Source organism: Helobdella robusta, assembly GCF_000326865.2.
Source record: "Helobdella robusta unplaced genomic scaffold HELROscaffold_5, whole genome shotgun sequence".
Taxonomy (NCBI): Eukaryota; Metazoa; Annelida; class Clitellata; order Rhynchobdellida; family Glossiphoniidae; genus Helobdella; species Helobdella robusta.
This window is the reverse complement of record NW_008705254.1, coordinates 6,302,827-6,374,719: the sequence shown is the minus strand read 5'-3', so window position 1 is coordinate 6,374,719 and position 71,893 is coordinate 6,302,827. Positions and strand designations below refer to the sequence as shown.

General features: G+C 35.5%; 17 protein-coding genes across 17 annotated transcripts; 12 read left to right on the top strand and 5 right to left on the bottom strand.

Moving 5' to 3' along the window:
- Positions 1-1,217: 1,217 nt before the first annotated feature.
- Positions 1,218-1,466, top strand: HELRODRAFT_137091 (hypothetical protein; the record flags this gene model as incomplete). The annotated part of the gene is made up of 1 exon (XM_009027571.1): positions 1,218-1,466. A coding segment is annotated over one exon (249 nt), but the record flags the coding sequence as incomplete, so codon positions are not given.
- A 1,961-nt stretch (positions 1,467-3,427) lies between these two features.
- HELRODRAFT_163794 (hypothetical protein) lies at positions 3,428-5,590 on the top strand (the record flags this gene model as incomplete). Its single annotated transcript, XM_009027570.1, has 3 exons — positions 3,428-3,506; positions 4,129-4,203; positions 4,947-5,590. The coding sequence occupies 3 exons, from the start codon at positions 3,428-3,430 to the stop codon at positions 5,588-5,590; spliced, it is 798 nt and encodes a 265-aa protein (XP_009025818.1).
- Positions 5,591-6,748: 1,158 nt separating this feature from the next.
- HELRODRAFT_163793 (hypothetical protein) lies at positions 6,749-8,714 on the bottom strand (the record flags this gene model as incomplete). The annotated part of the gene is made up of 4 exons (XM_009027569.1): positions 6,749-6,945; positions 7,266-7,467; positions 8,001-8,068; positions 8,687-8,714. 4 exons carry the CDS (start codon positions 8,712-8,714, stop codon positions 6,749-6,751), a joined length of 495 nt encoding a protein of 164 aa, XP_009025817.1.
- Positions 8,715-9,521: 807 nt separating this feature from the next.
- On the top strand, positions 9,522-10,093 carry HELRODRAFT_138327 (hypothetical protein; the record flags this gene model as incomplete). The annotated part of the gene is made up of 2 exons (XM_009027568.1): positions 9,522-9,638; positions 9,950-10,093. Coding segments are annotated over 2 exons (261 nt in total), but the record flags the coding sequence as incomplete, so codon positions are not given.
- A 5,516-nt stretch (positions 10,094-15,609) lies between these two features.
- On the top strand, positions 15,610-19,218 carry HELRODRAFT_189336 (hypothetical protein; the record flags this gene model as incomplete). Its single annotated transcript, XM_009027567.1, has 7 exons — positions 15,610-16,235; positions 16,411-16,638; positions 16,981-17,137; positions 17,456-17,521; positions 17,821-17,912; positions 18,241-18,413; positions 18,612-19,218. 7 exons carry the CDS (start codon positions 15,610-15,612, stop codon positions 18,740-18,742), a joined length of 1,473 nt encoding a protein of 490 aa, XP_009025815.1. The 3' UTR covers positions 18,743-19,218.
- Positions 19,219-20,567: 1,349 nt separating this feature from the next.
- Positions 20,568-24,448, top strand: HELRODRAFT_107643 (hypothetical protein; the record flags this gene model as incomplete). The annotated part of the gene is made up of 5 exons (XM_009027566.1): positions 20,568-21,174; positions 21,599-21,718; positions 21,882-22,023; positions 22,766-22,844; positions 24,304-24,448. Exons 1-5 carry the CDS (start codon positions 21,091-21,093, stop codon positions 24,446-24,448), a joined length of 570 nt encoding a protein of 189 aa, XP_009025814.1. The 5' UTR covers positions 20,568-21,090.
- Positions 24,449-30,243: 5,795 nt separating this feature from the next.
- On the bottom strand, positions 30,244-32,375 carry HELRODRAFT_163789 (hypothetical protein; the record flags this gene model as incomplete). The annotated part of the gene is made up of 2 exons (XM_009027565.1): positions 30,244-30,666; positions 31,794-32,375. The coding sequence occupies 2 exons, from the start codon at positions 32,373-32,375 to the stop codon at positions 30,244-30,246; spliced, it is 1,005 nt and encodes a 334-aa protein (XP_009025813.1).
- A 5,836-nt stretch (positions 32,376-38,211) lies between these two features.
- Positions 38,212-38,683, top strand: HELRODRAFT_147427 (hypothetical protein; the record flags this gene model as incomplete). Its single annotated transcript, XM_009027564.1, has 2 exons — positions 38,212-38,299; positions 38,574-38,683. Coding segments are annotated over 2 exons (198 nt in total), but the record flags the coding sequence as incomplete, so codon positions are not given.
- A 3,885-nt stretch (positions 38,684-42,568) lies between these two features.
- HELRODRAFT_138774 (hypothetical protein) lies at positions 42,569-42,724 on the top strand (the record flags this gene model as incomplete). The annotated part of the gene is made up of 1 exon (XM_009027563.1): positions 42,569-42,724. A coding segment is annotated over one exon (156 nt), but the record flags the coding sequence as incomplete, so codon positions are not given.
- Positions 42,725-42,727: 3 nt separating this feature from the next.
- HELRODRAFT_68139 (hypothetical protein) lies at positions 42,728-42,928 on the top strand (the record flags this gene model as incomplete). Its single annotated transcript, XM_009026943.1, has 1 exon — positions 42,728-42,928. A coding segment is annotated over one exon (201 nt), but the record flags the coding sequence as incomplete, so codon positions are not given.
- A 267-nt stretch (positions 42,929-43,195) lies between these two features.
- On the top strand, positions 43,196-43,351 carry HELRODRAFT_153641 (hypothetical protein; the record flags this gene model as incomplete). The annotated part of the gene is made up of 1 exon (XM_009027562.1): positions 43,196-43,351. A coding segment is annotated over one exon (156 nt), but the record flags the coding sequence as incomplete, so codon positions are not given.
- Positions 43,352-43,411: 60 nt separating this feature from the next.
- Positions 43,412-43,570, top strand: HELRODRAFT_138322 (hypothetical protein; the record flags this gene model as incomplete). The annotated part of the gene is made up of 1 exon (XM_009027561.1): positions 43,412-43,570. A coding segment is annotated over one exon (159 nt), but the record flags the coding sequence as incomplete, so codon positions are not given.
- A 1,380-nt stretch (positions 43,571-44,950) lies between these two features.
- HELRODRAFT_189333 (hypothetical protein) lies at positions 44,951-56,135 on the bottom strand (the record flags this gene model as incomplete). Its single annotated transcript, XM_009027560.1, has 19 exons — positions 44,951-45,810; positions 46,905-47,064; positions 47,185-47,277; positions 47,620-47,690; positions 47,809-47,969; positions 48,183-48,295; positions 48,434-48,560; positions 49,037-49,087; positions 51,786-51,975; positions 52,365-52,506; positions 52,755-52,899; positions 53,263-53,343; positions 53,595-53,696; positions 54,085-54,151; positions 54,338-54,410; positions 54,630-54,721; positions 55,149-55,345; positions 55,588-55,687; positions 56,003-56,135. The coding sequence occupies 19 exons, from the start codon at positions 56,133-56,135 to the stop codon at positions 45,449-45,451; spliced, it is 2,460 nt and encodes an 819-aa protein (XP_009025808.1). The 3' UTR covers positions 44,951-45,448.
- A 1,576-nt stretch (positions 56,136-57,711) lies between these two features.
- Positions 57,712-61,127, top strand: HELRODRAFT_163785 (hypothetical protein; the record flags this gene model as incomplete). Its single annotated transcript, XM_009027559.1, has 3 exons — positions 57,712-58,558; positions 60,875-60,948; positions 61,110-61,127. 3 exons carry the CDS (start codon positions 57,712-57,714, stop codon positions 61,125-61,127), a joined length of 939 nt encoding a protein of 312 aa, XP_009025807.1.
- Positions 61,128-61,384: 257 nt separating this feature from the next.
- Positions 61,385-62,581, bottom strand: HELRODRAFT_163784 (hypothetical protein; the record flags this gene model as incomplete). Its single annotated transcript, XM_009027558.1, has 3 exons — positions 61,385-61,464; positions 61,829-61,931; positions 62,102-62,581. The coding sequence occupies 3 exons, from the start codon at positions 62,579-62,581 to the stop codon at positions 61,385-61,387; spliced, it is 663 nt and encodes a 220-aa protein (XP_009025806.1).
- A 1,571-nt stretch (positions 62,582-64,152) lies between these two features.
- Positions 64,153-66,233, top strand: HELRODRAFT_68359 (hypothetical protein; the record flags this gene model as incomplete). The annotated part of the gene is made up of 6 exons (XM_009026971.1): positions 64,153-64,298; positions 65,404-65,495; positions 65,693-65,737; positions 65,834-65,908; positions 66,014-66,084; positions 66,177-66,233. 6 exons carry the CDS (start codon positions 64,153-64,155, stop codon positions 66,231-66,233), a joined length of 486 nt encoding a protein of 161 aa, XP_009025219.1.
- A 257-nt stretch (positions 66,234-66,490) lies between these two features.
- Positions 66,491-71,047, bottom strand: HELRODRAFT_163782 (hypothetical protein; the record flags this gene model as incomplete). Its single annotated transcript, XM_009027557.1, has 7 exons — positions 66,491-66,603; positions 67,241-67,409; positions 68,202-68,315; positions 69,171-69,253; positions 69,400-69,534; positions 69,933-70,062; positions 71,039-71,047. 7 exons carry the CDS (start codon positions 71,045-71,047, stop codon positions 66,491-66,493), a joined length of 753 nt encoding a protein of 250 aa, XP_009025805.1.
- Between the last annotated feature and the right edge of the window lie 846 nt (positions 71,048-71,893).

The following is a 71,893-nucleotide window of genomic DNA, read 5'->3' as shown; positions in this document are numbered from 1 at the left end:
AATCATTTTCTAACGTATTTAAATTATTTACGAGAAAATATAAAAGTTCATTAACAGCGTAAGAACTTGCCGCCATATAGATAGCTTTAGATTCAATTATTGAATGAATAATTTAAAGCTGTTACGGTCACGTTACTACTGTATCCTGACTCAATGCACACACGTGCATCACGGCATATTGTTATTATTATTTTTATTTTTATAGCAAAGACAACAATGGAGTCAATTCTCTACCTTCAGTTATTAATTAAACAAAATTAAATCTGTTTTTCCAATTCATATTAGAAATTAATTTTATTAATTTATGATGAAAAGAACAAATAAAAATATTTTATTTAAAATCAATTGAATCATGTCATTAAAAATTAAGTTAATTTTTGTCTCTACACTACATAATAACGCAAACAAAGAACTGACTTAACAGGAATCACATTGCATCTAAGTATAATTAACATCCAAAGTGAAAATTGTGATGCAAACTGATAGTTGGCATTCAAAGTTATAATTGGCATGCAAAATAAAAGTTGAGACAAAAGGATTAGTTTATTAATTAACATTAAAAGTCTAAATAAAAAGGAAGAATTTAATGGGCGTGTATGTTCTTTGTTAGACGAGGGGTATCGAGAACCTAAATAAGTGAATACAATTTTTCTTACCTTCATAACACCTTCAATTGCTTCAAGAACCTACGCCAACATTCACAACAATCTGCTGTTGATTATTTCAGCTCTTATAAAAAGCTCTTATATTTACGTTGCGAAATAAGATTTATAACAAGTTTTATTTTATTTAGTAAAAATCTTTTCAACACTCACTTCGTTTTCTACTGCTGGTAACATGTAGGTCTAACAATGTCAACTAACATTGAAGTCAAGAGCAATAAGTTTAACAGTCAATCGACTTTAAGTTCATTCGGTGATGTGCAATTGCAACGAACAAAACTCAATGATCTCATGCACTTTTTAGAACATGAAATTAGAGACAAAAAAGTTGAAAAACTCAATGATGAAAATAGAGAAGATAAAGAATTAGAAGAAATGAAAAAATGGATGCTAGAAACGAAAGAGGAAACAGAGCAAAAGCAAAAAATTAAAAATGAAGAAAACAAACCATTGAACGCTGTGACGTGTAGTCTGGTTACAACAACTGCAACGTCAACCGCAGTCATCGCTGCTTCAACAAAAGTGTCTGCGCCAAAAGTTGAAGTCATCGCTTCAACTACAGCCGACAAGTCGACAATCGAGACAAAGTCGATCTGGGTTGGAAACGTCGACTACGGTGCCAGCGTTTATGAATTGGAAGATCATTATAGAAGTTGCGGGGTCATCGTCAGAGCCACAATTCTGCACGATAAGTACAGCGGTAAACCGAAGGGATTCGCTTACGTTGAGTTTGTGAACGCTGGCTCCGTGGAGCTCGCGCTGACACTCAACGATACAATCCTGCATGGGAGAGAGATTAAAATAAATGCGAAGAGTCAACATACACGGACTGACGACGACAAACGGGAGATGCAAAGGAGTAGAAGAGGAGGACTTGCAGCAGGGAGAGGAAGAAGTCGATATGCACAGCCCAAGCAGCGGGATTTGCAACCCATGCACAACAACAATATCCAGCATGCAGGGGTGTGGGTCGTGGAAGACCATGGAAGACATCTCGTCACACCTCTTAATAAGGAAATGTGGTCTTGGAGTTATTGACACCACCCACACTGTGTAAATAATGAACCCTGTCTGTGAATTACATGACTTTCTTTTCTTCATTCTCAACAGCAACCAATGATGGGCACTAAATTTTTTATGTTAAACTTTAACATATTTTAAATTAATTATTTGATTAATTAAATTAACTAATTAATTAACTAATTAAAAAAAGTTGCCTAAGTTGAACTTTTTCTAACATTTTTTTAACTTCATTTTTCAAATGATTGGTTTTAATTCAAAGTGTTCTAAATAAAATCTTGAAAAATGTGTATAATAAGAAACAAGCAGAAAGTTATTAAATTATAATTTTATAAAAGTTATAAAAATTAGAAAAAAATATCTATAGGATTGTCTATTGTCAGTTGAGACCGAAGAAAAATCATCATATGAATTGTTGCATCTGCCATCCTGCATCTGTGAGCAGTCAATACTTGTACTGCCGCACTAAAAAACCTTTCAACAGCTGCAGAACTTGGTAAATAATTTTACTAAAACTTTTTAGTTAGTAACTAAAAAAAGTAGTTAAACTGCTGTTTTAACTAAACTTTTTTTGTTAAGTTAAACTTTGCATTTAACTAAAAAAATAGTTTAACTAAAACTTAATAACTTTTTAATTAAATTTGTAACTTTTTAGTTAAATTTTGCCCACCACTGACAGCAACATTACTTTGATATTTTTCAACATGTGTTGAGCTTTTCATAAATTATTAGGTTCAAAGCAACATTTTTTAATTTTTTAAAATTCACTTCACATCGTATTAATGCGGAATTAAAATTGTAATCGATTTGAGGCTTACTACAAAAGTCTACAAATGCAAGTATGCAAAGGTGCCTAGGGTTAACGACGTCCTTAAAACGGCCCTGGTTGTAGTCGAAGTAGTATCGTTAAAATTCGAATTAATATGGCTTTTTGATTATTATGTTATTAATTAATGTATTAATTTAAATATGATAATTTAATTTGATCAGTTGGAATCATTATAAAAGTTTAAACTCGTTTGCTTTGCAGTACAAATATATTTATGTTCATATAAATAATGTGAATGAATGAATTATTATTATTATTCAGATTTTAATTATTAGACTAAAAACTGATTTAAATATGTTTTCCCAACTCACATTGCTAATTTCATCAAAAAATCCAAAAAGTTAAATATTAAATCACTTTTTTCACATTTTTTAGTAACTCATTCGTTGAATGGCTGTGTACTGTCAACCAGCGCTTTGGGTGGGGCAACGATCAAATAAAACAGAAACAGTTATCTAAAATAACATGAAAAAATGTAAAAATAAATTCCAATTCAGGAAAAGAACGGCAACAAAATAATATCTATAAAAATTTTCGTTTTAGGATCATGTTAGATAAATTATGCATTAGGCATTTTTATTGTTTGAAAACTGCGTGTATAGTATTTATCAACATTGAGTGTTTGTTTTTTACATTTTAATGTTCCAAATTTGTCAAGACATTTCAGTGTTGGGAAGAGCTTACAAGGTGAAAGTTGTTTCTTCTACTCGTCCCTGACATCTACTTCTTAGATTGTTATACAGCGAACTATCGAAAGTTGTTATTCAATTAGTCTGTCAAAGAAGCAATTCGTGAATCAAGTGAAAAGCCTACTTCAGAATTGTAGCATCATCGCGGCTGGACTTGAAAAAATAGCGAAAGATCTGTCGACATGGAAGAGGATTTGTAAAGCTGGTTTCACAAATTTTATGTTGGAATGGACAAATGCTTCTCACAGGCGTCGTGCAGCATCATCAACAGAATTGAAACCAACTGGTCATCGATGCCCCATTATGGTAAAGTATGCAATGCACCTCAGATTTTAAATTAAGAAGTCATCTACGACCTCATAGAAGGCCGAATGTCACGTAAGAGCGACGCCACGTCCTCGCCGCTTCGGTGTACAAAAACAACCGCAGCATATATTAACGCATGTGTGTATGTTTAATAGGTTATGCTGGTTTTATTTGTATTAAGTTTTATATCTTTTAGTTGACATGTGCTGTACAAATTTAAATTTTTTCTTGACACTAGTTACCCTACGTACGTATAGTTTGGTTGCCTCGCATTTTTAATATTTTGGTTATTTTATAAAACCAATCTGCTACCTTATTTTTTATATGTATATGCACAATTGTACTGTACATGTTTATTTATCTGCAGTTTATATAAGTATGTATGTATTTTGTGTGTGTGTGCGTGTGCGCGCGCACGTGTGTGTTTGTGCTGATGGCTTATTTCTAACTTTCCAACAACAAAATTTTTCTATTTTTGTTTTCCTTAGTTTGTTCATTTGTTTGTTCGTTTGAAGTTGAACCAAAACAAAACAAACTCGATCAAACTCCAAAAAATCATGTGAAATTCATCTCAAATGATACTTTCCCTCTTTAAAAACTGTCCACAACCGACTACCAATAGGAAGAGTTCGTTCGGATGAAACCACGCCCACCTTCCACAGGGCGGAGCTTCCAACATGTGGTGTGATGCACTCATGTTTGCACTTTTTCAGGTCTTTTAAAATTACTTTAATAAAATGTGAGATATAAAATATGGAAATTTTTTCAACTAAATAAATTTTTGGAATTGAATCGAATAAAATACATTAATGTAACGATATAGCCTACGGTACAGCAAGCATGTAGGTAGGTAGATAGGTCTCATTCTTACTTTCACATGTGCTTTTTTTCAACTTTTAGTTCAAATGTAAATTTGTTTAAAATACATAAATAAACAAACAAATAAATCAATAAATGAATTAACTAAAGTGCGTATGTGTGTGTGAATGTATGTGTGTGTGTGTGTAAAATGAAAGATGCAAATGTGTTTATGCATATACTATACATGTACATAAACATAACCTGTATATATATATATATATATATATATATATATATATATATATATATATATATATATTATATACAATTTAATTTTGTTTATAAATATAAGAACTGCGTGCGAGCGTTTCAATGTTAATAAAAGTTATTGAAAAAGTTGTTTTCTATAATAAGCCGAGTTGAATAACGAAAGTATATTTAAATTTTATTGCTACAACTTTCGAATCAAACTTTAAATAATCATCGCAAGAGCCAAAATATTTCAATCGAGGAAAATAATAAAATAATATTGGTGGTCGGTAATTGTAAAATTAATTCTTCGTTACATATCGTCTGCGCTGCAAAGTGGGAACATCCATCCACTCTGATAACTATTGAGGTACAATAAAATTCATCTAGCATTTCGTCTGGCAGACCTGATGTGGACTCCAAACCTTTTGTCCTTGCCCAACAAACCAACTTTTGCTATTTCAATTTTACTCTTCATCCTCTCTACCAACCCCATCAACAACGCAAATCCTGTGGTGAGAGTTGTTGTTGGTGGTGGTGGTTATGCTAGCAAGCAGGTTGGTTCATTCCAACTTAGAAATAATCTCCACCCGCCAGATGTAACTGATGCGTTTGAAATGAACATAAACATTGTTGGGCATGAAGATGCCGATGATATTGAACAACCACAACATCAACAAAGACAACAACCACAACAGCAACAAGGACGACAACCACAACAGCAACAAAGACAACCACAACAACAAATCACCCAACATATTATCAACAGCAACATACTTAACGATCAAAGTTACGATAATAAAATTAGCAATGACGACAAAAACACAGACACTTTTAGGATGGGCAACAACATGAACGAGGATGTCAACATGGAAAAAACAGAATTACAAAAAGTGAACTTAAGATCTAAAAGATCCATCCATTCCGTTCAAGTGGTCCACGAACTGAACAGACAGGCGGATTGCATTAAGAAAGGCTTTTCAAAGTGTCCGAGTAACAAGAAAATGAAAAACCAGCGAGAAGTATTAGCATGACGTCATCAAGTATCTTAAAATATCCAGAAGTATCTTAACGATATTCTAAACATCTATCCTCACCACCATCTTCGTTACTCATTTCACCATTATTAACAATAACTGTGAAACGTCAACGCCACTTCATTACAAGAAATCAAACCACCATCATCACAACTTGAATTATAATCATTCATAATCATGGGTTTTGTAAAAATACATTTTCGACTATTTTCTACTTAATTAATTAAATTGTTCAATTAATTTTGTAAAATTTTTGAAATTCAAAATGCTGTAAATATTTTTGTTTTCAAAAAATCCGTGCCGTAAATTAATCGAACCAAATCAGAAGCTACCTATCTTTTAAAATGTGACATCGCTATTTTAATTTAATATAGTTCTTTTTCATCATTTTGCCGAAATTAATTCGATATTTATTCATCAATATCAGATTGCAATCAATATTATAGCCTAACATGCAGACGTGCTTTGGTTCAAGACACTTTTTGTCAGTAAGAAAGACAAAATATTTTCACGTCCCAAGTATTTTAAATCGAATAAATTATAGAAAAATATTGTGCTAAATTCATGGATATATATATATGTATATATATATATATATATATATATATATATATATCCGGGAATAAAACTTTAAAGATTGAAAACGCGCCTAGTCCTATGAACAACGCAAAACTGTTCAAACCTTGTGATGAGAGTTGTCATAAATTTATGGTTAAAAAAGAATTGGTTGTTGTTTTGGATGATGTAAGTTTTTAGGAGCAAAAATCTTTCACCTATGGCGGATTCCAACTTAATTAGCGCCGTTGTCTACTTTGCCAACATGCATCGGTTCTAGGTGAAAAGGTCGCCAGCAAAAGACCGCCGGACGTTAAGTCGCCAAGCATTAAGACCGCCTGACATTAAGATCAGCTGACAATAAAGTCATTATAAGGTAGAAAAGTTAAAAATGTCGCCATTACTCTAAGGATTAAAATTCTACGCACATACTGAGCTTTTTAATTTTTAAGATTATCATGTTGACAATAAAAATAAGTGATCGCAGTCTGTACAACATTTACATGAATATTTTTACACGAACACACGAGGGGTTCCATAATTTCTAAACATTTAAATTCAAACTACGTTCAATACCACGTAAATAATCGATATTATTAATCATGGTATAGTTGCCAACAGCTGCCGCGATTCTGGCCGAAAGATCTTTATAGATTTTATTGCTGGCGGGCGTTTGTCGACCTTGAATGAGGTGTTCGATAGCTTACTGAGCAGAAGTTCAGTTCTCAAGTTATCAATTAATCTCCATATGTGCCAACCCTCCACTGCGTTGTCCGTGCCGGGTAGATTCCCAGCAACTGCATCGAAGAAATTTGTAATACTCTAAACTGTAATGCGTGGATTGACTTTTCAGAGTCAGTAATAAAGTTGAAGGTCAGTAGTAAAATGCGACGATATTTTATGGGTCGATTATTATTATTATATTATCGATATAATATATATTATATATATGATATATTATATATATGATATATTATCGATTATTATGTATGCGGTCTCATTGCTTTGAGACCTTTGTGTTATGCGATCTTATTGTTCGGCGACCTTACGCTGACGGTCTTGTGTCAGGCGGTCTTTTCACCGACACACATGCATCGAACCTAAATATTAATTGAACCTAAACGCCCCGGTTTACGATCGTCTTCTTCTTCTCGCTTTTTCTTAACTCGTGTTAAACACTCTTTTGCCAAATCTGCTTTTGCTTTTTCTGGTCCTTTTCTCTGGAACTCTCTACCTACTTCTCTAACTATTTCTCCATCACTTGCGAAGTTCAGAGCGGATCTCAAGACCCATCTGTTTTCAAAATTCATTGAGGAGCGCTGTTGAACATCGCGGAAATAGCGCTTTATAAGCTAATTGATTGATTGATTGATTGATTGATCGACGTGTCCGAAAGTGTGTTTGAATGCTTCGTAAAACGTCGACCGAAATTATTAAAAAAACAATTCAAATATACGTCTCAGGCTTGTATCTCGTTGGATAACCTTCATGTAGCTATAAATTTAAATCTCGAACTGTAATAAGACACTTCACTTTATCACTTTATTGTCCCCCGTTGTGAACGTTACGAGTGTTAAAAGTCAGTAAAAGTCGTTTTTTTAACGAAAATAGTTGTGTTTTTGAATGAAAAATTGAAGGAAAATTGACATTTTAAATCGATGTTAAGTAAGATGTTAAGTAAAATTTTATTTACATAACCGTAAAAGTTGGATACTCTCATCAAAAACCCTGATGAAAATTAAAGTATTTTTCAAAAAATTTTAAAAATCCTCCCTCCAGTAATTTATGTTTGGTAGAAATTATCCTCCCCCCGGTCGTAAACAAATTTTTGTTTGGAAATTTATAAATTCACCTCTCCCTTGTCGTCAAACAGTTTGTTGAAAATCTCTGCCACCCCATCAAAGTTGTCCAGATCCGCCACTGTACAGTATACACAAATGTTTGTGAACGTTCAGTGGACGTATGTAATTACTAAAGTTCAATTGCCACTACAGATGGAATTAAATAGAACAAAAAAAGTATAGAACAAAACTATATTTTTTTATATGTTGCTTCTGATTAACCTTTTTTTTATTTTTCTTTTGATATTATTGCAGTATTCACCCAGCAATTTTTAATGCTATTGAACTCATTTTACCATGATTACCATGGTCAATTGTTATTATTATTAATCATTAATTTTATTAATGTCATTGCTATTGAACTCATACTACCATGGTCAATTATTAATTTCTTAGTTCCGAGGGTGCCTCAGTCGCTTTCATTGGCGCTTCATAAATGATATTTATTATTATTATTATTAAAAGGATCGAGAAAGATTCGATTGAAAACGTATTTCATTAACTAAATTGGCACATCACTGAAATTTTAAATAACTTAGTTTCTATGACAACAGGGCACTTGCTTCACTCTTTTCACCAGAACGTTGAAAGGGGTTCGTTTATAATCTATAATAAATAAATAATTAGTCTAATAATACTTTTTGAACCGTTAAATTAAGCCATCAAACCTTTCTCTGGCTACTTCTCCATCACTTACGAAGTTCAGAGTGGATCTCAAGACCCATCTGTTTGCTAAAAAAAACTCATTGAGGAGCACTGTTGTTTTCGCGCAAACTGCGTTTTATGAACTAATTGATTAATTGATTGATTAAATCTGTTATCAAGCAAAAAATACCTACAAAAATACAATTTTTTTAAAAATTTACCTTAATTAAAAAAAAATTTGTTCTCAGATTTTATTTTAATAATAAATAATAAAATTTTTAATTTAATAGTCCAACGAAAGTTAAAAAAATAAAAATGTGAATAAATAAAAAATATTCTATATACAATAAATGCAATAAATTAGTTGAATTGAAACAAGTATGTTTCCATCATCATCTTCATCATTAAAAAGTGGGCACAGAAGCAATTGGACACCTACTGCCAACAAACATCAAAATGAAAACGTTAGTTAAATCACAAACATAATGTTTTCAATTAAAATTTATTAACAACAAACTAATATTATTATTGTTGATTTTTTTAATTTTTATTATTTTGTTTTTTTTTAATAATTAGTTTGAAATATATATTTAACATTTTTTAAAATATCCATTTCTCAGTATTATCAAGAAAGAATTGGTTTGATTTTGAACTGGGTAAGTAAGTTGTATTTGATGTACTTGTATTGTAATTGTATTTGTATACATCAAAGATGTATTTGATAATAAAAGTATTGAAAATAAAACTAAATTTTTTTTGCTCAGTTCGATATGTGGAGTCACAATCAGAAATGCAAATTTTTTGAAACTTTCATAAAAAAGTGCAGCAAGAAACAAATCGAACACATTCAAAGCGTGCTCACCGATAGAATTCCGATAGAACGAATTGACTTTGTGACCATCTTTCCTAGATATCTTTCATTGTATATTTTTTCATTTCTTGACCCAAAATCACTTTGTAGATGTTCTCAGGTTTCTTGGAACTGGAAAACTTTATCTGAAAATGTAAGCTTGATTTTTTTAATTTTCTATTGTAATATAAGGTTTTTGCTTCCTTCAAATTGAAATATTTAAGATGAGAAAGTGAATAATTCTTATAATGTATTGTGTGAAAGATTTTGTGAATTTAGCTTTATTTTTACTTCTTGGATGAACTATGAATGTTTGGTCATTCAACTTTCTCTCTCCTACACTCAGATCATAGATAAACAGAGATAATCATATTGTTATTATTATTATTACCATCATAATTTCTTCATTAATAATATAATTATTATAATCTAGAGTACTGAAAAAAATGTTTGCCACTTAATCAGGAAAGAATCTGGCAAATGAAGTGCCTGCAACACGCCTGGTACCTGCCGACTCTCAACACCCCACAACAACAACAGAGCCACACACTGAGCACCACATGTGCACACAAACTTCATTACATCGCATGTGCTAGAACTCTAGATTTCAACATCAGCATGCAAATCGAACACACAAGCCAGGGGTCTAAAGTTGGGCATGATATGTTCATGTTATTTTTAACACTACTGCTACTACTGCTACTACTACTACTACTGCTACCACTACTTCTGTTCTTACTACTCTTACTACTACCACTACAACTACTACTATTACTACTACTACTACTACTACTACTACAACAACAACTACTACTACTACTACTACTACAATAACAACTACTACTACTACTGCTACTACTACTACAACTGTTACTACTACTACTGCTACTACTACTGCTACTGTTACTAAATAATAATAATAATAATAATTTGACAATTTAATAATGATTTTATAATTGTGTCCGTTATCAGCTATTAATTAATATTTATTGTTGTGATTATAAATAAATAAATAAATAAAACCTTGTGATTTATTTTCGACGTTGTGAATGGATGAAAAAGCTGCAAGAGAGTAGGAGGTTGGAGGAGATGGAAGAGATGCACTCGCAGGAGAAGCGAAAGTTATGGCAAGCCGTCAACAAACACGTCCGAGGTTGTTTGTTGCTCATTTGCTTATTTCATTTGCCGGACTGACAAGTGAATTAATGATAATAAATGGACAATAACATTTGTGTGTTGTTGTTATTGTTGAAATTTGTAATTTTGTTATGAATTTGTATAATTTTCTATAATTGTGTAATTAACTGTTGCTACTACAGAAAGAATGATATCGGCCAGGAAGCCCTGGACCCCATCCAACACACATCCGACTGACCTCCAGAAACAAAAACAACAACTCAGTAACGACAACAGAGACAACAAAAAGAGATGGCTAAGCCTGATTGCCAGTGTTAACTTCGATGGAAAAAATAAAACATCAGGTGTAGTATTGAATGGACGAATGGATAAGTGAGTGAGTGAATGAATAAGTGAATGAGTGGATGAATGAATGAACAAACGGACGGACGGACGGACGAACAAACGAACGAACGAACGAACGAACGAATGAATGAATGAATGAATGAATGAATGAATGAATGAATGAATGAATGAATGAAATAGCAAATGATTATTTTATCATCAATCTCAACGATTGATTGTCTGATCGACTGAATAAATAATTGTATTTATTCATTCAATAATAAATAGATTGATGGATTTTATTGGGGATACTCTGTTGATTCCTTGGTTGATTGACCGACTGACTCACCGACCAACTGACTGACTGACCAACTGACCAACCGACCAAGTAACTGTCTGATTGATTCCAGGTAAAGAGAAAATGAACTGGTTGAGTGTTATTCATGAGCTGACTAACGACAAAGTGAGAAGAATAAATTATTCATGATGATAATGACAATAATGATAAGGGCAGTAATAATATTCATAACAAAAAAAAACAATAATAATACAAATTTCATTAGCGTGAGTGATAACGATGACGATGATGATTAATTTTCATTATACATTCGATCGTGTCCCTGTGATAACGATAGACGGGATGGCCAAACTTGATTCCCAACTCATTCCAGGACATTTCTTCCAACAGCAAATCATCCGCAACAAACACTAAACCAGCAGCCACATTAAACGAATGTTTGAAGGTTGAAAACCCGAAGGAGCGGCGCATCACTGAATTGAAAAGTTTCCAAAATGAACATCCCATGTTTTGGCATGCGTCTAACGTCATTCAGAGGTTGTTCTTCATTTCGCTACTTATTTCCAATCTTATTATTTTGGTTTTTATTTTTTATTGTTTTTACTGTTTATGACGGAGTTTTTTACGTGGATGTTCTTGATAGTGGTATTCTTGTTGCTGCAACTGTTGCGAATGAAATTGATGTTGCAGTTCGAGTTTATGATTCAAACACTTTTTCAGTTCGTCGTTGCCGGTAGACCTGTTCAGCAGCTGCTGCAATGACAATTTCAGTAACGTTTACAACAGTGACAACTTTTTCCTCAATAACATCAACTACAACAACATCAGCAATTGTTATCACATCAACACAAACATCAACAAACACACGTCAACACCACCAATAGCTAATCTTACACCAACCAAAATTCTCTTCATATCTTCTAAAGTACCAGCTAAAGAGGTTGCTGATAATGATGACGGTGATGGTTAGGATGATGGTATTGATAATTGTGACGATGATGATGGTGACGACGACGACGATGATGATAACAATAACACTGATGATTAGAAGTAAACTGATAACGATGATGGTAGTGATAACAACTATAATGAATTTTTAATTGCGCGATAATCATACCAAGATTATTATCATCATCATAACCACCATCATCATCATCATCACCACCAACCATGTTCACGGAACAGATGTTGATTGGTTGCCTAAAGGAGGATGTGATGGTGTTGATGTATGATTACCATTCCACAACAGTGAAGTCCTTGATGTACCACATGAATGAACTGCTGGTGGGTAGGCGTGCATCTAATCTCAGGTGTGTCTATGTCTGTCTGTCTGTCTGTCTGTGTGTTTGTCTGTCTGTCTGTCTATCTGTGTGTGTGTGTGTGTTTGAAGGAATCAAATTTACACTCCTCAAGTTTGAGCATGCCAGCTCAATTAATGCTATTGGTACTATTATTAATATTTTTATATCATTATCATCACTGTAAATATACACCACTGATATGATGATGATGATGACGACGACGACGATGATGATGATGATAATGATGATGATGATGATGATCAACCTTTAAAACGTGACGTGAACGAAGACACGTAGGCTTCTTCACGCACGACTCACTTCCCTGGGAAGTTCCCCTGTTGAGCAATGTTCGCCTGAACAACGTGAACAAGTGCATGAACGTGACGAACAAACAGAAGAACATTAACAATATAATCGTGGAGACTGAAGATGCAATTGATGAACGGGATGAGGAAGATGGTGACGACGACGACGACGATGACGATGCATTGAAATTATTTCATTTCATTGCCGACCAAGCTGGACAGGATGGAAGGAATGGTTACATCACTTTTTTTGCACCTCTCGCCTCAAATGGTTTTTATTCATTTATTTTTTAACATATTCATTTATCTGTCAATCAATCAATCAATCAATCAATCAATCAATCAATCAATCAATCAATCAATCAATCAATCAATCAATCAATCAATCAATCAATCAATCCAATCAATCAACCCATTTATCCATCCATCCAGCCAGCCATCCATTCATCCAACCAACCAACCAATCAATCAATTGTATATATTTCCCTCCCAATCTATCTAACTGATTTACAAATTTATTGACATCGTCCATAAGATAGTGGAAGAAAGTTGATGCACAAGCTACACATGAAGTGTCGTGCTGACGTCCAAGCCTGCTCCAATGTTGTTCGTCCATATCACATCTGTACGTACGTATGTGTGTGTGTGTGTGTGTTCATATTAGTATGTGTGTATGTATTCTTGACACTCCCCCTAGTTTGCAGAAGGCGGACAGAGCAATATCACAGTTGTCATCTGGAAAATCGCCCGGTTTGGCTGGTTTGACATGTCAACGATTTATATATCTTTTGGAAGGTCAATGTGGATTTAGAGCCGGATGCAGCACACTGCAGGACAACTGCAAGGAAAATGTCGTAAGCAGCAACGGGGACTTTACTTGGTTCTTGTTGACCTGACCATGTGATGGCGGACGACTCGCGTCTTAATTCTGTTGATAGATTTTGTTACCTAGGCTCCAACAGAGCTACTATCGATGACAATGTCACAGCAAAGCTTGCAAAAGCAGGTGCTGCTTTCGGTATGTTGACCGGACATCTTGGAATGGGTAAGAAGTTACCCTGGCCACCAAAATTGCGATATACAAAGCAGTTGTGGTAACTTCACTGCTTTATGACTGTGAAACCAGGACGTTCTACCGTCGCCACATTTGTAGGCTCGACGACCAGTTTCATATGAGGTGCCTGCGTATGATTGTTAGTATCAGGTGGGAAGACAAAGCTCCAAACACAGTGGTTCTGGCAAAGTGCAGTATAATGGGTGTGGAATCGCTTTTGCTTCAAACTCAGTTTTACTGGATAGGGCACGTTATACGTATTCCAGATCTACGAATTTTCAAGTAGGTCTTTTTTGGTCAGCTGGCGTCGGGAAATAGACTGGAACGTGGCCCTGTACGCAGATACAAAGACAGCTTGAAAGAAAATATGAAAAAATGTGGTCTAGACTCCAAGGCTCTTTGTGTTGATGCTCTGCGACGCTCGGAATGGAGAAGGTCTACCCAGTCGGCAGTTTCCGCTTTTGAACTGGCACGTACAGCTGCCTTCGCTGAAAAAATGATTTGACAAAAACGGACGGCCCAAAGCGGCGATAGTACAGGTGCACGGAAATGTTTGTCTTTTTGCTCATTCTAGGACTCACCGCTGACACAATTTGTCGATTCGACGATATACTCTATATGTGTGTGTGTGTGTGTGCATGTATGTATGTGCGTACAGTACATACTTACATACATGCGTACGTACATACGTGTTTATATATATAAACTTGGTATAGTTGTATTTAATTATTTTAGAAACCATTCATTTTGCCAATCCTGCTATGGCATGGTTTATATTTAAAAATTTACGCTATATACATGAATTTGAATGAATGATTGATTAATTGATTGATTAATTAATTGATTGATTGGTAAATAGATGGACGGACGGACGAATGGGTGGATGGAGAGACATACAGACAGATAGATTGAAAGACAGACAGACAGACCAATTGATAGATAGATTGCTTGATTTGTGTTCCTATATGCATATATACGTTTTTATTTGACTATCCAACCAAAACGTTTTTGCAGTTAGTAATATGTGGTACACTGCATCATCTTCATCGTCATCATCTTCGTCATCACCGTCATCACAATTTTTCTACGAAGACAAGTATGAGCGCTGGTTAAAGTTGCATGAATTTGTTGACGAAGTTTGTTGCCATGTTTCTCAACATTTGAAGGAGAACTTCTTCAACAAACATTCTATTGACGTTAAATTTTATGCCAACATTGTTGGTTGGTTAGGTGGTTGATCGAATGAAAGATTGAATGAATTAATAAATGAATGAATGAAAGAAAGAACGAATGAATGAGTGAATGAATGAATGATGATTGATTAATTGGTCGATCGTTAGGTTGATTGATTGGCTGTTTGGCAGGTTCGAAAGCTGTCAAAATTTGTTGTTAATTTGACCTTCAGATAATCAGCTAATTTAAATTTAGTTTCATTCATAATTTTTGCAGCAAAGATCACCAATAAAACGCTGACGACAGACTGCCACATCATCAACAAACTCATCGAGATAATAACGACCAAGTGTCCTTACAACAAACATCACATAATTTCAACCATCAATAGAACGCCAACGAAAGATGGTGATGGTGATGATGGTGACGATAACGTTTTTTATAGTGATGATGATGCTGATGATAATGATGACGGTGCTAATGATGATGATGATGGTGGTGATGATGATAATCTCGAGAATAACTCTAGCGGCATGTATAATAATTATGCCAATAAAAATACTATCAAAGTGAACAACGACAATGATAATAATATTAATGGTGATGATGATGATGACGACAACGACGATGATTTGGAATGTTATATGAGATCTTTGGGTCGCTTCCTCGTCAGCTACAGAGACGTGAGTGGTGGAGTGAGGAAAAGAATAAAGGATGGCGAACGAAGAAATGATGATGATGATGATATTTACGGTGATTATGATGATGATGATGATGGTGGTGGTGGTAAAAGAAAAAATTCAGTTGGCAAGAAAAACAGTACTAAGAAAGTTGAAAAACCTCCAGCTAAATTGTTCCCGCCTACAACACGATCGACAACTTCAACGTTAAAAAAGTCACAGAAGCCACCACACCTACCACTATCACCACCAACAACAACCCCACCGTTGATGTTTCCAACATGGACGTGCTTCAGGACGAGGGACATCTTCCGAGAGTTTCTGAAAACGGAGCAGCACTACAACCGATCTTTGAAATGTGTCGTCAGCAACTTCCGGCAACCTGTCTTGTTGTCGCTGGAGAGCAACAGGGCATTCACCAGTTGGCAGAATGCCAAGTTGTTGTTTGATGACGTCAACAACATCTACCACATCAGTTGGTCTGCACATCTTCCGCACTCAACCACTCATCTCTTTACAATCATTTCTTAATCACATAATCATTACTCTTGTTATTGCTGTTTCTGATTTAATTATTTCCATTCAATAATTTTGTTTGTAATTTATTTTGAAATAAATTGAATTTAAGGTAATTAATTGAATGTTAATTGATAGTTGCTTTCTGAAAGAATTGGAAGCACAAAACAGCCACACGCAATCAACAAATTATTTGTTGGGCGAGTGTTTCACAAGAGTTAGCAACGACATTCAACAAGTTTACTCCAGTTATTTGCTGTCGTATCCGTCCATATTGAATGTTTACGATAAGGTTGTCAGGCAGTCCGTGCTATTCAGGTTGTTTCTCCGCAAAGTTGAGTTCACTGCATCGTCCATGATGAGCAGGTGCTGTTGTTGCTGTTTTATTTATTGTTGTTGATGTTGTAATTGTGATGTTGTTGACGTAGTTGTTGACTTTAATGTTGTTGATGTGATGTTGTTGACGTGATGTTGTTGGTGTGATGTTGTTGGTGTGATGTTGTCGATGTGATGCTGTTGACGTGATGTTGTTGATGTGATGTTGTTGACGTGATGTTGTTGACGTAGTTGTTGACTTGATGTTGTTGACGTAGTTGTTGACGTGATGTTGTTGATGTAGTTGTTGATGTGTGATGTTGTTGATGTAGTTGTTGATATTAATGTTGTGTGTACGTTGTCTAACCTGTCGAACATCTTTCCATGGAGCAGCCTACCAGACCTGTACATGAAACCGTGGAAACGAGTGCACGAGTACATCAATCTATTAACGGCCTACAGGAATTTGTTGTCTGCTGATCACGTGGACGCACGCAATGTTTTGATTGGTTTAAAGTTTATGAAAGCTTTGAAAAAGTCTATAATGGAAGTTAGTTAGTTCCTCGACGAGTTACTAGTGTTACTATGCAAATTTTATGACTCCATTTGATAAATCTAACATTAACGCACGTCACAATAATAAAATGATAGATTCATTCGAACATTTAAATTATTTTCAGACAACATGAATTTATGAGATAACGGTTCTTAAGAATCAATCATTTTGTTTATAATATTGTAACATTCAGTTAATACATTGAAGCGATTACCACCATAAATTTAAACGTTCACCCAACGACATTTACACACGTTTGTGATTGATTACACGTTGAAATGTTCAAATACGGGATGACCTCCGACCGAACAGACCCAGAAGAGATTGGAGAGTGATGGAAAGATGGATGCCCTGCAAGACACCATAGTACAATCACCTGTACGTTTCTTCAACACCATCTACACTCATTTTTTTAATTTTCTTATCTCCTTCTTATCAATTTCTGAAGTATATGAACTATTTCATGTATCTCAATCTATTTTGTGACAAAAATTTTCTAACAGAAACTATAAGAAAATCTAAACAACACAGCCCATGTTTGAAATAATTGATTGCTATCATGTGAATGCACTGACATTTCTGCTTCATATTTTATTATTTCATATTTTCATTTTTTACTTTTTTATATTTGAAATAATATTTTGAACGTTTTGAACGTTTTTTTGACACGAAACAAGTTGTTGAAGGAGCCAGGGAGAAGATACGTGGCCGAACTGCATTGCATTTGCTACTTGGTGGTTGACACAAACTCCTGCGTGCCTGAATTCAAGTAGGTTGCTTGAGAACATTTCAATAGTGATTCAAAACACTAAACAATATTATTCTTTCACAAAAAGACGTTTCATTATTTTATAGCGGTCCAAAGTTAGGTTTGAGAATATGTTATTTGTTCTTGTGGGTAGGATACTTCAAGTTTGTGGAAAATAGATTAAGTTTAAAGTTCATTTTTGAAAAAAATGCCGCAAATGACATTAAAATGATGATGACGTGACTGGCTTTATTCCACCTACGTATTTAGTTTATAGCTGTTATTTGCCAGTTATAATGTATAATATGTTTTGTGATGACGATGGAAATAAATAACACGACGATTGAAGGGTCCCAATGGCGAAGGACGACCTCTCCTTCTTCCTCTTCAACGACTGCATGGTGTGCTGCCAACGTGTGGCGACGCACGTGCCATTCAAGTCGAACATAACCAACAAGTACATCTTCGTGCAAACGTGCTCCCTCCAGTACCTGAGGGTCTCCAATTTAATGGACACCGCGTGTACGGCTCAATATTTTTTATTTTCATTCTCACTCCACATAAATTATCATATATTAGTTTTATTTTACTATACTTCTTACAGTTTCATTTTAAATCATTCATTAAATCCAATTTAACCAATAGTCTAATGGTAATCATTCAAGATTTAAAATTTAATAAAACAACTTCGAAATTCTCGTTGTTACCCACATGAATTAGATATGAGGAATGCTTTTAAGATGTGGACTCCGAAGAACCAGTGGTTGTGTTCGGTGGACGACAACCTGACGAAGCATCAGTGGGTATCAACTCTCGAACGCACTGTCAAAAAGATCTTGAAGAAGCATTGATATATATATTTCATATAATAAACTTCTTCAATGGTTGCTCATCGACGCTCTTACTACAAAGAATTAATTGACAAATAAAAGGCATTGTTCACCGTAACCAGTGGTGGCTCTAGGGGGGGTCCGGGGAAAACCTTGGTTATGAGTAGTGTTTTGTTTTTATTAAGTCAGTGAAACTCTGTTTTTAGACACAGAAAAACACCGTTTTTAAGTATAAAATCGACGAAACAAGTAAAAGGTCTCTAGTAATTTTGTCCACACTAGCGAACACTTGATGTTAATTTTTTGGCCCACGTCAAATTTAAAAATTTCAACATTTTTAAAGTCTTTGTCCCCCGCCAACGATATCTAGATCCGCCACTGCACTGACCGTATTTAACATTTATTTTTTAAAATTTGTAAATGTGTACTTTTCTCAACTGGTCTGCTGTTGATAAATTATTTATGCATTTATGTAATCAATAAATTGTGAAGAGTAAGGAGGTTACAACTGTTGTAAAAATATATTTGATTCACTTCACATTGGTCGGAATTTATATATATATATTTTAGTTGTTTAATACGGGGGATGGAATGATTTGAACGCGTTATTAATTTATTCATTAAAATTTTGCCTCCTTCCTTAAAATCTACCGCCGAGGCACGTTTCCCTGCCACAGTTCAAAGCCTGTGTAAGTACATTCAGTTATTAGAGAAAAAATTGCTGACGAAATAAAAAAGAGATCAAATTTATATTTTCATATTTGAACTATGGCATGTGTTATTAACGCCCACATACTAGAGCCCTGCGCGGTTGGAATTTTTACAAACCGCAACATTTGAAACCGCAACCGCAGCACCGAAAATCGCAACCGCACAAAACCGCACCACAAGATTTGAAAAACAACATTAATGCTTTTATTGACATTATAAATCACAACTGTCTACATCCAAATCACTGTTACTCTTAATAAATAACATTTTGGCTTCACATTTGTTACAACAGATAAATGATGTAGCAACGTTTTTAAAATAAATTCTGCTAAAATTTTTCCAAATTTCACTTTTAGAATTTTCTTGCGCTTTTAAAGAAACGTTTTTGCTTTTTAATCAAAAATTCTTTATCAATTACATCTACCTGTGGATCAACCTCAACATTTTTTACCTCGGACATTTTTTATAAAATAATCGATAATTAACCATGCCGTAAATAAAGTAACTACTTCTTTCAAAGTAAACAGGAAAAAGAAAATGGTTGCTTCAACGGCTTCCAACGATATTAAGATTTTTCAAAGACACTTATATAAAAATTATTACAATGATAATGCAATTTTTAAAATGTTATGAACGAACAAAAATATTTAACAAAATTTTTGCGATCACCGCGGTTTTGATAAAAAAAACCGCGCCGCGGAAAAACCGCACATTTCAAAACCGCAACCGCGTAAAACCGCATGATTTAAGCAACGCAACCGCAAAAAACCGCGGTTGCGGTGCGGTTTTTGCTGTTTAAACCGCGACAACCGCAAACCTCGCAGAGCTCTACCACATACCCCTATGCTGTATATATGTGGAAATTTACCACGGTAACTAATGAGCATATACACGACAATTCATCATAGAGTTAGGTGTCAGGCGTCACAAACGTCGTTGATGTAGCCTAGCAGAAATTCATTTCTTCCTTGACATCTCTTATTTCTTCAATACGAAATTAATCAGACTTCATCAGCTGTTGTTGCGTCAGCAGCCTCTGTGAAGAAGCTTGTAAATATTTATCTAAATTTTATTTTATCTTTGTTTTGTGATCGAGTTCTGTTTTAAAAAAAATTAATATAAACAACTTTATCTGTTGCCAACGTGAAATGATGTAATGAAACAAAATTGTCAAAAAATGTCACAAAAATCGAAAACAAAAATAAAATATTTAATCAACTTTGACCGAATGAGTGGCGTTCTTGTTGTTGCTAAACTAAACAATCCAAAACCTATTTCATTTTTTATAAAAATAATAATAAATTAAAAACCAAATAAATTTTATTTGATTTTTAATTTATCATTATAATTTATATTTTTATAATTGCATAAATAATTTATAATTATAATAGAATAACAATAACAATACTTCAATTCAAATTAAGATTACATTTGAGATTGTTAGCTAGATTAGATTAGAGTAGCATTAGATTAGTAGACAATTATTTCTTGCAAGAAGATAACCTCTGGCCAAATAAAAAAATTGTGGTACGAGATTCAGTAGTAACAACAACAAATAACTGAATAACATTATTTGAAAAACAGAAACACAAATTGTGTAATCCTAATTAATACTAATGTTGTAACATTAAAGATTTAACATTATTAAAGCGGCCATCATGTACGAGTGTGTAGAATGTGGCTACAAAACTGACTGTCTTTTCAGAAAGTTATCCACAGAGGTCATCAAGCTCTCTCATTGTGTATGTATGTTATGCATACACATCCTACAGTGCACAGCGTAGTAGTGTATGCTGTTTAGTACTTTACGTGGAGTTGACATTTATTTCAATATGAATTGTAATTGAATTGATTTTACTGATGCTATGGTATAATAATAATAATATTCTCATTATTATTAGACAATATTATTATTGTTGTTGTGGTGTAATAATAAAGATGATAAAAATAGCATAAATAAATAATAATAATGCAACAAAGAAAAATGAGTGAATTTAATAAAATGAATTTGGTAGGCAATTCTAATAAAAAATGAACTAGTATTCAGTAATTTCTAAAAATTCCTACCACACTTAATAATGAATGAATGAGTGAATGAATGGATGAATGAATGGTTAATCGTTGTTTTGAAATTACGTCAATTTGAATTCGTCCAATGTTTTGAAGGAGAATTGCAAACAGCCGGTAGACAAGTACATTGAGTACGACAACATACTGACAGGCATTGATGCAACACTGCACAAGACACAGGCCTACAGACATCTTATACATAACTCGAACATAAAGGTTCTCTTCTTTTTTTTTTTGTTGAATTTAATGTTTCAAATTTGAAATGAATCTTTTGTGAAGAAAATTCAAAAAATAATTGAAGCAGTTCAATACCATGTTCTCACATCTTGACTGGACAACTGAAATTTTTCAAGCATTTTTTATTGAATTTTTTTATTAGTCAACGATGAAGTTATGGTTAGTGTACCTACTCTGTGACGTGTACGTGGCATGGCAGAGTTTGAAGAAAATGTCTTGTGATGATGCGGATGAACCTTACTCTGAAGGGGTGTTCAGCATGCTCTTTCTCCTTGCTGTAGTTGGTTAGGAGTTTATTGTATATAATCTATAAAAGTCTTGCATTGGAAATCATTTTCATTATTTATTTGACATTGTTCTGGCACTATGGTCATGAAGTTTTGTTCAAAAGTCAGATGACAGTTCTAGCAGGAAATTTAAGAAAGTTTAAAGAAACCAAAATGTACTTGCAATTGTTCAAGAAAATTTGTAACATGATAGATATTCTGGAATGAACATAGTTATGAAATTAATGGAAATAGAAATTTAATGTTTGTTTTTATGGATGTGTTAGATGTTAAGACGGTAGTTTGGTCATTTTAAAAAGTAAGAAAGAGGAGATGTGGTTAAATTTGAGGATAGAAGAACTAGGAGTAGATTTACTCTGATCTGGTTAATGGAGTTGGAAATGATTGGAGCCAGCAGAAGTTTAGACCTTGATTGGCTGGCTGGTTAGTTGGTTGTTTGGCTGGTTGGTTGGATGGAAAGAATTTTAGAAACAAACTGACAGGGAAGAAAAAATAGCAGATCTGTTTCCACGTGGGGATTGTTTGGTTATGACACTTCAAGTGTTTTAGACTGGCTGATAGTTTATCTATGCTTGAGATGATGACGGTCTTTGTGCTGTTTGGTAATACGTTTTTTGTTTGTTTGATTTAAGTGAAGAAATAAGTTTTGTAATTTTTAATTGTTAATTTAGTATTTGTTCCGTTAATAAATTCATTATTATTTATTTTTAAATATTCTGATTGAAATTTTTCCTATAAGATTGGCTCTGGTATGTGGTTGTGTTGTTTCTGCTCATTACTTTGTTCACTGATGTCAGTACAAAAGATCATTATCTGAGGTATGGTTCATCCGTTCCCAGATTACTTATCATATTTTTGGATTAGTAGATTCGACCGAATAAAAAATAAGCAATTACATTTTCATTAATGTTTTTGAAAAGTGGTGTAATTGAGACAGAGCTAATTAATGAAAAATAATTAGCTCTGTAACAATTACACCACTTGTTCAATAGATTGTTGTTCAATTGGCTAATGAACCAACTAACCAATCATCAAACCAAATTATTAGCCAATCAACCAACTAAACAATTAACCGACTAATTAGCCAAACAACCAACCAATTAACTAAACAACCAACTAATTAGTTAACCAACTAACCAACCAACTAACCGGCCAACCAATCAATCAACCATATAAACAATAAACTAATCAGCTATCCAACCAGCCTATTTATTAACCAACTAACCTGTTAACCAATTAAGCAACCAATTAATTAGCCAACCAACTAAGAATATAACCATATATCATATAAGAAAATAAGAATATAACCAAGATATCGAAATTCGTGGTATCCGGATCCGAATCTAAGTGATGGATTTGGATGGATCCGGATCCGAGGTGCATGCGTGGTATTTTGGTTCTCACATTCCTGCAACGATTTATGGTTAGCATTGCAGCTGTAACGACTATTTTTGTATTGTAAATTGGAAAAAAAAAACAAAAAATATGCAAAACTAGAAAGAGACACAATAATTCCTATTACGTAATTTGAGCCTAACAAAAATGTTGAACACAATTGACGAGGTACATCATCATCGCCCATTCCAAACAAACTTTCGAAACATTCAGCTATGGATATCTAGACAATGTATATCAAGATTTCCATAGATTCAACTCACGCCGTTGTATCACAATAAAAAAATAGTGATTTGTGATTCGGCTATAACTGATAAACTAATCAATCAATTAACTAACCAACCGGCCAATTAGCCGACCAACCAATCATCCAACCAATTAACTAACCAATTAGCCAACCAACCAATTAACTAACTAACCGACCAATCAGCTGTAACGACTATTTTTGTATTGTAAATTGGAAAAAACAAAAAAATTTACAAAACTAGAAAGGGACGCGTGGATCATAGATTTCACAATATTTCTTATTACGTAGTTTGAGCCTAACAAAAATGTTGAACACAATTGACGAGGTACATCATCGCCCATTCCAAACAAATTTTCGAAACATTCATCTATGGATATCTAGACAATGTATATCAAGATTTCCATAGGTTCAACTCACGCCGTTGTATCACGTAATAAAGAGATAGTGATGTGTGATTCGGCTATAACTGATAAACTAATCAATCAATTAACTAACCAGCCGGCCAATTAGCCGACCAACCAATCATCCAACCAATTAACTAACCAATTAACCAACCAACTAATTAACTAACTAACTGACCAATCAGCCAACAAATCATACAATCAACCAACCACCAGAGCACTGTCCGTTCAGAGGACCTTAGTTTTGAGCAGTTTCGGCAAGTTGCTCTCGCTACCTGCCCTCATCTGGACGACCATGCACGAGAACATCTACTTCATCCTCATTCAAATCTTCATTTTGACATCAAACATTACTGCTCTGAAAGGTCCTCCGTTTTAGTAATTTCATTTTATTTTATTAAGATTTTAATTGGTTATTTTATAATTGTTCTTTCGTTACCTAATTAGCATTTTACCGAAGTTTGTTTCAACTCTCGCTGTTTTTTTAATTTTTTAAATGAGCTCGGATAAACTTGTGGAACAGATAAGATTAGTAGGCCGTGCAGAGATAATTAATTTTTTTATTTATCTCAATGTTAAATATCTTAATGTTGCTTTCTTACAATTATTTTTAACGTGAACAGCAAAAGGTAAATAGATAAAGATATTTTTTATGTCAAACAATAATTTTTTTTTCATTTTACTCAGGAATAATATTATTTTATTGGAGTTTATTGTTTATTATTTTAAAATTTAATATTATGTTCTGTAAATTATTTCAGCAAGTCACGTGACGGCCAAAGACTCAAATTTTTTAATTCCATTATTTGTTGTCATTGGTACTACCAGTCAATATTATTTAAACGATCGACTGATCCAATACTTCTGCTTATATAATAAATAAAATTCACTTGAAAAACAGAAAATAAATGTTACACAATTTATTGGTCTCTTTATTCCGTTGTTAAATCCTCTGTTATTTATTTGTTAACTAAAAAGTTAAAGGAAATGATTTGAAATGAAAGTAACAAATATCAATTATCAATTTTTACAATGTTGGAAGTAAAATAATAATAATAATGGAAAATTTTTTTTCCACTCGTCAAAATAAGAAATCAAACGATAAAAATCTTTTATCGTTTGATTTCTGATATCGTTTGATGAAATCTTGCTTCATCTAATAAAATGAATTATGATGAAATATATTTAAAATGTACAGTAAATAAATAAATAATAATTATTATTAATATTATAACAATTATTATTATTATATTACCTCTAAATACAAAAACAATAGGCAAAATACGATGACAGGATAGGCCCCCTTCGAACCGAGAGTGGTGTCGTAGCTGATGACCAACAAAAAATGGCAGATATACTTAACTCTTGTATTAGTTTTGTATTTACAAGAGAGATTTTTACATTTTTGCCAAAACCAATTAATAACTATTGGAAATGAAATAATTGTGACAATTACGAAACATCAGATAAACGAACTGCAAAGACCAAAAGAAGATAAGAACCCCGGAAGCGCCGGCCTCAATCCAGTATTTCTGAAAAATATGAGAGAGGGCATTGCGGAAGCACTGTTAACACTTTTCAATTAATCGTTGGCAACGGGTGAAATATTATCAGATTGGGAAGATGCAATCATAGTGCCACTCTTTAAGTGTGGAGATAGTTGCTATTTGTAATATACATTAATGATATTGATCTTGGAATAAAGTCCAAAATTTCAAAATTGGCAGATGACACTAAGTTATGTGCTGTTGTAGACAACGATGAAGATATTGAAATTCTAGCATGGGATATGCAAAAAATATGCAAATGGGCTGAGGATTGGCAGTCATACATGGGAGCGAACAACAAGGAAAATGTATTTAAACATGGAAACACGCCACTAAAAAATTTAGAAGAGGGATAGGATCCACCAGTAATAATTTATCGAAATGGTAAGGTAAAGCGGCAATGCATCGAGACAGTTAAAAGTGCAAACAGAATTCTGGCTATGATGAAAAAATAATAAAAAGCAGAGATAATGATCGTCATATTAAACTTGTATAAAGCATTGGTGCGACCTAAGTTGGAGTACTGTGTTTAGCTTTGGAATCCAGATTTACTAAAGGAGAGTCATATGCTTGAGAATATTCAAAGAAGGGTAACGAGAATAATCATGGTATGCCATATGAAGACTGATTAAAAGTTTGTGGTTTGACAGCATCAGAAAAAAGAAGAACAAGAGATTTGATTCAGGCATACAAAATCATCACTTTGAAAGAGAATTTGGAATCAGTGAAATTTTTTGAGTTTAGGATGATATATATATATATATATATATTTATATATTTATATATTTATTTATATTTAAATATTTTTTTCATGATGTTAATGGTGATGATATTGACGAACTTAATAATTCTATGATGCTGGTATTAATTTTGCTGAAATGAGGCTGGTGATGAAAATATGAATAAAAATGGCGGTTTGAACGATGATGAAGAGAAAAAGAATGGTATTATGAAGATGCTGACCTTGATACCATGATGTTGACGAAGATGAAAAGGAACATTTTGATGGAATGAATGATGGTGTTGATGGTCGTTGGTCTGTTGATTGGAATATGTTTTGATGGTAATGACGATGTGTGCAGAAACACTGATGATGGTAAAACGTATATCACGTGATTATGACTTGACGATAAAATACAAATACAACAGTAATCATCTTATTGATGATGATAACAATGATGATGGTGATGTTGTTGATGATGATAACAGAACTTGTCTCACACGTTCTTTCCAACTGGAACAACAGCAGCTGATAAGGCTCAACAGAGTCTGCTGTTTATTATAAATCTAACTTGCATCCTTCGCATATACATTACAAACACATGGTAAACATATATGGTACTTGTCATGTAAATATATATATATATATATACATTTATCTGTATGCGTCTTTTATGATTCATACAATATACGTATTCAACCACTTGTGCATTTTAAACATTATAATTTAATGAATAAACATTATCTAATAAATATTCATCATGCGTGAATGTTGATGACAAAAATGAAATATTCCAATTCGAAATAAACTATCACACGCAAAGTCATCTCATCCACCCGACGCATACGTTACAAATGTTGTATTCAGTACAGGCATGTATGTGTACAAAAAAATGTGCATACATATTAGATTCTCTACATGTTGATTGTTAAATCGCAACACACGTTAGAGATAGTACATACACATTACTAAAGGGTACTCGCATCCTTATACGTATCATATTATATATTATCATATTCTGTAGAAAGAGCCCGCGTCGATGAACCCAACACATTTTCTTTTCTGTTGTTGCACGTACGCACACACGTCTGCGTTTGTATTTTGGCTTAGTTTTTATACATGTATAGTAAGATGAAGGATATTTGTGGCAACTACATGAAAAGTTAAATGCGAATAACATGTGCGTGTTTTGTGTGTGTGTGTGTGTGTATGTTGCATGTGTTTGATGATGATGATGGTGTAAGTGAATAGGTACATATTATATTTAAAATACTGCTTAGTTAATGACATGGCGGTGATGAAGAAAAGATGACGGGGACAAATATGACGACGATGATGAAAAGATGATAATGAAAGATGAGGAAGAAGAAGATGAAATGATGATAGCAATAGAAAAGACTCGTTTAAACTCGCATCGCATTCCCCGTATTCAAGTACAAAGTTCATCTGCTCCACATTATGATCGTTTCAATTCTTATAATTGTTGGTCTTTGTTTGATGTTGCACATGCATTGTTCTTTGTTGTTGTTGTTGCTGTTCAGCTGTTTGTTGTTCAGCTGTTTGTTTTAGTTTAGTTTTAGTTTAGTTTTTGTTCAAGTGTTGTTTTTGTTCTCTTATTGTTTAACTGTTTTCAGTTGTTTTTTAAGATGATGGAGTTGTTTTTTAATGGATGGCCACATAAAAGTTCTATGATCCGCCAGTCAACAACCTTTGAAGTGGTGCAGTGGGGTCAGCTACCTGCAATCCATTTAAATAGATTTTATTAACTGCGTGCTATTAAATAAGCGCCGCTTGAATGTGTGAATGTCATTCGACATTCGACAACATATATCAAACCAAAAAATAAGAGTACCGATCGCCAACCGCTTCGACGTCTGATATATCGGTTCTTTATTGGCCAGTTTATCGGTTATTTCTGTAAACACACACACACACACACACACAACACACACACAACACACACACACACAAATATAAATATATACATTATATAACATAACAATGTGTTTATGGCATATACGATAAATAAAAATATGTAGCTTCCATTTATACATCCTCGCATATATAATATGTTTGTTTACATATGTGTTTATTTTTAAAACAAATCTATACAAGTGTGGATTTAATTAAATATGGAACTGTACAGAGTAATGATATATAGCTCATCTAAGTTTAATGTTTATGTATTTTTTATTTATATTGATATACATATGTGTATATCCGTTTATATCATATATGTATGCAGTATGCATATATGTAGAAGATTTCATCCATGCATGTATGTGCGTCTGCGTATATATGTGTATGCATGTATGTATGTATGCATGTATGTATATATATTTTTTTTATTCCAAAAACTTTATTGACAGGAGATCTATAAGAAAATAACTTGTGCAGACCACCTTAACTAGAGTGTGATTTAATAACTAATATGCAAATGAAATCAAAATTACAAACAAAAGCTGTAAACAAAAACAAATAAAAAATCATCAAAATCAACCACACCGCAGATGTCCAGAGCAAACATTTTCCCAAATCAACAGAGAAATACAAACAAGTTATAACAAAATATTATATATATAAAAAAAGAAAACATACAAAAAAACACTACTATGAACTTTCAAAAATTGATCTCCTAGCTATCTTTTTAAAAGAGGTGATGGATGAAAACTTTAGATTATGAAATCCAAGTTCATTCCACATTTTAAGACCTTTCATAAACCAGGATTTATTATTTAATCCAGAATTACTTTTATGTATTTTCAACTGTCTTTTCATTAATGTAATTTTATCAAATACGAAAAAAGTTTTATAACTATCTAATCTATATACTGGATCCTATAAATAAAAATTAAAGTTACAAATTTATTGATCTGTTCAATGTTGAAAAAACCATGTTCCCTAAAAATAAAATCGGTATGGTCATAAAACTTAAGTGAGAAACAAATTCTTAGTAAACGTTTCTGTGCAATCTGCAATTTATTATTTAAATATTTACAGGAGCAACCCCAGAACAGATTTCCATAGATGAGGTATGGATAAAAAAATAATAAAGTGTTATCATTGACTTATGTTCAAGTTTGTCCCGAGATCTATGTAACACATTAATCACTCTGTGCAAATTACTAAGCACCATATTAATATGTTCACTCCATTTCAAATCACCTTGAATAATGACACCAAGGAATCTTATCAACGATACTCTGGGAAGTGCAAGTTCATCAAGATATATTTTTAGGTTGTTAAAGATTACATCATTTGTTTTAATCTTGGGCCCAAAAAAAATATAAAAGGACTTTTTAACATTCAGTGTTAATCTATTAGATTTGAACCAATTCAAATTTTTTTGTAGTTCATTGTTCATATTTGAATAAAGTTCAATCGGATTATTTCTAGACAAAAATAAGTTAGTGTCATCTGCATATAATATGGTATGGCAGATATTCGACACCAAAAAACTATCGTTGAAATATATTATAAATAAATGTGGTCCCAGAATGGAGCCTTGAGGAACACCAGTCTGGACAACACCAGGAAGAGAATCAACATTGTCTATAGAAGTAAACTGCATTCTAGCCTCAAGATGGGCAACGAACCAATCAAAAACGGGGCCCCGAATATTATAGGTCTGCAATAGTAATGGATGGTCAATGACATCGAATGCCTTTTTTAGGTCTATAAAAATACTTAAACTGATATTTTTGAGTTCAAAATTGTTGAGAAGCGAAGTATGTATCTATGTATGTATGCATGTATGTATGTATATATGTATGTATGTATGTATGTATGTATGTTTGTATGTATGTTCGTATGTATGTATGCATGTATGTATGTTAAAACCAAATCATTGACGAATGACACCAAAAGCCAAGCGTCTGACTAAATTTGATTTTATTTGCTATAACCTCACTCAACCCCGTCGGCATTCAACTCCACATTTTCCAACACACAGACGCGCAAAAACCGCTGCAGAATGCACGAGATATTATTCATAGCGAAAAAATATTCCTTACTATCGCCTGACCTAATAGTAATATGTTTACAAATCCGATTGAAAAACCCGGAGGTGTTACGGTCCATGGGGCCGAGGACCTCGATACAAATCGGTAAAAACTCCATCGAGGGGAGAGCTCCGTCGTACTTCTTGATCTTCTCGTCAGATGCCCTGGTTGCAGCCAAACCGCTTTCTTTGCTAGTAAGCTGCACGTAGCGCTCAGCAAAGGTGCCCGGAACGGTAACGTCCCACGCCAAGCATTTGCCGGCTCTCCAAGGAATCAAGGTACACCCGTCAGGGCGCTTACCGTCGTGCACCGCAATGCCCGACGGTTCCTTTAAAACCGGAATTGAGGCCTTGGAGAAAAGCCGGCACACAAAATCGTTTATGGCTGAATGTCGCTGCTGGCGACCTCCGCCCAAACGACAAACAAGACCATGATGGCCGAGTTCATCCGCCTCCGCGCCGCACCTGCATGTGTATCGACTCTGAGCGGCCAACCCCAGCCGGAAACCAATGGCCGTCCTGACCGTTTCGTCATCCAATCTGGTACCCACCGACGTATTGGGCAAAGATCTCAGCCATCCACAACCCGCCTTGCTGGATACTGCCAGCAAGCGAGCTGAGGTCGCCGAGTCAGGGCTTGAGGAAAGCAACTCTTTGAATGTGCGTTTATATGCTTCCTTCAAAATGTTGCCCTGGGAAAGGTTTGTTGGTTGGAATGGAATCGGTGGAGTACAATGTAGGCTACTAAATTGCCGAAGAAGGGCAAACTGTAGGTTAAGCGTGGCAGATGCAGAAGATTTATAAACAATTGGTGCAAGCTGAACCACGCTTAGTAATCCCAGTCCCCCAAATCGTACCAGCAGCTGAGCCTGAGACCAACCCTTGTCGGTAATATCGACGTTACAAATGGCTGAGAGGGCCACCCGCAGAGCACCCTCAAATTCGCCCAAAATGGCCGCATTAACAGAGTTGAATGTGCGCAAAAAATACAGCAATTTCGGCAAACTGAGGGCGCCGCGGATGATTGTCAGCGCGTCGTGGACCGAGAGAAGAGAGACACGTTCGAGGGCAAACCTTAGCTCAAAAAGTTTTTTATTAAAAAACCTGTCCTGATGATCGCCGGCCATCATTGGAGTGCCTAAAAAATTTAATGATGAACGGGGCACTGTGGGGACATTAGCCAGCACGTGTGGCATTTGAAACGTGTCATTTACGAGAAGTTCACACTTGTTTGTGTTTAATTCGAGACCAATGATGGAAGTGCCGACCCTCAGCGACAGGAAGTCGTCCGCTAAAATGTTACCCTTTGCGGCCAAGCTGACATCGTCCAGTGGGTGAAGGGTTAGAGCAAAAAGCATCGGTCCCAAAGGGTCGCCTTGCTGTACGCCCTCGCACGATTCAACCACCGCCGAGAGACTGCCCTGTTCAATCCGAGTAGTTACTGCACTAATCCAACTGTTTGGATTGTGCTTACGCGGTTTGGTGTTGTGGACAGTGTTGAAGCTTGCCACAATAATCTCGACCTCGGTCGAACTGAATTCGGCCAACCGTTTAATAACGTAATTGGCTTGAATAGTCCTGCGACCGCCCCTGGTGGGCTTGAACAAAACAAATGCGAAAAAATATTGGAGCCTGCACCAATGGGCCGCGTCGCAGGATCATCGCAAACGGCCGTCAATAAAGCCGACAATGCTTTAGATACCTTGTCTCTGCACGGTTTGGGAAAGTGATCATACAGATGGGCAGTTCTCAAAACGACCGTCAGCCTGTCAAAAACATGAAAAAAATCTACTTGGGAGGGACTCTCCGAGACCGACGCCGAAGAACCGCGTGTAGCAACATGAGGGTTGATGACAGGTGCGGCGGTAAGAGGCGGTCGCGCGGAAGCAGATGAACCAGCCGGAGGCTGGTCGGCTGCCTTGAACGAACCAGGGCATTCCTGGCCCTTTACTTTGCCTCCATGTCGATATAGTTTACCGTCCGGTTTTATTTTATAATGATTTAAACAAACCGTGCATTGATATAGGACCGGTGCCATTACGTCAACGAAATAAAATCAAAAGCGAGTAGATAAAACCGTGTGAACAGTGATAAAATAAATAAAATTGTGTTGAAAATAAAAAAAAGATTAATTTAAATAAATTTAAAAATTAAAAGAAAAACTAGGAATGAAACAGAGAAAACAAAAATAAATATTAATGAGCATTGTACGATGCAGCTGGGTAAAAGCCCACAGCTGTTGTTAAAAGTATGGTAAAGCTAAAATATAAAATTTGAGACCACAAAAGTTAAAAAACCAACCGAACGGCGGGACATTAATCCGAAAAAGGGCAAAAAAAGCGACAACCTATAAAAACCACACCAGAAAAACCGAAATTATTGCAACAAAAACCTTAAAAACCAGAAATATTACTAAAAATTAGCGATGTTTGTATGTATGTGTGTATGTATGTATGTATGTATGTATGTATGTATGTATGTATGTATGTACGTATGTATGTACATGCATGCACGTATGTATGTATGCATATATGTACGTACTGCTTGTATGAAAATCTAGAGGCATCATACGTAGGAGTCCTGAGGAACTAGTGTATGAAATATTATTATTGTTCTATTGAAACGTTATGACTTCAATGTTGTTGATGAAAATGTTCGAGCACCATTTCTAACTTTTTTTTTATTATTTTATCAATAAATAAATTGAACAAAATATCAAATAATACGAATAAATAAATAAATTGAAACTGTCGGTTTGGGCATTTACTAAGAAAATACAAGTCTTTTTAAATAACATTTGTCAACTGTTTTTGAATAACCTTTCAACACTTTCAAAAATGGCATCAACATCATCTTCATCTTCAAACATTTCACTCATCTCATTAATCACCATCTTTACCCTCATCATCATCACCATTGCGTCATCACCATGTGGCGCTTCCAGCTGGTGCTCCAGGATTCCTAAAAATGCCAAACTGCCGCTGAAATCTGGTGACAACGGGTTCCGGGTTTCGTTGGAAAGTTTAACGGACGACCTGTACGATCCTGGACAGGTGTACACAGGTGTGTCCTTCCTCTTCATTTCACCCCTTCAATTACAATACTCCCTTCCTTATTTGGATTTATTATATTTTTAATATTTTATATCCTGTATTATATTTTTTTGTTGGATGCAGTGTAAAACTATTTAGTCAAACAAAGCATTTGCAATAAATGAAAAATTATTTTTTCGGTTTTTAATATTCTACTAGCAGTGGCGGATCTGGGGGTGCATGCCCGTTGTGAGCAATTTTTTACTAGAAGTCTGTAAAACTCATTACTGAAAAATTTTCAAAAATTCACTCCTTCCGTCAACATTTGAAAAATTTTAAAAATTCAGGCCTCCCGCCTACTTGAAATGTATTCCAACCCATCTGACGCAATTTACCTTGCAGTCAATTGTCTGCATCATCAAGGTCTCCTTCCACACCTAGAAATTTATTACAATTTTTTGAGGCATCCAAATTTCTTCTAAACAAAAATGTTTAAATTTTTATATCAGGAGTTGCAACATATCTCGCCAGCATCGTTCGTTTCTTGAACGAATTCTGTCATATTCATTCACTATCGAACAGAAGTTCATTATAACAGTTTTTCATGTTTTAAGAAAAATATATGTTAACGAAGCATATTAATGCAATGCAACGAGCCCAGGACATAACGATGCGAACTTGTTGTGAACTTGTTGGAAGGTTGATTTACTTTGCTAGAAAGGTGAGATGTTCTTTGTGCAACAGCACATCCGCAAACACAAAGGAGGATATCACCACAACGACACAACAGATTACAAGTGCAACACAAAATTTTATATATTTATTTAATTATTAAAAATGAAAAAAAAATCTTAATGATTGTTGAAATAAATACACTGAGCGTGATTTAGGATTGATTATTACAAACACAGTAATGTTCCCCCATCATCATGTATGTATATAACATAAAATAACACAACTGAATGTGTACTAGAACAGAACAGAACATTGAAACGTCTGAACTAGTGAAAATGTGATATTATAAATACTCACCATTGTAACTTTAACAAAACATCTCTCTCTCTCTCTCTCACGCACACACACAGAAAAAGAGAGAGAGAGAGAGAGGAGAGAGAGAGAAACAAACAAACAAATAATAACCCCACGCACCAGATAAATGACCCGACCTTAGAAACGTGAGTACTTCATGCCAGAGGCCACGAAACATCTGCACTGCACGCGTTACATGAACCGACCTATATTTATTGCTTCAACCTTCTTAAAACGCTTGAACTTTCTTCTGTTCGTTTATGATTAATTGCACGAGGCAATTTAGTATTGATTAGTAATAGATAAGAAATATTGAGTTAAGAATATCTTACATACGAATGAACGATATTGCTGCCAGAGAGAGCTGTGGATTATCATCATCATCATCATCATCATAATCATCATCAAATAAATATTTTACTCTTTTGTTAATCTGCTTACTGTTGTTTGTCCTGTTGTATTATGAACATGTGGGTGACATACATCACGTAGGTATTGTCTTAATTTAAACTATACAAACTTCTCATCTATAAACAAATAAAGACACTGTTAGTTAATAACCAGAAGGGCTTATTATAAGAAGATTATGTATAAGTGATTCAAATACGAGTATAAATACACATTTAACCTTGCGCGTAAAGCACAAAACAAACACACACGCACAAATACACACATTCACACACACACACACAAACCACAGACACACACGCATTTACACACACACAGACACAAATATATATTTATATTGGGTTGAGACCATCTGATATGCATTTGTTTAAAAATATTACAGCATTGCATGCGTTGTTCAATTTGCAATTGAAATTTTCAATTTATCGTACGACAAACTTCAGTTCATTATCAACTGATGACTGACGAACGAATTTCTGTTGATAATGAACTAAAATTCGTGTTGGAAAATTTGAAAAACTCAATAGCAAAAGCATGCAATGCTGTGATATTTTTAAACAACTGCACACACACACATATATATATATGTATATATATGTATATATATATATATATTAAAACACTTAAACATTAAACTAATATTGTTTTTCCATAGTTATTTGAGAAAATATTTGAACTCTGCAAGAACCACATCACCTGACAGCTGCTCCATCAACTGCTTGCACATCTCATAATATAAATGATCATTAATTACGGACTTGTAGTTGTAACTTTACAAAATGACACGCAGTTACGATAAGTGGATCGTTTCCGAAGCAGCACTTCCGAACCTTCATGCTCTCGTCCGTCACGAAGGATGCCGTTGACGAATCAAACGCTATCGGAACATTCCAAGTCAGTTTTTTTATTATTTATTACAAACATCGTACGCGCAACATGCAGTGGCAGACGCCTATATGTGTACAATGCACTTGTACAGTTGTACGTATATGGAAGCCAACGCAACACATGCTGGCTGATCAGCACTGAATCCTTCGGTTGTTACAAGTATCGCGAGTTATTTTGTGACAAATTTGTTTGTGATAAGGAGGTTGCTTTGAAAAAGTTACTGCAGTAAATATCTTCATTCGGAACAAATTTTTGTTAAGAAAACAGATCATCTTCAACTAAATTAGAGGATCTGAAAATATTTTGATCATCAAAATGCATGAAAACTTTGAGTCTTACGAGGACTTTCATTTGCTGTTCATTTGTTTTTTTTTAGTCATGAAATTAATAAGGATAAATAATAAGCAATTTTTCTGCTCAGTAAAACTATTATTTTGTGTCAAAATAATTGTTTTTGAACTTCCTTTGTTAGGAATTCACAAATCTCAGAGTCATTATTAGAATTAAATATAAGGTTCCTTAAATTTATCATGGTTCCATAAATTTATCATGAACAGCACACCTTTTCAGTCTCCTAACTAATCTTACTACATGACAATCTGGGACAACAGTCCTTCCTCTCATCTGCAAGTTCTTGAAAAAACACAAAATAATATATCAGAATTCTGCTGGGATTAAAATATTCGATAGTACATTTTTTCATACAAATTTGGCTATAAAAATGACCGTGGAATGCATTGTGACTTTTGGAACCTGCTGCAAACAAAAGATGATATTTTTTTCATACGGTTCCGGATGAAGATGATGATGTTGCGATCGTGAAGATGACGACGTTGTGGCAAAATAGCCCAGACAGTAGAAGCGCCATGACTCATCTTTTTGTAATTGTTCGCTGACCTGGTTCAAACGCGGTCTGTTCGAAACTGAAAGATTATCATTCGTTTTTTGCGCGTGATGCTGCGATCGCGCCTTCATCAGACGAACATCGTTTGGTTCAGACGATGCTGCAGTCCTTGTGGTGCATAAGTTCAATTATTTCTGAGCATGGAACGATTTGTAAGCTTTTATAAAAACTGTTTATTAAAAATAATCAAAAAAATAATAATATAATATAATAATAAAAATCAAATAAAAATTAAAAACTCACCTCACAGAAATACTTTATTATTATCTCTACTGCTATTATTATTATTGTTTTGTCATCATCATTGACATCATCATTATAAGAATCATCATTGACATCATCAGTGACATGTTATCCATCATCATCATTAAAATGATAGTTATTATTCCATTGGTTCCTTCACTTATGGGCTCTACTTAGATCATTGACGTCATCGTGATCAACTTTTTCATTTTTTTATTGCTTAAGAGTATCATTGCACCACAGGCCAAATCACCCCTGCCTGTAACTTTACAACTTCTCGCACCCCATCTATCTGGTAAATTTTTTGACGCTCAACTTTCAACGTTTTTATTGTGCCAATCTTTGCAGCCATCACCATCTTCATCGTAATCATCACCAACACCGTCACCAACACCATCACCAACGTCATCGACGAAATCATCATCATCAGAATCTGGACCCGAGAGCAACCCACACCTCGCCAGCCTGTCCACACATAATGACCAGCCTGAACGACCAGCTAAAGCCGAAAGTTCAACTTCTGTGGACAGCTCCTCCCACCAACACTGGATGTCTCGAATTGAGGTAGGTCGAGGTCAGATGAGTCGGGGTCAGGTAGGTCAAAGTGGTAGAGTAAGTCAAGTGGATCATGGTAAGTTGGGTCGAGGTCAAGCAGATTAAGGTCAGATTGGTGGAGGTCAGGAGTGTCGAGTTCAGTAGAGTTTGTCGAGTGTAGTGAGCGCGTGTTAATGCATGTACAATGTGAAGGTATTTAAAAACATTGTGGGAACAAATGCAAGAAGAAACAATAGCAAACAGCTGAACTCATACACCATAATGTAGCGCGTCGCACATACACCCTCTCACGCACGCACACACACACAGACACCTACAATCACACACACGCACACACGTGCATCAGGGCATCAGTTATGGACAGCACTGGATATGTATACAAAGACAAAGGAGCCCTCAAAAAAGTTCTCTGCGAAAGAAAAGGTGTGTGTATTTTTTAAAATTCTCTCTTTTTCTAAGGCACTCTGTCAAACGCAGCGCCGCACATGTTATTCTAACAATATCTATGTAGATACTCATGCGCAATATATTTTAAACGATTCCTGCTAATTAAAGTTATTCTTGTTGAAATATTTCATGGTTTTATTTGAATCTGGGCGATTCGGAAACAATTTTTAGTTTATTTTGCACATATTCTGAATGAAACATGTTCAAATACAAAAGTCCAAAATAAATAAATCTTTTCGAACAAATAGAAATAACATTACAAACTGATCAAATGAAATAATATCTTGGTAGCATCCAGCCCTCTGAATATGATGATGAACGACGAAGCAGCAACATCTGGGGTCACAGAGCAGCAAGCCACAGCTACTGAATGCTGTGCCTGTGGGTCAGCGAAGTACGAGATGACCTTCGAAGCAGTTTGGTCCAGGAAGACTCACCCGAAAGATTTCCCAATTGGTTTGTGCGGTTCAATTGTTTCAGTTGAGAGTGTTGTTTTCACATTTCAAATTTCTAAATTATTGGACCGATATCTTAACCAATAATGGAGCAATAAATAAAAGTACACCGTCGCCTGTCCAGACAACCGATCAATCGATTTCATGTTCATATTTTATCAATCAATCAATCAATCAATCAATCAATCAATCAATCAATCAATCAATCAATCAATCAATCAATCAACCAATCAATCAATCAACCAATCAATCAACCAACCAATCAATAACTGTAGCTGATGCCTTGACACATTGGTCAAACATCGTCGGAGCATCCCATACCAGAAACTTTTCCATCTGGAGATATGGAGAGGTGGCAAGCATGGGGGTCAAGGAGATTTGTGAAACAGCTAGTCCCAGGACTGTGGAGGAAGAAATTAGAAGGAAGGTCGGTGTGTATATGTTTGCATGTGTGTGTGCGTGTTTATGTGCGCGTGTGCGTGTTTGTGTGTGCGCGTGTTTGATTACCTATATGTGTTTCCGTACTCTTTTTGTTTTATGTGTAAAAAATTTTGTCAAAATAGAATTAAAACAACGAGACACACTTTTGAAAATAAATGCTCATCATAATAACCTATTCATTTTGAAATGTCTTCAATGATAACCATACAGAATAAATATATTATAACAATTAATAAGCAGATCAATGCAAAGCAACATCAAAATTTGTCATATCATCATCTTACTAAAATAGCAATTAGATTGATGCCACATTGGTGGCACCGTTTGTTTCCATCGCTTGTTTCCATCTTTCCCCACCACAGAGCCGCGAAATACGAACGATAATAAAAACGAAGGGCATCTGGTTCACATTGGAGAAGACCATCCTGGCCAACAGATCTGCCAGGTTCACCGTGGACAAGAGGCGCCACCTCGTTTCCATGATCACCATGCTGGGGCCGAGCCCGGACTGGTGCGTCGGTCAGTCAGTTTTTCTTCTAGAGGAAGATTAAAATGGGGAAAAAACTTGAACCTAACTTGTTTGCTTAATTTTACTTCCAGTCGTTTGAAGCAAATAATAAAAATTACCGAATATTAATTACAGGATATTAAATTATGAATATCAATTACAAAATAATAATTAAGGCTTGTCTGCAAACGATCTCTGCCTGGCGAACTGTACGTGGTCAAATGGCTTCACTGTAGACTTGTTTCCATGGGACGCTGGGACTGATGATGGCATTTCTTACATGGTCGGTTAACGTTTCGTTCAGCTAAAAGAGAAACAATGCGAGTGTGCTAACGAGTTTTTTATGCTATAGTTTGTTTTATTATAGGACGTTAGCCAAGATTTATGTATTTTTGAGTAATATACGAGATTATAATTTTTTAAATACACTGTTTGATAGGCAACTGATTTAAATAAAATATCATAAATATTCAAAAGTCTGCCAACAAGGCCTCGAGACCCCAACAGCCAATCAGAAACATCACAAACATGTGGCCCGCTGATGAGCAATCTCCCTTCTACAGCATGCAACCAATGAAGGCGCTTGCCAAGTGACTTCCACATTTCAATTTATCAAATTTAATCCATAAATTTTTAAAATCATGTTCAGATAGAATGATGAAAAATTAATAAATTATCACATCCAACTTTACACTAACTATGTCGAAATATTTATATTGGAAATGATGATGTATGAGACAAATTATAGAGTATTTTTTATTATTGAAATTTTGCTCTAACTTTCTCTTTCTTTCTTTCTCTCAACTTTTTTGCCTCCCTTTTCCATTTTCCACAATCAGCACAGTACACACATTGACGCAGGTTGCACATTAAAAAACTGAGACTGGGGAGTCCACTTCAAGATGAAGACAAAGGTGAAGGTCAGACGTGCGACGAGGTCGAGGACACCAGCGAGGTGGATTTCTTCGGGGAGGGAGAGTCCAACGCCCTGGATGCTGAAAAGAAGATGATGATTGCCTTTGATGGTTCGTGTTATTACCTATTGATTGTGATTCTTGCAAATGTCTGCGTTTTCTTGTGCTCTGCTGGCAGGAAACCCAGAAAATATTTAAGGTGACCAGAAGAGCAGGGTTCAGTTGTAAATGTTAAGCAAGCGTTACAGTTATTTTATTAGTCGCTATAACTATTTTGTTGACTTTGTAACATTCATAATGATTGTTAAAAAGTCAACAAGACAATTCTCTAAATTAAATTGGGGCTGGAAACAAACTTTTACATGCTTCCACAAAGTATTTAAAGTTAAACAAAAAAAATGTAATATGACTAATTAAGCAAATGAATGAAACGAAAGGTAAATGTGAGATGACACCGTGGGACGATTGGTCGGAGTGTTCTGTGACGTGCGGTGTTGGCACTCGAGTGAGGAGGCGATCGTACGTGCATCCAGCCGGGGACCAAGGTTTGTGTGGGCTGGCCACTACGGACAGGGAGAACTGCTTAGGTTTGCAATCTGAATTCTTCCATATGAAAACATCTAAACAATTTTCTTTTAATTCAGTTTTGGTTTACTAAATTTGCTCCCACGGGAAAGAAATAGGTGAAAACAGTTTAAAATAGCTTCTTTTCAACCAATAAGGTGTTGAAAACGAATGCGATCCACCACCTCCTATTGGACCGTGCTCAACAACGGGGTGGTCCCTCTGGTCTCCCTGCAGTGTTTCTTGCGGGCAGGGAACAAGGGAACGCAGACGGTACTATTTGAACGAGGAGGATGTTCATTCTTGTAACCACCTGAACGAGCAGACTGAAGCGTGCAACGGCACTCTCATGGACTGCACAGCTTCGAAGAAGTCACACGGTCAGAAACTTCCTCCCTTCTTTTCTACTTTCACATGACAACCATTAAAAATGTCTTTAAATATTAATCCTTTATCGTCGGTTACGGTTATAAATAATAATACGTTAAATAAAATAAATAATAAATAAATAATATAAACAATAATACGTTTATAGGTTAAAAAATACGTCAGTTATAACAATTATTTACTGCATTTTATCATGCAAGCAACATCAATAACAATAACAACATCAATTTTATATAAATACAAACATGTCAATGTTAACGAATACCATCCTCCAGTCATCTGCTCGCTGCCGAGCAGCACCGGTCCGTGCAGAGGCAGTTTCCAGAGGTGGTACTACGATGCAGTTAGGAGGAAGTGCATGCCGTTCATTTATGGAGGCTGCAGGTGTGTTTCTGAACCTCATTATGGGATGGCTGGTGAATCTCATTGTCGAAATAATTTTTTACATTGTATTAACTAGTTAGCAACCCATATAAAAGTAATCTCCGTAACTGAAAACATTTAGAAGATGTAAAAATATAAGCCTATAAATTATGAATGTTCATCACAAAAATATGTAATGTTTGAATTTAAAATGTTCTGAATATAATTTAAGAAACAAAAAAATATGGTTGAATCTAAAATATCAAAAATATAATAAAAAATATAAGATGAGCAGAGCATTTTGAAGTGTAGGAATGCTTTCAAGTCACATTAAAATTAATTTTCTAACCGTGTGAAAACTTTTTCAAAAACATTCGAGCAGCATAAAATGTTGAATATTTTCTGTTATTAACTGAAAATATTTGATGAAAATGTTGTAGATGATTGTTGAAATGAGTTGCGAAATATTACACTTTGCAAATTAAATTATTTGCGCAGAGGCAACGCAAACAGGTTCGAAACTCTCGACGAATGCCAGATTTCTTGCGCCGATGATGATAGAGACAAATCTGATGATAAAGGTTTGTTGGCTTCCTGTTTACAAATTAATTTCTTATTAATTCCTTAATTTATTTTTACTCAATTTTTTTCGGCGGCATGATGGCTGAATGGTTAAAAGCACCTAGTCCTATTTTACAGTGACCGGGTTCGATTGAACATAAGAAGGTAATCCGCCCCGCCCATCACTTACTTCATGTGTGATGCGTCGTTTAGTCCTATTTTACAGTGACCGGGTTCGATTGAACATAAGAAGGTAATCCGCCCCGCCCATCACTTACTTCATGTGTGATGCGTCGTTTAGCACGTGATCATACATACGCTGTTAGTGTCTTTGATACCTTTAATTTTAAAAAAGCGAAATAAACTTCTAAGCTTTCTTATTACGCTGAAACTTATGGGAAAACAAAATGTAAGCAAGACGACACCCATTTAGCAAAATGTGCGAATGTCCAGATATTAAATGTGTTTTATTTAAAAATGTAAAGTTTATAAAAATGAAATATTAAATCTGATGTAACCAATCGCTTCAGAGTTCTGCTTCCTTCCAAGCGCAAGAGGTGAATGCGGGAAAAACGACGAGAAATGGTATTTTGACACGCAGATGAAAAAATGCCTGCCTTTCCTGTATGGAGGTTGTGGTGGTAACAAAAACAGATTTGAAACGATGGACGACTGCAGCAGAGCTTGCAACATGTTTTCCAGTGGTCATGGCACTGCTGGTGCTGCTAGTGTAACAACGTGTAACTTACCCTCCGAGGTTGGTCCGTGCAGAGACATTCAAGAAAGGTGGTACTTTGATACGCAGATGCAAAAATGTCTGCCTTTTCAATATGGAGGTTGTGAAGGAAACGCAAACAATTTTGCAACCATGGATGAATGTTCTTCAAGTTGCGGTGGAAATCATGGAGGTGTACTTATTTCCGGTTCCACGAAATTGACCTCGACTCAGTGCAACCTCCCTGCTGAGGTTGGACCATGCAGGGGTGTCAACGAAAGATGGTACTTCGATACACAAATGCAAAAATGCCTTCCTTTCCAGTACGGAGGTTGTGAAGGTAATGTCAACAATTTCGCCACAATGGATGAATGTTCGGCCAGTTGTGGTAGTGGACATGGAAATCCAATCGTAGCCAGCGGTTCAGCCAGTGACCCAGTGAGATGTAGCCTTCCCGCCGAAACTGGTCCTTGTAGAAATGTTGAAGAAAAATGGTATTTTGATGTTCAGATGCAGAAGTGTTTGCCTTTTCAGTACGGAGGATGTGATGGAAACGCCAACAACTTTCTCACAATGGACGAATGTTCAGCAGCCTGCGGAGGTGGTCACGGTGGTGTGGGCGGTGTACAACAATCCATCATCACTCCCAATCGCTTCAAGGAGTTCTGTATCATTCCGAGGGACCGTGGACCGTGCAAGGGCTTCATTGAACGATGGTACTTCGACGTGCAGATGCTGAAATGTTTGCCATTCACATACGGTGGATGTGCTGGAAACGCCAACAACTTCGAATCCAATGAAGAATGTATAGAAGTGTGTCATGAAAGTCACGTAGAGCCAAGGTTGAGGGAGCACTTGAATCAGGTCAACCGGGACAGCAATGGCAGCAACAACCAACTCACAAGAAATGATCTTACTACAACGCAAAACATTAGCAGCCCCAGCCAACAATATAATCTGCAACAACGAACACACCAACAACAACAAACACGTCACCAACGAACGCAACAAAACGAAGAACATAGGGATTGTGTAATGAGCAAATGGTCGGGATGGAGTGCTTGTTCGGCCACTTGTGGTACCAGCTACAAGATGCAGGTCAGAGAAATTTCTGTCCATCCATCGGGGAACGGAATAAAATGTTCAAACTTTCTGCAGAAGAAACAGAAATGTAAAATGCCGACCTGCGATAATGGTTAGTTTAAATTTTTATTTTCTAAAAAAGAGTTATTTACATCCCTCAGTATGTTAAAAAACATTTTCAAGTGCACAAAAAGTTCAACTCTTAACCTACTTTACAATTGTTATAAAATAAAATGCAAACAATATACCGTCTTAATTATTGATGAAAATTATACAAACAGAGTGCATCTACGAGGAGTGGTCTGCTTGGAGCAGCTGCATAAAAACTTGTGGCAGTGGCAGCTACCGCCAAAGAATTCAGAAGAGCAAGAATAAAGAAATAAAGTACGCTAACAGTATGAAGAACATGAACGATATGTACGAGAGTAGAAATAACGACATGCACAAGAAGGAAAATAACAACATGTACAACAACATGCACAACAACAACATGCACAACAACAACATGCACAACAAGATGTATCCCATGCAAGACAACTACATCGCAGGCAGACGTCGCAGTGTTCGTCAGGCATCTCGCAACAACTGGAACCCAGACACTAACAAATACGCTGCCTCTGAAAGCAGGAACAGCCAAAACTATCAACACAACGGAAATAATAATAACCAGTATCGGCAGCAATTGCAACAACCACATTACAATCATCAACAGCGACCACAACAGTCACTTCAATATCAACAACGACCACAACAACGTCAGCCACAATATCGTCAACAACCATCTCATAATCACCAACAAAATCCCCAACAAGCAAACAGGCATCATCATCAACAGCGCCAACAACCAAAAGAGTATCATACAAATCATAACTCCATGTACTCCCCTAACAACCACATGAATCACCCCCACAACCACATGAATCACCACAACCATAAATATGATAACAAAGCATCAGTCAAATGTTTTGACCGCGTGCAACGAGCACTATGTAGCATGCCAACATGTAACAGAAGGGTCTAAAATCTCCTCATCATATTGTCATCATCATTATAAGCATTTTAATCATCACGACTATCATCGTCACCATCATTATCTACATCAAAAATAAAACAAATGATGATTGATTTATTTATTATTGCAAAGATACTTGTGTTCTGCTACCCATGTTAAACACTGTACTCTTCGATTTGAAACATTCAAAAGAATCATACTCGTAAGCACACACACACGTAAATACACACACACGTAAACACACACACATACATACACACGCACGTAAACACACACACACACCACACATACTTGCACACATACATACCACAAGCACAAACGGACTAGCCGTACGTTTATATCGATTGAATGGCAAAGTCAGTTTTAAAAATGTTGTTCAGCACAAAAAAACGTTGCCAACGATTGCTGAGGAATCAAAAAATTTCATTAAATACTTTAAAAATACATAGTAATTAAAAATACTTAGAATTAAATGACAACTATGGCCAGGGCAGTTAGATTTTTCATGTTTATTACAAGATGTTTACGTAGTGTATGTTTGTGTGTGCGCGCGTGTACGTGATTGTATGCGCGTGTTTGGTTATACAAATGAATAGGAGCAACTATCGCTTAAAAAAGGAAGAGGTCTTGAGTTTCTTGTTAAGAGTCGAGTTGGGAGGGTATGAAGAGTTTGATGTCCAGTCTGGGAGGGTACGTTTGTTGTTGGGTCGAGATGTAGTCGAACCGTCTGAACGTGCAGCGTCGTTGTTTTGATTGTCTTGCTGCTTGTGAGTAACTGATGCTGTGAATGTTGTCGGGGCTGGTGCTGAAATCGTCGTCGAAGTGTTCTGCGCTGATTGCTCAACTTCATTTTTGACGACAGTTGATGTTGAAAATTTCCTCTGCAACAACGCCAGGACAACTTTAATTTGATCAAACGAATGATCGGGCAGTTGTTCTTTGATGGGTCCCAGTCTTGTTATGTCTGCCCAATTTTAAATCAATTTGGGAAATCAAAAAATTATTCAGACTTGTTAACAAATTATGACAAAAGTTACCAGCCATGAAAATGTAAACATTTTAAGCATTCAGTCTTAACGCGAAGGTATGTGTGTGTGTGTGTCGGAGTTCAATACGATATTTTCCAACTTCGACTCCTTCCCTGAAAATTTGCAGACTCCAATTCCGGGCTAAAACTTCGACTCCCAGAAAAAATTTTCAACATTTGCTTTATTTTACCTAAATACTAAATGAAGGATACTTTAAAAACACTCAAAACTAGTCAATGTAACTGCTTTTCTTGGTAAAATTAATTTATATTTGTTTTAAAACATACCTAAAGATAATTATGCGATTTTATTCCCATTATTAACATCTATTTTCAGTAATAATAGAACAAATTAAAAATAAGTTAAATTATTTTTTTTTTATTGAACTTAGAGTAGTGAAATAATTTTTAAATCTGATCGATCAAAATAACATTTACTCTGTTTAGAATAACGATCTGGAATTAAAAAAAGTGGAATGCGTTCCAAGAGGAGTAACTGTGCAGTTGAACAGTCACACCCACGTTTTAATAATAGTAATAATAACAATAATAAGAATAATAATGATAATAATAATAACAACAATAGCAATAATAATAATAATGTTAAAAATCAACAGTTAGGGAATAAACAGACGCCGGAAATAGTGGAAAGCGAGTAAATAACAAAAAAGACTGCGTATTGCTTCGCTACACACACGTACATCTCTTAAAAGAAACGATTGTAAAAAAAAATTTAGGATACAAGATGAAAAAAATTTCAAATTTTTATTGATTCAAATTATTAAATAGAATGGATGAAAAAATATCCGACTCCAGCCTCTCAAAAAATATCGACTTCTTCTCCGGAAAGAATCTCATTTCCGGTTGTCGCGACAGTCCCCAATGAGCTGGATCTTGTTTTTACCAGGTCAGACAACAAACTTATGACTGCTGCTTGCATAATTCAGCTAACAAAGATCAACTATGCTTCGGTTTATACAGAAGCCATTTATGAAAATAAAATGCGCGCACATCATCACGCAATAAACAACCTGAGTTGATTGGCGGATTCCTGATGACGTCATGAATTAACTCCTCGTCACTGGCACTCACTCCCAATCTCCTTGCGTTGACTGGCAAACCGAAAGTGATGCAAGTGCACAGGTGTGTGACGATGGTTGATGGTTTGAGGTTTCTGATGTTTGATGTTTCCACCTGTTGATGGTAATGATGACGATGTTGCTGTCGTTGCTGATGATGTTGTTGTTACTGTTGAAGCAACATCAACTGATTATGAAGCAAAGTTTATAACGATCCCAAAAACAATCTACAAACAAGAGATTTGTTATCCATTTGGAACATCTTGTACGTTGTTTGGATGGTTTCTGAGAGGTTGACGTATGCCTCCTTTTCCTCTGCTGTCAACTAAATGTGAGTGCGTGCAATCATTTCAATCAAGTAGTCTAACATGCAGTGCCGGATCATTCAAGTTTCATTTAAGTTCCTTAAACATTTAATTGTCTTACGATTTTTAGTGAAGACCAATTATTATGGATGAAAGAGTTGTTTTCGTGAAAGAGAAACTCAACACTTTTGAACAAAAAACTGCTCCATCCATCATTCAAAAATTCAAATGTAAGTTTTACATTTTACAACAAAAAGAATGAAAAAACAATAACAAAAGCAGCAACAACAGCAGAGATCACTGTTCACAATAATGGCTTTGCAAGACAATTAAGGCAACTTGTAAGAACCGCCTCTACTCACTTTGCATGCATCATCAGCTGCATCCTTCTCGCCATCAGCGCAGTAAACAATTCCCGATCTGTTGCTTGAACCTGGCGTGAACAACGAACATGGAGAAGGCAAATAAATTTAATCAAGTTGGTACGATTTAAAACAATAGCAACTGTTAACACTTGCACTCCTACCATTGCTGCTGTCATCATTACTTACTCGTCACACGCAGATCGTCATCCTCGCTGTTGTTTAAATTGGTCGACCAATCATGTTGCAGACAGAAGTCCTTGACACAATTAATAAACAGGTCACCAAATTTGTTGGCCTTCTCTTGAGCCACGTCATCAATTTTGCTCAACGTATCTATGTTGATTGGTCTGTTGGTGGTTGTGGTGGTGTGGAAGTAGTGGTGCTGGTGAGGAAGTTTCATTAACGGTCACGAGGCCTTTAATGTAAACTAAGCCACAAAAATAACTTCTCACAAACAGATAAACAACAACAACGACAACGACAACAACGACGACAACAACATCGACAACGATAACAACAACCTCAAAGACATCAATGTCAACAAAATTTAAAAAGCCAACCTGAATTTAACAATATCTTGAAGTATCTTGTTACTGAAAATGTTGAAACTATAAAGGCCTGTATCGTTGCTGATGTTGTTTCTGATTTTCAGCAGCTGACCGTACAAGTCTAACTGCAATTGAATTATTTTCTAATTCATGTCAATAAAATTATTTTTGAAATGAGTAACAATAATTTGACAAGACAAAATGAGGAAATTATTTCGATCAACTATAAAAAAAAGTAAGAAAAAATAAAATAACCTAATAACCTTCAATTTTTCTTCTCTTGGGTCAACTTTTGAAACGACCTCACCAGAAGTTACCAAGTTATTTTCAACCTGTGACGAACTGGACAACCAACCATCTTTCACTTCTGATGACAAGAGAATGGTTGGTCTGTGGATGTTAGCATTTAATCAATATTTAATCAGTATTACGCTAATTAAGCATTCAATTACAATTAATATATAATTAGTATTATTTAAATAGCATTTAACTAGTTTCATAAAAGTGCTTAATTAATTAGTAATAAAATTATACTGAATAAGTATTTAACATTAAGTAGTGTCCCATTGAAAGGCAGCGAACAAACGACAACTGGCTCGGTTTCCATAATAAAATATGCATCACTTATGATCAAACAGCATAAAAGCAACTGATTTGAATGCTAGTATTTAATTTGGCACCCACTCTATAGACAAAATGAAAAAAACTATTTCAACCGCACGGTTAACTGATAATATTAAATAACTAATAGCATAATGGTTAACAAATAATAAACGAATGAATGATTAAATGAACGAACGAACGAAGGTGGACGACTGGAAGTATAGAATAACACGAAGCAATAAAACACAAATGGATGTAGTTACTTGTTGCTCGAGAAAGCTGTGGCAGATGACGTCTTCGAAGTCTCCACCTTCCTACATAAATATGATTGATTAAAATAGTGTATTAATATAAATCAAATTAATATAAGAAAAAAATATACATATATTTTTTCAAAATTTTATTTTTATAGATTTCGAAGTTAAAAGGTTAAAGTTCAATCTCTCTTGTGCACTTGCTGCAGAGGTTTTAACGGCAAACACAATCAATCAATCAATCAATCAATCAATCAATCAATCAATCAATCAATCAATCAATCAATCAATCAATCAATCAATCATCGTTTAGCGTCCAGAAACCCAGTTTCCCGGGGTAGGACGAGGCAAACACACACAGTGTATATGAATAGGCGTGAAAACCAGGCATCACACATGTTGCATATGATAGGCAGGGATGTCTTTGTATTCGAACCCAGTCATTGCAACAGCAGGACCAGGCGCCTTTAACCATTATGCCATCACGCCGCCCAAGTTAGCATGCATAACCTCACAAACCATCCACATTCCTCTGAATATCCTTTCACAAATTTTTCTAGGAATGGTGTCCCAACAAAAAGGTTTGTATTAATGAATTGTTGTATTTTTAAAGAAACAATTTAAATAAAGTTATCAATGAAAGTTTCATCGATAATGCCAGTAAATTAGATATCAATGACGATTATTCAACAGAGTTGTTAAAAATGATATTGAAACGTTAAAAGTTGAAAAAAACTTGTTCAAGTGATTTGTCTTGGAAAAACAAGCTAATTGAATGTTTAACTATTTAAAAATATTTAAATAATGCGTTTTTGGAGAAGTTTCCTCTGTACGTTTGTTGCTGTTTATCTAAAACGCCAAATGTAGAAAACCAGAGAGACTACGATAGCTTTTGAGTTTCGGACGGACAGACCATCGCGTAATAACAGCGGGAGGCACGGCATTTCTAGCAACTGAGCTAACCCTTCGACCAAAACAGAAGTAATTATAGCTTAATAAAAAGGGTTCGTTAAAAATATCAAAACTGTACAACAAAAAATACATGTTATTATTCAGTGTCTGAATAAATAATGAACGAGTCAGCACAATGAACAGCTCTAGATTGCATGAAAAAAGATGTCACTGAGAAATTAAAATTAAACGGAATACACTTTTTTTATACTTCAACATTTTGAAAAGATAAAAGATGGAAAATTCAATGAAAAAAATGGCCAGACAACCTCCTTTCACATTTGCGTCAAAAAAGCGACCAAAAACAGGTTAGAAATCCAGCACCAGGGTTAGGCTCCATTCCAGCGACTAGCAAAAGTGTACGAAGCAGCAGCAAAGCTGGCATACGAAGCTCCGCAAGCAAAAGACAGTGCGAGCAAAGAGGGTTGTTAAAATCCATTTGCATTGATAACCATGGAAAAAGAATACTATAGAGTAGCAGAGGACGGCAGCGGAGATAGTGAGCGAAGTCATAAATGTAATTTATGTTATAGTTACTTGGAATAGTTTAATGTTTCTTATTACTGTTGGTATTCAAATAAACGTTCAAACAAGTTTGAGGCAGTTGTGTTTATCTATCGGAAATCTTGAACCTACGGAATAACGAACACTTGACAATCGTTGGAAGCTACAACACTGGTGTTGGAAATATGGAGATCTTGGAAGTTATGACATTGATGTTGGTAGTAACGAGCGTTCAAGGGTTACAACAATATTTTGTTTCTGTTTGTGTTATTGGATGCATTGGGTGCATAAGAGATGTAGTGGTGTGACGGGGGCACGGAAAAAGGTGGAAGGCAAGTTCAAATGTAAGAAATGTGTTCATGGTGTGATTAATAGGACGGACGTAAGGACAGGGTTGAGTGGTGGTATTGAAAGAGTGGAAAGCTTTGTTTACTTAGGGGATAGATAAGCTGAATGCGGATGGAGGATGTTTGAGCGCAGTTACGGCTAGAGTTCGTGTGGGATGGATGAAATTTAGGGAACTGGGTGGGGTATTGTGTGGAAAGAAATGGTCAGTGAAGATGAAAGGGAGGGTATATAAAGCATGTGTGAGAGCAGCGATGGTATATGGTGGTGAAACCTGGGTGTTGAGGAGAGAAGAGGAAAGTGTACTGCAGAGGGCTGAAAGAGCTATGGTGAGGATGATGTGTGGTGTGTGGAGTTAAAGTGAAGGATAGGAGGAGTAGATGTCAATGATGGGACTGAATGAGGACATTGTGACATTGATAAGGAGATCGAGATTGCGGTGGTATGGACATGTGTTGAGAAGGGATGAAAGGGTCGGGATTAGGCGAGCGTTGGAGTTCGAGGTTGAAGGAGTGGTAGGAAGGGGTCGTCCGCGATTGGGATGGAGAGAGCAGGTGGAGAAGGACAGAATGAAAGCGGGGTTGCGTGATACTGAGGCGAGTGACAGATGTGGATGGCGTCGAGGGGTATTTCGGTTTCATCATAGGTAGCCAAACGGCAACTCCCGATCTCGGGGAAAATGCCGTCTAAACGTGTGTTGTTGTTGTTATTGGATGCATTGAACATGTATATCGAACATTTTAGTTTGTGCTTTTTTTATTTAAAACATTTTTTTTTCCTACTTTTCTTCAGGAAAGCCTAAAGCCTTTTAAAAAATCATCACCAGCTCTCTCAGTCATCCACGTCGTCAAATATCCTTTCGTATAAATTCTCTCTCAGTCATCTATATTATCAAATGGCACCATCTTGATTACACAGCCATACAATCATCATTAGTTATCCAACCCGAACAACCCACCTTGCATTGTCTTTGGCTTGTTCCATATCTTTGAGTTCTTTATTCATAGAAAGAACAAGCTTGCTATTGGTTGGTTGTCTCTTCCAATCGGCCAACCAGGTTACAGATTTTTGGGTCAGATCAACGGTCGACCCAAACGAACCTTTTATTGGTTGCTCTTTTAAATATCCTTCTGACAGAAGAATGCGAGCTGAGCATTTATGAAGAAGGTAGATTGATTGAATAAAACCAAATAACAATGTTACTATGCCGTTATCAAGGAAAAATTTGTATGAGGTGTAAACAAATAATAAAAACAGCAACATTTGCAAAAATTCTAAAGGAACGCAAAACAAATAAATCATGATGATGCAACAAAAAGACCCCCACCAAACGAAACAATAAGCTACTAAAAAAATTTATTTGTAGGGTGGTCGTACAAGATAAGCAACTAAAATAAAATTGTCCTTCTTTTACACCCTGTCATCGTTTAGAATATAGTTATATCATTACCTCATTAGTTATTGTTATCATCAATCTGGTTAATATTATCATCATCATCATCAACAAAAACTGGTCACAAAATAAAAACGTCCTAACAGAATGCCTTCCACCACTTGAGTGACCTCTCCTTGCCCCGGCCAAACAAGGGGCTCGATTTGAACCTCTCTGGCACCTTTTGATCGTGTGAGCCTCGAAGAAATAAGATAGGTGTCGTCAGGCCGAAACTGCCATTCATCATCTGTTCGTGTCGGTGGCATCCATCTTACAACTGCTGCAATCATCCTCACCATCAACATCACCATCAACACAACCACCACTAATGTCTCAGCAACGAATGTCACCATAACTACAACCATCATCATTATTATCTTTATCATTATTATAATCACTTACTGAACATAAAACATGAACGAATAATGATTGTGAATCATCTGATCATCGTCTGCCAGTCAATTTATAAATGTTCAAGCAACAACAGTTCCCTACTTGTATGCATGATAAGAGGTCTGATGCCTCTGATGAAAATTCTTTGCTGTCATCATCATTGCAACCACCAACACCATTGCTGCTGCTGCTACTGTTAGTTTTGTTATTGCTGTCGCTATAATCTTGATTTTGTTGCTGTTTCATCCTGCACGAAGTTCAAAGTTCAACATGCTCCATTTGATGAAATAAAATTCATCACAATCAACAGAAAAAAAATAAATAGTCGTAAAATGACATAACAGCCCCTATCTAAATTAATTATCAGATGAATTATCGCCCTAAGAACATGCAGCAATCGTCAGAGCAAATAATATCGTACACAGGTATAATTTTGTGACTCAGTGCTCTTGAAGCATAGGAGAATAGGAGAAACATCATCACATCATCTACTGATCGCTTATTATACAAAATTAATAACGCTTCAAAATCGAATGACTATAAATAATTAGACAATTGAATGAAAGAGCAAATGTTGAGATTGATTTATAAAAAGATGAACAGCAGCCACCTAGCAGTGCAGTTGTCACAACAGTTCGGCTTTGGACCAAGATCTGGAAGAGATGTGCTCTCAAAATGACTCAGTATCATTCTGTATATTTATCAGCATACAATTTGCTATATAACTAATCGTATATATAACGTTAAAAAAATCATGATTTTAAACAAAAAATAATTTTAAAGTGATTTTCATTCGAAAACCTTATCATACTTTTAATTCATTAATCCTTTGTTATCATTAATCATGGTAATTATTTCTGCTATCATCAACGCCATCATTAACGCCATCATCACCATTACCATCATCATCACCATCACCATCGTAATAATCATTATCAGCACCTCCTTCTGCACTTGGTCGTTTCCAGATAATCCTGCATCTTCAGCAGCATCTGCATCTTATGCTCCCTGAACTTCTCACTGGCTATGGTGCCCAGGAAGTAGCTGTAACACGTGCGTCAACGTCATCATCATCATCATTCGTTATGACCGTTCTCATCATCCACTCATCGTCCTTTACACACATCCGTGATCATGATAACTATCACCAGTCCCGTCGTTACCTTTTATCTCCTCTCTACAATATCATCATCATCACCACCACCACCACCATCACCACTATCATCATCCTAGTCATCATCATCATCATCATCATCATCATATTTATTATCATCGTTATTAAACCACTTTGCTTTGCAAACATTGTCGCCACACTACCACCATGATCATCAGCAACGTCATCATCAACATCATCGACGTCATCATCTCCACTACACGACCACGTGATCACCGATTAGTATTGAAGTCGGCGTTGGAGTAGTAGACCTGGCACCTGCTCCTCAGACCATCCCTACCTGCCCTCCCTATCTCCTGGTAGTATGACTCGATGTCTTTCGGGGCTGTCGTTGTAGTCATCATTCGTTTGTTTGTTGATTGTTTTGTTGTTTGTGTTTAAAAACAACACAACACACCAAAATGCAACAACACCACAACAGCGATAAAAATTGCATCAATAGCAAAGTTGTAATAACACCACAGCCACCAGTAAAAACAACAACGACAGCAGCAGCAGCAGCAGCAACCACCTCCATAGTGAATAATGTTCCTGACATCCGGTTTGTCGATGCCCATGCCAAATGCCACAGTTGCCACGATCACCTATCCTCCAAATGTGCAACGTAAATCATGAAATGCTTAATGGAAATGGAAATATGGAAATGGACTCTGGAAATAAAACTGACAACAGCAATGGACACTTTTTAAATGTCTACAAATCGCGAGTGGTAGCCAAATTTATAACAGAAACAGCGTTTCAACTTCGCTATCAAGGTTTAAAAGCCTAAACATTAGCCACAAAGACAGCACATAAAACAAAACCTTGATCTGATCAGTGGTGAATAAGTGGTGGTTATGCTTCCTGGTATTTAATGGTAGTCCAGCATGGTACAGTCCACATGGCACGCTGATGCCTTTTGTATTGTGTGGTGCTTGCGTTACATTTACACGAATTTGTAATGTGTATCACATTTACAAAAATTTGTAATTGGTATCATTTAAAATATACTCTCAGTGTGCAATTGACCACATGCATATTCAAACACTAGAAAAGAAGTTAGCTGTTGAGAATATTTGGAAAAGCTTGGAATGACTTTTAGCCCACAGCAGGATGATGACAACCTCAAAACCTTACCTCAACGCCAACTAGGTAATGCCAATGATGATGATTGAGGATAGCATTAAAAAAACTAAATCACGAATGCAATCTAAACTGTATGAATGGCTACAAATAAATGAACATTTTTTTTTATTTTTGAAGGATGACCAAAAAAGATAAACTTGTGAATAGGCCACCCTTAATATAAGCATAATAATAACAAAAACACCTAGATGACCGACATCTTAATAACGATTCCACCTCTTCAGCCATCTTCTTTGTCGGGCAATAAATAATTGTTGACCCCTCGAAATTATTTGACCCCGAGGAAGATGATGATGAGTGTGACGATGATGAAGCTGATGACCTTGACATTTCACTTTGAATGTCTCTGATGATATCCCCACTTTTTTTGCAGACTGATAGGAACAGGTTTGGTCTGTGTGTGTGTGTGTGTGTGTGTGTGTGTGTGTGTGGTGTGTGTGAGTACCAGTTGTGTGTAGGTATATGTGTGTGGAAATTATCTCAAGAAATAAAAAACTTCATAATATAAAGTAGGAAATTAGAAAATAAAATTAAAATATATATATATATAACAAAATTAATCATCAAAAAACTCTGTTCAAACAGAAATAACTGGTTCCAAATGAAAATGCGAAAGATGAAGTCTGACTGACTGACCGATCAAATCCCGAGCAAGTGATGACAGGATTGACGAGCTTCAATGAGACGCATATGTCCTTGCGCACCTCGGGGGTGGCTGTGGCCGTCAGGGCCATCACTGGCACCTGGTGTCCGTTGATTGGTTGGTTAGTTGATCAGTTGGTTATTTGGTCAGCCAATTAACATGACAGTTAATTAATTAGTTGATTAGTTGACCGGATCGCCATTAATTAGCTAGTTAGTTGGATAGCTGATCAGTCAAAAAGTTAATGATGGTGGATGGTAAGATGGACGATCTGATGGATGAAATTGATGGATGGATACGTGAATGGGGTAAATAAAAAATCCAACAAATGGTTTTTCCGCGCCATATCTGTTAACTCAATTGAATAACAGATAGAAAAAGTGCGAAGTGCGAAGAGACGAAACGAACAACAGACCCCGGGCAGAAATGTCCTAACTTTGCCGAGTGCTCTGTAGGCAGGCCTGAAGTCGTTGCCCCACTGGGAAACGCAATGTGCCTCGTCTATTGCCAGTAGATCAATCCCTGTGTTCAGAGTGAGCATTGACGTGTGTGTGTATGTGTGCATATATGTGTGTGCATATATGTGAGAGTGTGTGTGTGCATACAAGTTGTGTAAGTGTGTGTATGTATGTATGTGTGTGTGTGTTTGTGTCAGTTGTGTGTATGTGTGCGCATATCAGTTTTGTGCGTGTGTGTGTGCGCGTATTGTGAGCAAGTTGTTAGAGCAGTTGCTTCAGCAGTGGTGCAATAACTTGATTGGAAAATCAAGCATTAGTTTGTTAAGAAGTCCAGAGATCAGTATATAAAAGATGTTTTAGTGAACCCAAATGTTTTAGAGATCCATTCAAGTAATTTAATAAATAAATAAAATATAACAAAATATGAAATAAATAGATGAGTTAATCAATTAAAAATTTAACCAACAAAGGTAGAAACATCATCAAGTTAATCCCCTGTTCAACCACTCAACCAAAGAACAAACAACAATTTACTTTTTTTATAGATCTCCAAATCATTTACACTTTTTGAGTTTCTTTGGATTGAATAAAATTTATTTGATTTGAAACCTACAGGAAGCACTGTGATGAACCGCAGAGAAACCTCACCGATACTCACCGACACTCCTCATGATGTCCTCCATCAAATCACTTGCTTCAGACGCAAACTCTGGCGTCATGTAGACAACTCTGTAGTGCCCTCTGTAAATAAATCAAATCAGTGTGTAAATTTTGTTGGAAATAATTATCACACTTCCTCCTTTCTCTCCACCATCATCATCACTCACACCATCCTCATCATTATCATCACTAACACCAGCATCCCCACTGTCATCACCTTATCATTTGTAATCAGTGAAGTAAGTATGAGTGGAGTTGTAAACAATGAAGGTGGCAATGAGCAGCAACAAGGAGAATATTTTTCAACTGCTATTCCACATTTCAAAATGAGGAAAGTTATTTTCAGCATGTGACATTTGGTCATTCATTTGTATCTATTTTTAATTTAATACCCCAAAAAACTGGATTGGAAGTTCTAACTAAAAATTATCATCATATCAGCGTTTCTTCCTGGAAGGAACAGAAGTCAGTTGGCAGACAAGGAAAGCTGGTGACCGATCGATCAAACCGGACACGAGAGATCATGCGATTCAACAAACCAATGGAGGGCCACAAACAATCAACCAATTGTAACAGCGATGAAAGTTAAAAAAAATTACATGAAGTGATGTGAACTTACTTCAAGAGGTTCCTCCTAATTTCACTCATGTTCTTCTGAGCTGAGCCCAGCAAGCAGCACTCCACATTAACAGCCCTGCACAATTCAGCAACAAGATTGTTCACACTTTAACATTACAATACTAACTACGGCCGACACATTATAACGTTGCCATCGCAACAATACTTTATTACTACATTGCTATCACATAACACTAATTACATTCGTCAGTTGTATGAACATGATGTCCTGGTTATGACATTAAACTGACCCTCACTGCCTTGTGAGTGATGTTGGATCATCAAAGGCTAGGCCCACCGCTTATAACTGTGGTTGCGTAAGGAAGGGCGTCCTGCGTAAAAACTAGCCAAAAAATAATACTTATGATGACGGAAATAACAATGGCCCTCAGTATCCGGCAGAAGAGGGTGCGAAGAATCTCCGGAGACCCAGTCTATGGGGTTGTGGTGCAAGGCCCTGTGGATGGTCTGGCTACTGGCACCCCACTCTATAGTGTGGCGGTGCAAGGCACTATAGATGGAAGGACTACTTGTACGTCAATGGGTTGGAGGTTTGGTACCTGGAATGTAGGCACGTTGACAGGAAGAAGTTTGGAAGTGGTGGAGGAGCTGCAGAGGAGAATGGTTGACGTGGCTGCATTACAGGAGATCAGATGGAAGAGTGAGGGTACAAGGTTTGTGGGGGCTAAAGGTGGAAGATATAAGTTGTGGTGGAAGGGGGATGATGGTACTGGAGGAGTTGGTGTGATGGTAAGAGAAGAGTTGGTGGAGAAGGTGTTGGAAGTGAGGCGAAGAAGCGATGGTGTAATTGTGGTGGTGATGGTGTTTGGAAAAGTAATAGTGAGGGTGATATCAGGATATGCTCCGCAACAAAGTAGGAAGGAAGAGGAGAAGGATAGGTTTTATGATGATGTTTCTGACGAGATTGGGCAAGCGGGGTTGAATGAGTTTGTGGTGTTGTTGGGTGATTTGAATGGTCATGTGGGGGCGGATGCAGACGGATATGAAGGTGTACATGGGGGATGGGGATATGGTATACGGAATGAGGAAGGGCGTAGAGTGTTGGAGTTGGCGGATGCACATAGCATGGTGATGGGGAATACTTGGTTCACAAGGGAACCAGCGCGATTGATTACTTATAGATCAGGGAAACATAGATCGATGATAGACTATATATTGGTAAGGACCAAACATAGGAAGTATGTGAAGAATGTGAAGGCGATACCTGGTATGTTGCAGCATAGTATGGTTGTGATGGATGTGACATCAAAAGAAATGGGGAGGAGGAAGAAGGATAAGTTTGTGGCAAAGAGAAAGACATGGAAGTTGCAGGATGCAGAGGTGAGGAAGGCATTTGAAGTGAAGGTGGCTAAAAATTGGGAGAGTGGTAAGGATGGAGATGTTTGGGAGAGATACAGGGACTGTGTGTTGGCTATACCTGAGGATTGGCGACACAGTGTGTTGGTGCCGTTGTATAAGGGCAAAGGAGATGTGAGAGATTGTGGGTCATACAGGGGTGTGAAATTACTAGAGCACGGAATGAAGGTAGTGGAGAGGGTGCTTGAGAGGAGGTTGAGAAGTATGGTGACAGTTAATGAAATGCAGTGTGGGTTTATGCCTGGTAGGGGAACGGTGGATGCGTTGTTCATGGTGAAATTGCAGGAGAATTATAGAAAGAAGAAACGAAGATTGTACATGTGTTTTGTGGATCTAGAAAAGGCTTTTGATCGAGTACCGAGGAAGGTCATTGAATGGGCGTTGAGGAAGAAAGGAGTGAATGAGAGACTTGTTAAAGCTGTGATGCAGCTTTATGAAGGGGCAAAGACAAAGGTGAGGGTTGGAAGGGGGATGTCGGACGCTTTTAGTGTTAAGGTAGGAGTGCATCAAGGATCAGTGTTATCACCGTTTCTGTTTGCAATTGTGATGGATGTTGTGTGTGGAAACATAATGGAGGGGTTGTTATTTGAGATTTTGTATGCAGATGATTTAGTCTTGATGGCTGATAGCATGGAAGAATTGCAGTTAAAATTTGACAGATGGAAAAGTGTTATTGAAAACAAAGGGTTAAAAGTTAATATTGGTAAGACGAAGGTAATGGTGAGTGGGGAAGGTGGGGAGCGAGTGATAAGTAAAATAGACCCCTGTGGGGTATATGACAGGAGAGTGAAGGCTAACTCGGTATTGTGTATAAGATGTCAGAAATGGGTGCATAAGAGATGTAGTTGTGTGAGGGGGGCACTGAAAAACGTGGAAAGCACGTTCAAATGTAAGAAATGTGTTCATGGTGTGATTAATAGGACGGACGCAAGGACGGGGTTGAGTGGTGATATTGAAAGAGTGGAAAGCTTTGTTTACTTAGGGGATAGATAAGCTGAATGCGGATGGAGGATGTTTGAGCGCAGTTACGGCTAGAGTTCGTGTGGGATGGATGAAATTTAGGGAACTGGGTGGGGTATTGCGTGGAAAGAAATGGTCAGTGAAGATGAAAGGGAGGGTATATAAAGCATGTGTGAGAGCAGCGATGGTATATGGTGGTGAAGCTTGGGTGTTGAGGAGAGAGGAGGAAAGTGTACTGCAGAGGGCTGAAAGAGCTATGGTGAGGATGATGTGTGGTGTGTTGAGTTAAAGTGAAGGATAGGAGGAGTAGTACAGAGCTGATGTCAATGATGGGACTGAATGAGGACATTGTGACATTGATAAGGAGATCGAGATTGCGGTGGTATGGACATGTGTTGAGAAGGGATGAAAGGGTCGGGATTAGGCGAGCGTTGGAGTTCGAGGTTGAAGGAGTGGTAGGAAGGGGTCGTCCGCGATTGGGATGGAGAGAGCAGGTGGAGAAGGACAGAATGAAAGCGGGGTTGCGTGATACTGAGGCGAGTGACAGATGTGGATGGCGTCGAGGGGTATTTCGGTTTCATCATAGGTAGCCAAACGGCAACCCCCGATCTCGGGGAAAATGCCGTCTAAACGTGTTCTTCTTCAGTTGTATGAACATGAAAATATATTATAGTATTATAGAGGTGAATATTTTAATGTTAACAATTTTAATAGCAATAAATTTCCATGAAAGGTGACTTTGCATCATTCCACTTCTGCACTTAACATCAAATCAGTTGATGATCAACAAACCAATCATCAACTGAACAACAAACCAGTAAATAGATAGATGAATTAATGAATGAATTAATGAATCAATCAAACAATCAATCAATCAACTAAATGACCAATTGTTTTATCAATCAATCAAGTAACCAACAAATCAATCGAACAGGTGAGCAATCAACACAATTCAAAATAGAAGCAGCAAACAACCACAACCCTTCTACCACCCACTCACTTGAGACCCATGACTTGGTCCTCCATGAGGGATATGAGGGGGGAGACGACGATGGTGGTCCTCCCCGAATACACAGATGGGTACTGGTAGCACAAACTCTTGCCGTAACCTGTTGGTGATGATGTGGAGTGGTAATGTGATGCTGATTTGTGGTTGATGCTGATGATGTAGTAATGAAATATTCGGGTATTGTTAATTCATTTGAAGGGAATGTTATTAAACCGATGGTTGAAATTCAGGCAGCCACCATCACCAAGGTCACACCCATTGCATTGAACCAGGTACCAACACTCATCAACATTGTTGTCTTGTTGTCCTCATCATCATCATCATCACTATCTTGACCACATGGTGGTGATCACCATTATCATACCACCATGATCACAATCACCACCGCCATGATCATAATCATCATCATCATCTTGATTACAATCATCACCAGCACTACCTGTACTCATAATGACACAATTATCCTTCCTGTCATTTAATATGGAATTTATTATTCTCCACTGGAGTCTGAATAATGGTGAGAATTTGTTGTTTGCAGGTTGCATTAGACAATTAGTTGATCGCATGTTTCATTCTCCCATACAGAAATGTTTCAATTTTCATTTTTTTAACAAAAAGTAATTTGTCAATAAAACTGTCTAGATAATATTTAACATAGTGATCCATAAGAAACTGAATATTTGATAAGAAAAAGTGTTATAAAGATTCTTACTGCCTGAATTTAGAATACCCAAAATACTTTTTGAGGACATCAAGGTATTTGCTGTCGGCTGGCTGGTAACTTGTGTCTGGGAGACAGAAATTGATTTTTTATAATTTCAAATGTTTTCAAATGTTCTTTTTCAAAAGTTTTATTAATTCAATTTTATAATACAAATAAAAATCTACACATCATGCTTACTTCATTTACAAGATGAATACATACAACGTTGATCAAACTTAACATTAACAACCATCCCAAATGAAAATATAGAGACAAAAACTTCTTGAAGTACTTTACAGGTTTTGAATAAAAAATAAATTAATCAATTACCTACAAATAAATAAAAAAATAAATAATAAAATGTAGAATTATTTTATTCAGCAAAGTCTGGGAGACAATGAAGTTTTGAAGAATTTGTAAAACAAGACAATGACGGCAGCACAACAGACCATCAGCCTGATCATATTCAACATCTGTATCTTCCAAATCTTCTGTTTCAGCTTCTTCACTTTTCTGATGGCTCAAAATGCTTTTCTCGACTTCTAATAATTCCTTAATCATTGTTGAAATAATGTAAAATTAACTAAAATATCAGTAAAAACAATAGTGATTTAGCTTTTTTGAATAGATAATGATTTTTAAGCTTAGCTGTGTTTTTGATTCAACTACTAGCAAATAAATAAAATAGATAAACTAGATAGAAGTATGGAAGATCCACTAACATCTAGCTCATTATCATTAAAATCATCTTCAAAATCAACTTCCGACTGATCATTCATCTGATTGTTATAGACAGCCACAGCAGATGATGATGAAGTGAGTTTGCATGAACGTGCAGTGCTGATGATGGTGAGTGATCTGCTGGCTTCTTCGTCAGCTTCTTCTTCTGTCGTTTCAATATCACTAACGTTGGCAATAGCTTCTTCTTCTGTCGTTTCACTATCACTAACCCGCATGTTGGCAAAACTATTTTTGGAAGAAAGCCAACTGCTATTTTCGTCAGATAAAGAGTCCTTATTTGAATTTTTCAGGATTTCAACAATCGCATCAACATCAGTTTCGTAATTTTCAACTAATTGTTGCAATTTTGCTTCCAGCACTGAAGAACTACCGTCACTGTCACAATTACCTTTTCTCTTCCAACAATCATCATATTTCAAGTTGACAAGCGCATCGCTCAAACGGTTGTTCAGACATTTCATTTTTTCAATTAAATGCAACATCACAAAACCTGCTAAATTTAATCTAATTATGGATTCAAAATCGTAAAAATGACAATAACATATTAAACCAAAATTTCGTGTTTCATTGGCAGCGCGTAAACGGGTCCAGCTTAAAAGAGGACTTGCATGGAAAAATAATGGAAAGGGTTTTTACCATATACTTTCAATTTTTAACTCATATTCTTAAAATTTTCAACAGGAGCTGGAGAAACTTCGAAGATGTTTGCAGATGCAATCATATACTTTTTAGAAGATATATGCGACAATTTGTTACTGCCACAGTTTTAATTTTGTTGATAATCTGATTTTATCGTTGGTGAGCATGTTTTTCATTTTAGAATATGCATCTTTCGCCATGGCTATCCTTCGTTTGATATCAATATCACATTTACAACAGCATTTTTGGCCGTCCTTTGACCATTCCAGAATAGTTTATATTTTTCTTTGTCTGAGTTGACATGACAGACACCATTCGATTTCCATCGGATTTCCTGAAGGCAGCAGATGTCAATTCTTTTACGCTCGAGCATTTCTGCGATTTCCATGCTGCGGCCAGTCAGTTATCCAACATTGAGCGACTTCCGACTTCCGAAATAAGTTGTTGACTTGTTTCACCTGTTTACCATTAATGATTATCGAGCAGATCGGAGCGGTTTTGCTTTTACTGATAACCATGCACTTCGTTTTGTTGAAGTTAATTTGCAAACCTTTTCTTTCACTTAAAAGAACCAGTTTGGAAATAATTGTTTGCAGTTTTTCCATTGATTCCGTTATTTCTCTTTTGCCTCTAAGCACATTTTTTGATTGTTCTGTCCAACTTTGTTTATCAATAAGGATTGCGGCCTTTCACTTTCCTTCGTTCATTCATCAGAGATACTATGTCATCTGTTATCTATTTCTGGCCTCTTCTTTGCTCCTTCATAGATATAACTTCCTTGGCTGATTCTGTGAGGGCATCTCTAAATATTTCATATTTAGATTTATTTATGTCTTCCATCAATAACTGAAAAAGATTCCGTACTTCAACGTTATAGGAATTGACCTTGATCTCATTATTTTATGTGACAGACTGACAAAATTCAAACGTTTTGAGGCCACTTCGCTTTTAGTTTTTTTTAACACGGTGTTATTTACTGCTTTGCATGTTGTTACAGTTTCTGCGTCTGTCAGATCCTGATTTTAAAGAATAATTAATATACAGTTATTAAGAAATATCAACGCATTTTCCGCATTGTTGAGTTTGTAACTAATATTATTCTATATGTATGGCTTATATATAATAAACTAGCAAAACATTATTTGTTTTTAACAAATTCAAATATATAAGCTCATAGCCTACATCTATTTATCTCTTCCCAAAACGTAATTTCTTTTTAAATTGTCGATAGGGCGAATTTTCATGAATATTTTGTTATCTGAGTCCACTTTTAATGAGTTGCTTATTACCGAGATTCCCGCGAGATTCCTTTTTTGGCCGGCAATTTTGATCTTTATTTTTGATCGTATAAGACGCATAAGTTTTTCCTGGAAAGCCGACAAAATTTTCAAACATGTCTTGCGAGTTTGCCGAACCAAATCAAAACAAAATCTTAAAACTTGAGCAAGAGCAGCCCGTCTTGAGATTTGCGAAGTTGTCCGACAATGCTCACACCCCAACAAAAGGTTCCAAGCTGGCTGCTGGGTACGATTTGAAGAGGTTTGTAAACCGAACAGCGAACTGTTTATTTGTCCCATAATGATTTATGATTAATAATGTAGTTAAGTAATGCAATGCAATAAACAACTGATATGAGACGATCAGATGTTCAGATCATTGATTGAATCAATCAATTCACATTCAATCATTTTATTGATTAATTATGTGATTATTAATGACAATGGGTCAATTTACAATTAAGACTGGTTTGGTTAGAGACTGGTTTTCCATTTCAATCAATTCATTGATTCAATGTTGTTGAATGTCTGATCATTTTCCAGCACCATCAGTCCATATTCAGTAAACAAAACAAAAACTCAATAGTAATTTTTTGGTTAACTGCAAAATTTAGGGTTTTTTAAATTGCATATACCGTATATTTTATAAATAAAGAAGTAATTTATAATTATACTCCAGCTCCTGATCCACTTGATGGTGCTACATTTTATTTAGGTTTAATAAGTCTATAGTCGTAGTGTAATTTGTATGGAGGCAGTGAATAATAATATATATATTGTATTATATTATATATATATATATATATATATATATATATATATATATTGAATTTTAATGTTTTAAAATAGTTTTCTAATTGACAATTTTAGAGTTTGTAAAAAGAATTTATAAATATTTCGTTATAAAACTGAACAACTACTCAAAAACTGACAGAATTAGGTTTGGGTTAAAATAAAAGCAAACAGAAGGGTCCAGGTTTTAAAACATTTTTAAATTAAATTTTCTTTTTTCTATATATATCAGTGCCTAATAATTGAACTCTATTAATATAATTTTCCCAATTAAAATTTTAATTAAAATTTTGTTTTTTATTTCTTCACGTATTTTCAAAAATATGTATGTTTTTACTTCATTCATTACACAAAGTCACATGATTCAGGAGTTATACCTTATTATATTTATATAGCTACACAAATAATACAGCTAAAACAAACACATTGATAAATATGAATTACCTTTTTGTTATTAAAACTGAATGAAAAATTTGTATCACTGTTTTAAAGTAGAGAGCATTTATATAAAATTACTATATAATTATATAAAATCAATTGTTATATAGTTTAATGGAACCTTAAAATTGATACAGTGCTTATGATTATATTGTTGAGCCACATGGTAAAACCTTAGTTCTCACTGACCTGCAAATTGCTTTGCCATCCGGTTGTTATGGGAGAATAGGTAATAATTATAATTAAACAATGGTAACACAATGCATTTCATTTATATGTCATGTCTGTTATTAATTTTTATTTTTTTGTAAATATTTGACATCAAAAATTAATCTGTTTTAATTCATCAATTTTTATTGATTATTAATTAACGATTAATTTTTTTGTATAGCTTTTTAAATGTTCTTATTTTTCATTATGCAACAGCTCCAAGATCTGGCCTGGCAGCTAAAAACTTCATTGATGTGGGAGGTTATTATAAATATTGTGATCTCATGTTATATATATGCTTGCATGTAATTTCTGTGAGATGATGTATAATTAAAAATTTTATGAACAATTACGAAGCTGGTGTGATTGATGAAGACTACAGAGGCAATGTTGGAGTTCTGCTCTTCAATTTTGGGAAGGATGAATTTAAAGGTCTTCATTTAAATTTTTTATTCAATTTAATTTTTTTTATTGGTTTACTTAAACGATCTTGAGTAGATTGGTTGTTTATATTGTGATAGTTGAACGTTGTTTCAGTTAGCAAGGGAGATCGCATAGCTCAGTTAATACTTGAAAGAATTTTTCTTCCAGATCTAGTTGAATGCAAAGTAAGTTGACCAGAATTATTTTAAGTTTTCATTGTCAATATGTATCACCTTGAAACGGTATTCAAAAAATTATTCATGTAATTTGTTCATAGTCTCTTGATGAAACAGACAGGGGAAGCAATGGCTTTGGGTCGTCTGGATCTCAATAAATATCTTTATTTCCTAAAATTTATATTTTCATTAAAACACTAGTGCATTTGACTGTTTGTTTTGTGTTATATTGTCATCTTTGTCATTTAGTTGCCATTTTGGATTTGGTTTATTAAAGTTTTAATTGGTTAATAAATATGAAAAGTATTTAAAAAATGTTCACTACAATCAACATAACATTTATATTCAGGAAACATTTTTTTACAAAAGTGATTATCCAATATAATTCGACTAAAAATTACCAAAAACATCCATCCTATGTTCTTTCATAATCGCACAGCATTGAGACAATTTGCAACAAGCAAATGTGGGCTTCACTAAGATATCCCTCACTCCAAGATCCAGGTTTCTCAGATTGCACTCTTTCATCTGAAATTAGCCAAAGTTAACTTCGTTTATAATGTTCGTCGTACATAAAAATCGGCCGTGTCACAGGGGTCACATTGTAAAAATAAAAAGTCAACGTGTCCTAATTTTTATAAAAAAAATCTCTTGTATACTTATTAACGGTCACACGTCACTGAGGCGATACTATTTTGATTGTATAAACGTATTAACATTTAGATTGGATTGGCGGTTTTTAAGGTCTAACATTTCGCGACTTTGCCAAAAACGGTTATTCCAATGAATTACACAACTAAGCAAACCATCATATGTAACGACGTCAATGTGTGACGTCATTTCTGCTCTTCCGGTAAAGTGTGTGTGTGATACCATTGATGTTTTCTATTGAAAGCACTCTTCGATTGATAAAAGAGGTATTCGTAAGGCAACTATTAATTACTTTTTAAATGTTGGATGCGTCGGTTCAAACGTTCGAAAATTAGGTTGATTGCTTCGTGAGGTCATAGAAGTGACAAACTTACGGGTGCGATCGTGGGGTGAATGTTTTCAGAGGTTCGTTTAATGTTATCAAAAAATAAAGTGTACACTAGCAACACCTACACGCATATATATATGTCTGTTCAGTATGCCTATGTATACACGTTTTAATTTAATTTTAAACGTGCCTCTATTCGTTCCAGAATTTGTGACTTCTTTTGCCGGAAGCATTTTTCGTCATCATGAAGTTGTAGTACTTGAAATTTGATTTGTTGGTAGGCATCTCTGCAGCACTTCATATCACATTTCAGCTCCATTATCGATTGCAACGTCATTTGGTTCGGAATTGCCCCCTTCATTCGTCATTGATCGAGTCGTCGTTGCATGAATATGAATTGTAATGTTTATCGTTGCATTGATCATGCGCGATCGTCTCTGGCAAACACGCAGTTTGCTAGAGACGAACAAGTAAAAAGTGGAGGACAGTCAACAACCATTTTGTTGTATTTTTTAATATTTAGTCAACATTTAGTTACTTTTTGTACATAAAAACAGTTTTCTGCTTGAAAGCACCATTTTAAATAATAAATTGGACATAAATTGTGCTATATAAAAGAAAAAATTTGCCAAGTATTTCCAGTTTTTGGCCCCTCGTCAAATTTTGGTCTCCCGTCAAATTTTCTAGATCTGCCCTTACATAAAAATAAATAAATATACATCTGTATGATTTCCTTTCTTATAATTTGGAGAAATAAAAGCTTCATGTTGAATACTTGAGGTTTTTGAAGAAGTTACTAATCACATTTTTGGCAAACAGAAAAAAAAAAGATGTTTACAATATGAAAAAAGCTGAATCGCAAAATAGCATGCTCCCCCTATTGACGCCTTTGTACAAATATTTGAAATGGGAATTTGAAGACTTTTTTAATGCAAATTTTTATGATTGCTGCTTTTTACGATATCTCGTGTATGTCTGCGGTTTTATGAATAAATAGGTTCAGCACACGAAACTATGATTACGCATTGTCTACGTACAACATTGATATTAACAACAACAACAAAAATAATAAGTTGTTAAATTGTTATTTATTTTTAAAGCTGGTTATCTTAATGTTACAAAAATAAAAAAAAATGTTATTAAAAACCCGTTGCATGGTGTCAAATGTGTGGATGAGTTTGTTGGTGCAAACGTCAACGGCTTTGGCATCGGCTTCCATTTTGTTCAAGTTGTACATGGGTTTCATCTGGTCAGGATCGTACTGTATTTATGGGATCAAGTCACACAAACCACTTAAATAGGTTGTCCAAATGATAGAATCAAATAAGTTAATCGAATGATTCAACTGGGTCATTCAGTTAATGCTTACAGTCTGCTGAACTCGATGCGTAGTTAAACATTGATGAATGCGTTTACGAGTCACAGCTGATTGATTGCCTTAAAAAGTTTTTCAATAAACAATAAATCTTCTTCCCGTGTTTAAATCTTTCTTGTTCTATTTTGAAATTTGTTTGTGAGAATGTAATGGAATATTTTTACAACACTGATTACGTATATGCCATATGCTATATGGGAGTAAGTTACTATTGAGAAAAACTAAACTAACTGAAAATATTAAATTCTCAAACGAGCGATTATTTTAGCAATGTAACACAAACAATGGAACAATGATTTATATTCACTGTAAGAGGGTGGCTCAGTTGAAGGTGGCTTTTAAGTTTTAAAGTGTGGATAATTAATTCATTTTGCTCAGCTGAAGTTTCGTTGAATAAAAATATTTGAAAGATCTACTTTGGGGCTGTCCATAGGGGATGTCACGCTTTAAGAGTAGGTGGGTTTCCAAAAACATATGTGAGCTTAAAGGGTATTCCGTTTTGCTCTTTCTCACTATTTCATCTTGAAATAAAAACATTTTGTTCAATATGTTGAGTATACAATGCTGTGGTAGGAGGGGGGATTGAAAAAGACGCAACGAAAGCAAGTCATCCTTTATGGACTTCTTTTGGTCTTCTGTTTGAAGGCCAAAACCAGTAAACAATAATTATAATTCAGTTTTGGAGAAGACAAGATGTTAAGTAGAAAATAATTGTAGTTAATTTTAATAAAATGAAAATACTTTAATCTTGAGAACGTGTATCTGGCTGCAGTTCCTCACTCCGAGCAATGAAAGAGTGCAGTTGAGGTCTTTCAATTCGCGGCCTGTTCAAATCACAACGCAATCCACGCGCTACTATTAATAAAACATTGTCAAGTTCATTAGTTTTAGCTTTTTGAAATGTTATCACAAATTTGAAAGAAATTGACTTCAATAAAAATAATGGAATCTACAGAAAAAACCGGCCCACCTTTAAAAGCAATTCTTTGGTTATTAATTTCAATAGAAGTTAACTTTTCAATTTCCTCTGCCAGATGACGAACTGTCAACGTTCCGCCGGTTTCTTTTCCCGGTAAGCAGAGATGTAGTCCGTGTTTTTTGGGGCCTCAAAAAATAAAAAATTAAACATGTAAAAAACTTTATATAGTTGACATGTGGTTCTAATGATACATTACTGTAAAAATATATATTATATATATATATAGTATTACTATAATATATATATATATATATATATATATATATATATATATATATATATATTGTTGGAAGGAGACCATATTTTATACAGTATTGTATTGTTATAACTGCCGGAATGATCAAATTGCGCTATATTATTATTTGGATTATTTATCCTTGCTATAGTTTCAATCATGGGATTGTGAAAATATCTGGTATATTAGCGAGTGAATAGTCAGGTTTCTGGTGAGGTTTCCAGCAGAGAAAGCGAAGTCGTAAATGTGATTTATGTAGATACCTGGATTAATTTATTGTTTCTAGTACTGTTGTTATTCAAATAAACGTTCAACAAAGTTTGAAGCAGTTGTGTTAATCTATCGAAAATCTTGAACCTTCGGAATGAGCACTTGACGATCGTTGGAAGCTTCAACACTGGTTTTGGAAACAGAGAGGTCTTTGAAGTTATAACATCGGTATTAGTAGTTACGAGCGTCAAGGGTTACTACACTATTTTGTTTTGCCTCTAACTACAGAGTTGGTTATACGACAACCAAGCTATCGAAATAACTCACAATTCACGTACAAACTGGCGTTATAAAGAATCACATGAAAGAGAAACACAAAATAAAAATTACTAGATAAATCTTAGACAACAATGTTGAAATCTTACATCACAATAACAGCAATTATAATTTACGATTACGATTAACCGAGTCAATGCTCATAGAAACCAGACATCCGATAATATATAAATATAAATAAATAAATAAATAAATATATATATATATATATATATATATAATATTTCATAAAAACCACATGTCAACTGCTTTCAAACGAGATGAAAAAATCGTGAAAAAAATCAGAAAAAAAAATACGTCCAAGCAACCAACGAAAACGATAGTATTAGACTACGAATATACTACTCCAACCAAAGAACGTCATCTCGTCGTGATGAAAAACAACTGCACTAGTAAGCCCGAATCGATAATGGATCATAGCCATCTAATATATTCATTCAAATGTAATATTGGTGAGTGTGGACACCATAATTCCGGATATATTGGTATGACGACGAAAAAGCTATTGAGAAGACTCACGACTCACAAACTGGTGCTGTAAAGAATCAACTGAAAGAGAAACACAAAATTAAAATTACTAGATAAAACTTGGACCACAATGTTGAAATCTTACATCACAATAACAACCATTATAATTTACGACTAGTCGAATCAATGCTCATAGAACAATGACATCCGATAATAAATATTCAACAACGGGCAATTGGAATTTTTCCTACCAATAAATTTAGAAACAGAGGAATCATCGATAATGAAAACACATAAAAGTGTTATAGTTAACGAAATTGAAGATTGTAAAACTAATTAAACGCTAGAAAAATCGAAAAGTTAAATTGGAAGTTAACTAACGCCGAACATGCTGGGATTTTATCAATATTCTTCAAATTGAAGAACATTGATAAAATAATTGAAGAATATTGATAAAATCATTGTTCGAAAAATTGAAAAACTTAGTTACAAACTCAACAATGCTGAAATTGCAATAATATTTCTTAATTTATATATCATATATCTGTGTTTATCTGTTTAAGTTTAGTGCGTGTGTGTGTGTGTGCACGTATTACCGGAGGTAAATGAACAAAAAAGTTGCAACCTATAATTAGAACAGTAAAAAAATTGGATCAAGGAGTGAACGGAGCACTCCTTCGCAAGTGAGTCAAAGACTGGCAAGCAATTACCTGACCAATTTCTTGTAGGTGGCATGCAACTCACTAACAAGCAATCATTATCGTCGTTATCATTCTTTACTCGCTCCCTCACCTCCATAAACATGCTTCAACTAAATAGGCCCAAAATGGCTATAACTGGACCGAAGACAACAAAACCAACATCAGAACAACAACAATAAAACAACAAAACAACATCAGGACAACCACAACAACAACAAAACAACAGCAACATCAAGACAGCAACATCAAAACAACAACAACAACACCAAAACAAAAACAGTAAAACAACAACAACAAAAATAATCACATCAAAACAACAACAAAAACATTAAAACAACAACAGCAACAAGTAGCAACAACAATTAGTAATGCAAGAAAACAAGTTGATTGACTGGTACATACATATATTATCGTAAAGTCCTAATGAAACATTTTTACGAGACTCAACCACCATAACCCTATTCACCACAACCACCATTTTATCATCCTCATCACTGACACCACCACAACCATAATGTTTTCAACAGCACCATCA